At 38.8% G+C, this 59402-nt stretch overlaps 4 protein-coding genes and 1 pseudogene across 8 annotated transcripts in view; 4 read left to right on the top strand and 1 right to left on the bottom strand.

Annotated features, from left to right (window-relative positions):
• Window positions 1-11982: 11982 nt before the first annotated feature.
• Window positions 11983-25727, bottom strand: LOC127423855 (zinc finger protein 366-like). 3 transcript variants are annotated; one of them, XM_051668510.1, is made up of 5 exons: window positions 25599-25727; window positions 20790-21935; window positions 18254-18445; window positions 13731-13905; window positions 11983-13246 (listed from the first exon to the last, which is right to left on the bottom strand). In XM_051668510.1, exons 2-5 carry the CDS (start codon window positions 21843-21845, stop codon window positions 12870-12872), a joined length of 1800 nt encoding a protein of 599 aa, XP_051524470.1. In that variant the 5' UTR covers window positions 21846-21935; window positions 25599-25727; the 3' UTR covers window positions 11983-12869. The 3 variants fall into 3 exon arrangements, with proteins under 3 accessions (XP_051524470.1, XP_051524468.1, XP_051524471.1); XM_051668508.1 differs by lacking the exon at window positions 25599-25727 and adding an exon at window positions 23984-24092; XM_051668511.1 differs by lacking the exons at window positions 18254-18445; window positions 25599-25727 and adding an exon at window positions 23984-24095.
• A 2684-nt stretch (window positions 25728-28411) lies between these two features.
• LOC127423899 (vasotocin-neurophysin VT 1-like) lies at window positions 28412-29299 on the top strand (annotated as a pseudogene).
• A 2240-nt stretch (window positions 29300-31539) lies between these two features.
• On the top strand, window positions 31540-33407 carry LOC127423900 (fatty acid binding protein 1-B.1). 2 transcript variants are annotated; one of them, XM_051668574.1, is made up of 5 exons: window positions 31540-31647; window positions 31783-31955; window positions 32074-32166; window positions 32324-32388; window positions 32478-33407. In XM_051668574.1, the coding sequence occupies exons 1-4, from the start codon at window positions 31581-31583 to the stop codon at window positions 32375-32377; spliced, it is 387 nt and encodes a 128-aa protein (XP_051524534.1). In that variant the 5' UTR covers window positions 31540-31580; the 3' UTR covers window positions 32378-32388; window positions 32478-33407. The 2 variants fall into 2 exon arrangements, with proteins under 2 accessions (XP_051524534.1, XP_051524535.1); XM_051668575.1 differs by lacking the exon at window positions 32478-33407 and having other exon boundaries at window positions 32324-32440.
• A 9216-nt stretch (window positions 33408-42623) lies between these two features.
• Window positions 42624-44364, top strand: LOC127423884 (sepiapterin reductase-like). Its single transcript, XM_051668555.1, has 3 exons — window positions 42624-42954; window positions 43556-43846; window positions 44174-44364. Exons 1-3 carry the CDS (start codon window positions 42624-42626, stop codon window positions 44362-44364), a joined length of 813 nt encoding a protein of 270 aa, XP_051524515.1.
• Window positions 44365-47140: 2776 nt separating this feature from the next.
• LOC127423850 (leucine zipper putative tumor suppressor 3-like) overlaps window positions 47141-59402 on the top strand; it is a 16647-nt gene continuing 4385 nt past the window's right edge. Inside the window, exons 1-5 of one of the 2 annotated variants that reach the window (XM_051668488.1) lie at window positions 47141-47238; window positions 49023-49577; window positions 51999-52538; window positions 54155-54475; window positions 58278-58508. In XM_051668488.1, the coding sequence (XP_051524448.1) occupies window positions 49110-49577; window positions 51999-52538; window positions 54155-54475; window positions 58278-58508 (1560 nt within the window). In that variant the 5' untranslated portion in view covers window positions 47141-47238; window positions 49023-49109. Of the gene's footprint in view, window positions 47239-47478; window positions 47589-49022; window positions 49578-51998; window positions 52539-54154; window positions 54476-58277; window positions 58509-59402 lie in introns of those variants that run through there. The other variant, XM_051668490.1, reaches the window with a different exon arrangement.

Below are 59402 nucleotides of genomic sequence, written 5' to 3'. Positions count from 1 at the left end.
GTTCCTCAAGATACATTCCCTGTATCTTCCCTTCAGAGATGCATACATAGTGCAAATGAATATAACAATTCCAAACCATTTTTCGATGTGATGGTTAGTGTCTCTTGTCGCACAACTGTCAACCGAATGAAGTGTCACTGCCATGTCAATGGCATACTTTTTTAGATCTCCCAAAAGTACCTCGCTCCAAAGAGGGAAGATGGCCATGTAATTTTCCAAAAAGAAAAGTGATGATACCCGGGCAGTGATAAGGATTTTCATCACATTCCTCCTGTGTCTCCTATTCCAGAGAGGCCAATACATCCTCAAAGGTGTTTTGGAAGAGTCTAGAGTATGCAGAACCACCAATTATTGTTCTGGAAGTAACTTCATCAGTTTCCCAATTTGCTGATTCTTCTGTAGTGTCTTGAAGAATGGGTTCTTGATTACCTCCTGTAAGAACATTACACTGCTTGACACATTTTCAGTAACATGCCTTGCAAGCGGCACAATGCAAAAGGGCCTGAAAATTTGCAGGGCATCATCAAGAGACACCGTGTTTTGCAACCTGGCAAAGACGAATGCTGCCAATTTTTTCAGGACTTTATCGGTTGTCCTTTTTGAAATGCTGAAGTGACAGCTTTGATGACATGCGCTGCACACAGATGCAAAACAGTCTTTGATTTGATCTCTGCCCACTTTTTTTGTTTATGGCAGATCGCATGTACCCTTTCAAGGTATGTGAGCATTGATTCCTTGTTAAATGACAGTAGTACTGCTTGCATTATTGCCCAACTGTAGTCTCTACACGGTGTATCTGTAAAGTGGAGTATGTGGACAGTTTGGGCAAAAACTGGGGGTGCATCTTTTCCTTTTCCATGTAAGGTGTGAGCATAATAAAGGATTCTCCTTTTTTGTTTTGGAATCTTGGAGATAACACTATGTAACACTATGAGATAACCGCACCGTTATGTATGGACAATGCAATTTTTCCGGAGTCATGGAAACCGGAGTGTACAGCAAGGATTTATTTTTCAAAATGTTTTGTATAGGTAGTGAGTCCATGGCTGTCTATGTTTACTGCCTTGAAGAACTTAACTAGAACGTCTATAACTCCAGCTGCTGTCCACAAGTCTTGTCTGAGTGCTCCTTTTCCTCACCATTATTATAGACATTTATTTTTAACAATGACCAAAATTACACGGTTTAGTACCAGTCTTTCTCAGTTATGGAGTTACTGTTGCATTAGCAGTGGCATCTTTTTAATCACATGGCCTAAATTTTAATAAGGTTTGTAGCAGGTGCACCAGGTATGTGTGTGTTTGGATTACAGGTGATGATTACTGTGATGTCAGCAATTCACATAATTAGGAAGAATGCCAACGGGTGGGAATACAATTACTTACACCCTGTCTACATTACGCCTCGAAGTGAATATTGTCAATATCTTCACGCACCAATCTCAAGGCTCAAGGCTGCAGAGCAATGCTTCAGTGGTTCAGTGGTTCAATAGCCTTTATTTTCAATAGAAATCCAGTGTCATTCACAATTACTTATTGTTGTGCTTTATCACTATTATTATTTTTGTTGTTATTGTTATTTATTATAATAATTATTTTTCAGTTACAAGTCAGTTAAAACTGTGTATATATGGTCAGAAGCAAGAGATCTTTTGAATTACTAGACCAGAAACATCACGGGCCGGATTTAACTCTCAGAAATTAATTTATAAATTTAACGAATAAAATGAATGGTTAAAACATTCACGCATACATTTGATACGTTTATTTCGGACAGACTGGATACGAAAGTGAATTGAGAAGCTCTGCAACATGTCAACAATAGCACAGGGAGTTCGTCCGCGCTATGTGATACGTTTTCAGTATCATTGATTATAACGGGAGTGATTTAAAGCATCTCGGCGCGCCCCTCGCATTCGGTTTAGACAGGGTACGCTGATACACACAGGCCTACTTATTCCATTCCAATATCTCTGAATCTTTACAACTAATTCATAAAGCCAAACAAAGTCAATACTAGCCAGACATTAAGACACTGAACTGATGTCTGCATCTGACATCAAGTATGGATGGGCATCAAAGACATGGCTAGTCATTATCCTTGAAACTTAATCATTATTATCATTTTTTAACATTGCTTTAGCTTGTGGGGGGAAATCCTCATTTAATTTATTCAATGCACATGTGTTTTGTATGACACATATAGTTAATATGTACATTTGATTTATTGCAATGCCAAAAGAGGAGTGCCCTCCCCGAGTCTGGTTCCTGAGATGGTTTTTCTGTTCAACATCTTATGGAGTTTTGTGTTCCTTGCCACAGTCACCTTCGGCTTGCTCACTGGGTTTATAAACACAATTATTATTTAATTACTTATTTTTAAACACAATCGTATTTTATAAAACTACACAATGATGACTTTAAGACATTATAGATATTACAGTTTCATTTTCTGTTAATGCATGATTTCCTGTAAAGCTGCTTTGAAACGATCTGTTTGGCTTGTCCATCAGTCCATGGCTTGGATGGCTGGAGTCTCTGATGATCCTCCTTGCTTTTCTTACACATTGCCTGATATATAGATTACCTGGGGGGAGGGAAGCTCACCTCCAATGATGTACTGGGATGTTCGAACAACCCTCTGCAGCGCTTTGCGGTTGAGAGCAGTACTGTTCCCGTACCAGAAGGTGATGCAACCAGTCACAATGTTCTGCACAGTGCACGTGTAGAACGATCTGATGATGTTGTAGCTCATCCCAAACTTCCTCAGTCGTCTCAGGAAGATAAGCAGCTGGTGCACCTTCACTACAGCTTCTGGGTGTATGGACAATGTGAAGTCGTCAGAGATGTGAACTGTAAAGAATTTGAAGCTGCTGACCCTCTCCATCGGTGCTCCGTCGATAGTGATGGAGCTGTGTTCTTTGTCTAATCTCCTGTAGTCCACCACAAGCTTCTTGGTCTTGTTGACATTGAGAGAGAGGTTATTCTCCTGGCACCAGTGTGTTAGGGAATGCATCTCGTCATCATATGTGATTAGGCCTACCTAGTTCAATAGTTCTGTAGTCTAAAGACTGATCATTATCATGATAAAAAGCCATGCTTTCCAAAACTGCACTTGAAACATACATGCAATTCCAAGTGCAATACACGTGTAAAGTGTTTGTTGCTGTCCATGTATAAATTGTTGGTGTCCCAGTCCATGTGTAAAGTGCTGAAAAGATTTCATGCAGTGTCACTCATCATTACTAATTACATAATATTTGTGCGCAACTTTATAAATACTTCTTTACCATTTTAAAGATTATTTTCTTCTCTTCTTAATGAAATAAGTCAGCCTGCTTTGTCATCATTTTGTGCAAAACAATGTATTACACTATAAAAAGTGTTTTTATTTTTCAGGTCATCTTAAAAAGTACTTGCATGTGCTAATATGTAAATTAACTGGTTTTATAAATTTAAAAAAATGCTACACAAAATGCTAAACATGCCTCATGATTAGCATAATAATTTTAAGTGTAGAGAGTTGGTTACATTGAAGAACCATGGAATGTCTTTGTTCTGTGATTTCATGGTTTCCATGGCGACCATGGCAATGGTTCTTTTAATGTGTGTGCCAGTTGTAGGGGATATTCTAGGAGTGTATTCTGCATCTGTGTGTTGTATTTAATACAGTTAAGATGTGCCAGATGCCAGAAATTCAGACTGGCTGGCACCAGAATTGATCAGGATAAAGTCAGTGTAGATTCTGTATTTAAGTCATTCTGCATAGAAATTGTTAATTCTTCTGCCAACAACATCCTACATGCATGCAACCAATACATGTTAGGGGTATGACATCATCAGGTCACATGACCAGGAAGTTATATGGATTTGAACATTTCAAAAAAATCATAAAAAATACACAAAATCATATTTCCAAAATCCAAGTCATGTACGATGTGTTATAAATGTTTGTGAATATATAACAGGCGGTGTGACATCATCTGGTCACATGACCAGGAAGTTATATGAATTTGAACGTTTAAGAAAATCATAACAAATACACAAAATCATATTTCCAAAATCCAAGTCATGTACGATGTGTTATAAGTGTTTGTGAATATATAACAGGCATTGTGACATCATCAGGTCACATGACCAGGAAGTTATATGGATTTGAATATAAAAATGAAAATTAATTAAAAAAATGATAACTTTACGATGTTAGGTGGAATGGTGTTATGTATACATGTGCTATAGGAGGTCTCACATGCATTTATTTCTGTAAGCTATAAGTTAAATGCAATTTCAGTTACATTACATTGTTATAACATTATTACATATCCTTGGGAATAAGCCATTTATGGCTTTAAATGTTTGTATTTTGTACCATATATTTCTGCTTAACTTGTTTGACGATATTAAGTTACATCTTGATAAAGATACACATGTTTTTATACCCACAGAGTAATCTGTTTTTCTCCGGCCTTAGTCTGTTTCACACTTTAGAGACACTCCCTAACTTTGCCAGCCGAATGTCTAACTAATGTCCAATATAAAAACAACTTTACCGCACTGAAATTCAAAGATCGCACACACTCTTAAGTGGGGAAAATTGACAAAGTGTTTAGGACATTTGTCTGAGAGAAATCAAAAGAAAAAATGCTTGAAAACCAACCATGAAGCGGTTCATGTACTGTGTAGTCTTGCTCTCCAGTTGATCTTCTTCATCAAGGACATTCTCAGTCTCGTCTGGAGACTTCTGACCATCAGGAAGCGTCGAGAGCTCTTTGAGAATGTTCTCCACGAACTCCAGCTGAAATACACAGAAAAGGCCCAATCTTCAATGACAGTTAAAATAAAGCGGCTTTCAGTGCATTCAATATGTCTATATCAGCATGTGTTCACTGGGAATCGAACCCTAGAATTTGGTTCTTGCACCAGTCAAGCTGCATGAATTGTGACTCATTCCTCCTTTTCTTAAAAAAGTACAAATGTGTGTTTCAGTGAGACACTTACAATGGAAGTCAATGGGGTCAATTTCTGGAGGGTTTAAAGGCAGAAATGTGAAGTTTATAATTTTATACACTTACATTAATTCTTCTGTTAAAACTCGTGCATTATTTGAGCTGTAAAGTTGATTAAATTGCCATTTTTACTGTCATTTTAGCATATTCGTTTTTATGACATTCCGTCGTCATGGCAACAAAGTTGTAAAATTGTCTATAACTTTCCACAGATGTGGTTAGTAAGTGATTTAATCACTGTAAAATCATGTTAACACACATATTGTTTATGTCTTGTGTCTATACTTTTGAAACAGTGAGTATTTTAATGTTTACAGATTAGACCCCATTGACTTCCATGGGAATCGTAAGGAATTGAATGAATCCAGTAATTCTTTTAGTGCCTTTTTTTTTTTTTATTTTTTTATAATTATTTGGAAATTAGAAATGCAGTTCTTTTTGTATTTACCATCCTCTGCTGTCTCTTACCAAATGATGAGATCATTTCAGATTTCTACAGAGCAGATATAACAAATCAGAAATACATTTAATACACATTTTGTAAAAGGTGCATTTGCAGACTTTTTCAGAGACATAAATACAATCCAATAATAGATCCTAACTATATTTTAAATAAACAAATCTACAACAAGAAATGTGATGCCGGCAGGCCTTCCCAGCCTTCTCGGACCTGGGAGGGAGACAAGGGGAGGGAAAAAAACAACAACAAAAAAAGAGAGGGAAAGGCCAACACGGAGTAACAGTGGGAGAGAGAGAGGAGAGAAAGAGAGAAAAAAAAACGTACTCACCGGTTCTCTGACACGACGTCATCCGGTCCTCGACCACTCCACCCTCAGGAGGACGACAGCCGCTCCACCCCGGTCAGACCGGAGCGAGTCCTCCGACCCCTGATGGACGGAACGCCCCACCGCGTTTCGGTGGCCGGTAGGGAACTCCTCCGCCCCTGGCAATGGCTCCACCACTCCAGGCGGCTGGCAGCGAGCCCCTCCTCCCCTCATGGATGGTGGCCGTTCCTCCGCATCCAGGCAGTCGGCAGCAACTCCTCCGTCCCCCAGCGGATGGCTGTGCCTGCTCCTTTGGGTGGATGGCAGTGGCAAGGACTCCACGACTGTGCATCCCTCCTCCTCCCTGGGTTTCGGCACTAATGTAACGTGGGGTAAAAGGGAGAGGAGGAGGCCAGAACCAGCTTGACAGTAAATAATCCTTTAATGATCAATTAAACCTTAAAGACAAAAGACATACACACATACAGGGGCTCGCTCTCCCCCGAACTGTTGCCTCTGGCCGCCTTTATCCCTCTCGTCGGCATGATTAGCCTGATTAGCATGCATCATCACGGCCCGGCCCTGCCCTCCTCCTTGCCACATATACATTGTCAGTCAGTAACTGCCCTGTTTGATTTAAGTCTCACAGATCATCATTTAATAAACAGTAACAGTTCCAGAGACAGTTTAGATCAGGGCTCTTCAACTACTTTCTTGCGGGGGCCAGATTATCCAGATGAAAACTTGGCAGGGGCCAAAGATGTTTCTGTATTTATCTTAGCTAACACTTTCATCGCAAGTAACATACACCCTTAATACTGTGCATTTATTCATATTAAAATAGTCACAGGATATACTGTATATTGAATTATACTTTTTAAGATCTGGCCATAAATTCCTTCATAAGATCTAGCTGAAGAACAAACATGATTTATACTTTTTTATTACATTTTTTATTTTATCCCCTTTTCTCCCAATTCCCACTATTTAGTAGGTCCTCATGGTGGCGCGGTTACTCACCCCAATCCAGGTGGTGGAGGACAAGTCTCAGTTGCCTCCGCTTCTGAGACCGTCAATCCATGCATCTTATCACGTGACTCGTTGTGCATGACACCGCGGAGACTTACAGCATGTGGAGGCTCATGCTACTCTCCACGATCCACACACAACTTACCACACGCCCCATTGAGAGTGAGAACCACTAATCATGACCATAAGGAGGTTACCCCATGTGACTCTACCCTCCCTAGCAACTGGACCCATTTGGTTGCTTAGGAGACCTGGCTGGAGTCACTCAGCACACAGAAGAAATTTAGTACTCCAAATACAAACATTCAGATCTCAGAAATTCATATCGTAAACAAGCTAGCTGGGTTAATTACTTGTGCCACCCAGTGCTCAGCATATATATTTTAAGAAATTAACACTGGCCAATATTATTAAATGCTGTAAAAGTTTTGACAATTTCAGTTCATGTTAACAGAGTTTTTCCTGGGTCAAAAATGGACTTCGGTGGTGACTGATGTATACGATCATCCACATGCTTGTTAGTTGGTTTATTAAATAACTGCATTTAATTAATGCGTAACTTAATTACTTAATTGCATTTAATGTTTACATTGATTATGAGTTGTTGTTTTTTTCACCATCTAAGTATATGGAACCTTTTGAATTCAATGCAGAATATTTTACTTTAAGGCACTGTGTGATATCAAACTAAAACCTCCTAGACTCATGGCCAAATTATGGACCAATTATTATTTATTCATTTTCTAATATATGTTCTGTAAGAATTTTTTTGATATTAGGAAATAAACTGGCCTTGTTTGTCTTCAGATATTACTAAAGTTTACTTAAGTTATCAGGAGCCTGATGAAAGGAAAACAATATCTTAACATTTTAACTAGCACAGTCCAAGCTCAGTAAAGTATTCTTTTCATGGGAACAGTCAGAATATTTAACTCTTATGTGTACACAAAATAGTAACACTCAGGACCTTCAGGACAAAAATGTCCCCATTGAAACCCATTAAAACTGCAATATTTGATCCCAGTGCCATTAAAGCATAAAATCATGAATTCTATGATATTATGCTTTAAATCCAGAGCCCTGTCTTCAAAATTTACATTTTTAATATTTTCCACCAGATGGCGCCATTTTTCTCATGTTTAGCCTATGGAGCAAATACAAGCTTTTCCCCTATTCTCTGTTTGCTGTATTATAGAGCACTGCAGGACAATTTAATAAACAATGCAGCTAAAATTGTGTGTGTGTGTGTGTTGGTATGGATGTCAGAGTGTGTTTTGTATGTGTGTATTGAGAAATGTGTGTGTGTGTGTGTGTGTGTGTGTGTGTGTGTGTGTGTGTGTGTGCGTGTGCAGGGCCGTAGCAAAAAAAAAAAAAAAAAATTACAGCAACGGTAACAAAACTGCACCGAGCGAGCACAAACTAACGAGTCAGAAAATAAGTGAATTGGACGAGATGGGGTAAATTCATGACTGACGTCACAGAGAGAATTTTGTTATTTCTATGTAAAGAAATTAGTTCGACTGTTTCTTTCAACAGCACAAAACAGCACAAATCGAGCTCAAACGAATGACACCTGTTTGGAGCGATTTAGACAACATGGGGTGGAGAGTGACGTCACCGCTCCCGAAAACATTCTTGCTATATCTAAGGAAAGGAAATAGTTACTGCGATTGTTTTAACGTCACCAACCCAGCACAAACGAACGGCGCCGATTAGGAGTGATTTGAGCGAGATGGGGTGGAGAGTGACGTCACACAGCCCAAAAAAGAATGCTTTAATATCTCAAACCAGCACAAACGTTCAATTTTGCGGCACAAACACAGCACAAACGAATGGAATAGTTTTGGTGATTATTTAATTATATGGGGTGCCAACTTCACGGAGGAGCCAGAGCTTGTTTAGCCCGAGATGGAGCACTGGTATTAAAATTAATGGGAGAAATTGGAACGCCCAATACGGCGGATGTAGAAAAAAAGTCCCCGCCTTAAAGAGCCAATCGCCTGTCAGTCAACTCTAGAACACGCATGCGCATTAGCTGGACCATCCTGAAAAATAGCGCTTTTAGCGTGATCTAAAAAAAGAAGCACAATTTATGAAACCATTGTTGTCAGAGTTTACTGATGATTTTAAAAATGTTCTTTGATTGCAGTCTTGACCAACCGTTTCAGTGATTTCGGTCTCTCCCCATTCAAGTAGACAGGAGCTGCACTTTTAAATAGCTGCCGAGTGGACTGACTTGCCTTGTAAGGGACTTTGAGCTCGACAGAGGGCGCACTGATCTCAGAAAATCAACTCATTTTAACACTCAGAGATAAATTGAGAATATTAAAGAATAAGTACAGTCTCTGTGCTTCTTATTGTACTTTCTGATGATTAATTATTGAGAAAAAATAAATAAATAAATAACATGCATCAATAAGACAAACTCCCTCCCAAAACGAGACAAGTCAAAAAATGAAATGTTAAGGACTGTAGAAGAATATTCCTGTTTGTTCAAATAACAGATTGTCTCATGCAGGAAATACAATGATGACCCATTTACTTTTTCAATGATGCTGCACACAAATGTTTGGTCAGATGAACCAACTGCTTTTACAAACAACAGAAACCAAAGAACAATACAATTTACATTAAGTGACCGGCGGAAAGGCCTGTGTATTAAAATAAAGCCAGAATCAACCATCTACAGAACATCCTCACCCCATTTCCCCTCACAGTCATTCATATAAACCATTCTAGACTGCTGAAACATGTCAGGTGACATTTTCTGGAGCACAGCAAATTAAAGACTCAAATCTGTTTGGACTATAAATACTAATTAAGTTAATTGTCCGGAATGGATTTAAATCTGCACACCGGTCATAAACTGTTAGACCGCTGGTCTCTGGTATTACAGAAGTGGAACTGAATGGACCGTGTGTGGTTTTTTTATTTTTCATAGTGGTGCACCTTTCTCAGCAGCACATTTACAGAAACCTCTTTGTCCTTATTCATCCAGAACTTTCACTTCAGCCGAGACGTTTCACAGTACCTGATTCTGTGTGTGTTCACAGGCTTTGGACCGAAACTTTGAGGTGTTTGGAAGACAGGAAGAGGATCTGAGCACTTCCTCTTTGCTTTCAGAGTTTCATCAGGACGGCCAGAAGGTGTGGCGCCTAAACAAGGTCTGAACGCCATATGAGAAATGTATGTTCTTGGGCAACCAATATACAACATACAAGTGTTTTTTATTACGTCTCTTTAGTCTGGAGGCAGCCTGAGTCCTGAAAAAGCTTCTATTTTGCATTCTATTCTAAGGAAAAAATAAATAAGTTATGAGTATTATAAAAATATTTGAAAGAATTTGAAAATGTCTTATTATTTGGTCTCGTTTGCATGCACTGGAGCTGACATGAACAAAAACTGATGGTTAAAATCTGTACAAAGTGTATGATCTATCTAATCTGCTTGCATTTACTATAATTAGTGGTCTAGAAAAATTACACATTTCTTCTTAATTTTTTTTTGTCATAATTCTTTCCAGATATATATCTAAGATTAAATGAAAGAGATTTTCAATGTGGCCTCGGACCTCACTATAAATATATATATATATGTCATTATAGATTTAAATAATGAATCTTGCCAACAATTCTCTCTCCTTTATGCAAACTGAACCCCCCCGCAACCAAACTGGGAAACAATAGGCATCAACAATGAGAAGTACGTTATCTTCCGTAAAGGGTTTGAACACCCACAGCGCAGAGAGAAGCTTGTTTGATCAGGGTTTGTGAAGTATTCTTAATACTTCCTTTTTCTGTTTAGGAAGTGTGTTAACCTTTTTAAGGAAGAAAACCGGTCCAAAAGGTTGTTCTGTAAAAATAGACTAAAATGAAGTGTACTTAAATATCATATTTGTTTGGTTGGTTTGGCATTAAAAATATGCACAAAAAAAAAAAAAAAAAACAGTTTTATATCTTATGGTGAGTAACTAAAAGTTGGCTTATGTGAGATTATAGTTGTGATATAATAGTGTAATATAATAGTTGTGAACAGTTCTAACATAGAATGTTCTTAAAGGAACCCTTACTATCACTCAAAAATTATTTTAAGATTTATGCATTTCAGTTTCATAAAAAAAAAAAAAAAAAAAAAAATATATATATATATATATATATAATTTTATTATTTTTTTTTATGTACTGGCAGAATAGTTTTACTCCATATTCAGAATTAAAGCTTTTTCTCACCAGTTTTTTTTTTCTTTTTTGTGCAAAAGTGGCAAATATTCTGTGTTCATTAAAATGTAAAAAAAAAAAAAAAAAGGTCACTTTTTAAATGAATTTATTGTACATAAACACTGATTTGCTTTCATACTGCAGCTGATTCACAACTAAATAAAATCACTCAAAAATTTAAGAACCTACATATTTACATGCTGTACTGTTTTCATATATTTTAAAGCAATACAAAAATTAGCGTGATTTTTCAATCAAACCATTCATAATTAATTTATCAAAGTCAGACTTGATACCTCCATTGAGGACAATCAGCATTAATGGTCAGAAATAGTTTAAAATAGTTACAAATATCATCAATATTTTTTTATCAAAAAATAGACAAAATCAGTTTGCTTCTTATAATTATATTACTTCCACTGAACCATATGAAATCGTACTATTAAAACACATACTACTCTTCTGAAAATCAACATACTTTCATAGATTTCTACACATTTTCACTAAATAAAAGTGAATTCTCATCATCTACTCACCCTCATGCCATCCCAGATGTGTGTGACTTTCTTTCTTCTGCAGAACACAAATGAAGATTTTTAGAAGAATATTTCAGCTCTGTAGGTCCATACAATGCAAGTGAATGGTGACCAGAACTTTGAAGCTCCAAAAAGCACATAAAGGCAGCATAAAAGTAATCCATACGACTCCAGTGGTTTAATCCATGTCTTCAGAAGAGATATGATAGGTGTGAGTGAGAAACAGGTAAATATTAATGTCTTTTTTCACTATAAATCTCAACTTTCACTTTTACTTTCATTCTTCTTTTGTTTTTACTGATTCACATTCTTCATGCATATCGTCACCTACTGCGCAATTTATAGTAAAAAGGACTTAAACATTGATCTGTTTCTCACCCACACCTATCATATCACTTCTGAAGACATGGATTAAACCACTGGAGTCTTATTGATTACTTTTATGCTGCCTTTATGTGCTTTTTTTAAGCTTTCTGGCCACCATTCACTCTTCTTAATTATGCCGATATTTTATATAGGAATGCTAGTGTTTCTTCATTGCAGAAGCTTGATGCAGTTTACCATGGTGTGTTAAAATGTATTACTGGATGTGGAGGTTTAACTCATCATTGTATCTTGTATGCAAATGTTAAATGGCCTTCTATGTTTGTGCATGGGGTCTTTCACTGGTACACCTTCATTTATAAATCACTAATAGGTTTGTTGCCCACATATCTTGTAACACATGTTAATATTCATACAAACTCTTACTATAGCCTACGTTCTGATGAAATGTTATGTGCCCTAGTCCCTAAGATGAGGACTGAGTTTGGAAAGAAAGCTTTTTCATTTGTTGCTCCTTTATCTTGGAATGTTCTTCAACAAAGCTAACAAACGCTAGTGCTTTTAAATGTATTTAGGATTCGGAGACTTTTTAGACAGCAACTTCGGCGAGTGTCAATGTTTTCATGTATAATTAGCCTAATCTTAATTTTATTTTATTTACCAAATTTTGTATACTTGTTTTTACTTGTGTATTTCATGTTTATTGTTACAATGTTTTATGCTGCCATTTTGGCCAGGACTCTCTCGTAAAAGAGGTACACAGTCTTAAGAGACTAACCTGGTAAATAAAGGTATACTGTAAATAAAACAAATTAAAAACTTGCATTGTATGGACCAACAGAGCTGAGATATTCTTCTAAAAATCTTCATTTGTGTTCTGGTGAAGACAGAAAGTCACACACATCTGGGATGGCATGAGGGTGAGTAAATGATGACGGAATCTTAATTTTTGGGTGAACTGTCCCTATAAACATGGTCATTTACAGTGTGTTTGTCAGTGTGCATCGAGTTCTGCATCAGAGACGGAGCTCTGTTGACTCTCACAGTAACTTCTGCTCTGGAGCTCCTCTTGGTCATCATAACATTTCTTCTCATCATGGGCCTCCTCGTCCTCCCCATCATCTTCATCATCGGCCTGTCTGGCCTCCAGCGCTGGGTTGTAGATATCAGGACTGTACTGGCTCATTCTGTACAGACTGTCCTCGTCTTCCTCTCGACTGGAGCTCCCACCGCGGACGCTCTCACCGTCCGACTGTGAGAGGCGAAGCTGCCCCTGGGCCTTCTGCGACAGATCGAAGGGCTCTTCCTGACGGATGCGGGACAGAATCCGCAGCGGGCCCGAGAGACACAATCGCCCGCAACGTCTGAACACTTTCCAGAGAGAGTAAGACAGCGAACATTATCATAATTAAAAATATATACAAACAAAACAATATTTCCAGAGTATTTTATTTATTTCAATTTTTTTTTCTCCCCTTTTCTCCCCAATTTGGAATGCCCAATTCCCAATGCACTCTAAGTCCTCGTGGTGGCGTAGTGACTCGCCTCAATCCGGGTGGAGGAGGACGAATCTCAGTTGCCTCCGCGTCTGAGACCGTCAATCCGCGCATCTTATCACGTGTCTTGTTGAGCGCGTTACCGCGGAAGCTCAGGCTATTCTCCACGGCATCCACGCACAACTCACCACGTGCCCCACCGAGAGCGAGAACCACATTATAGCGACCACGAGGAGGTTACCCCATGTGACTCTACCCTCCCTAGCAACCGGGCCAATTTGGTTGCTTAGGAGACCTGACTGGAGTCACTCAGCATATTTCCAGAGTATTAAGATTAGTGTTCTGCTGAAGCGTCTTACCCCGAGCATCCAGTCCTTGATCCATGATCCCGTGTTTGACCTTCATGTGGCGGGTCAGATTCCCCTTCAGAGTGAACTTGCTGGTGCAGTAAAGACATTTGAAGGGTTTGCTGTCAGAATGCATGTGCATGTGGCCCATGAGATTATGCATTCTGTTAAACTGCTTTCCACACAGCTGTGAAGAGAGTAACTATTTAGACTTTGACCTATAAGAATGCTTTTGACACAACGTGTGTCAGAATGTGTAATGTTCTTATAGATTAATTTCTAATGACTAGCATATATGTACTGTTTGAGGACTTCCTATCAAAGCTCAGACTCATAGCTGTGATTGGGTCGCATTGCTCTTATACAAGTTAACACAATATGGACAGTTTTTTTTTACTTTTGGTCCGCAGACAAAAGTAGTTTGTTTACAGTGTTGCAAACCTAAAGTTGGAATTCTGTGTAACGGACACAAGCAAGTGGAGCATCCCAGTGCTGTTATATTAAATATAAAAACTGTTGTAAAAAGCCCATAAACGCACACCTGTTACCGTACCTTCTATAATAAAGGAATATTCCGGGTTCAATTTAACTTAAGTTCAATTAATGGCATTTGTGGCTATAATGTTGATTACTGCAAAAATTAATCATGACTCATTCCTCCTTTTCTTTAAAAAAAGCACAAATCTGTGTTCCAGTGAGACACTTACAATGGGAGGAAAGGGATAGTTCACCCAAAAATGAAACTTCTGTCATCATTTACTCACCCTCATGCCATCCCAGATGTGTATGACTTTCTTTCTTCTGCAGTGCACAAATGAAGATTTTTAGAAGAATATTTCAGCTCTGTAGGTCCATACAATGCAAGTGAATGGTGACCAGAACTCAGAAGCACCACATGTGGCACCTGTTTAGTTTTTCTTTCAGATGTGAAAGTGGATATTTAGAGTAAAAAAAGACCTAAATATTGATCTGTTTCTCACCCACATCTATCATATCACTTCTAAAGACATGGATTAAACCACTGGAGTCGTATGGATTACTTTTATGCTGCCTTTATGTGCTTTTTGGAGCTTCAAAGTTCTGGTCACCATTCACTTGCATTGTATGGACCTACAGAGCTGAAATATTCCTCTAAAAATCTTCATTTGTGTTCTGCAGAAGAAAGAAAGTCATACACATCTGGGATGAGGGTGAGAAAATTAGAGATTTTTCATTTTAGGGTGAACTATCCCTTTAATAATACAGTGGGCGTTTAATGTTTTTAATGCCTAGTGTATTTAACATTAATTATAAATTTTACTTTATTGTCCTACATGCTGCTTCTTAAAACGTTTGTAAAATGAGTTTAAATGTACTTATTACATGTATTTATATTAATCCAAAATAAGGAGCTACCATGTTTGCACATTTGTTTACGGTGTGGTTTATTTTACAATATTTTTTAAAGGATAAAATGATCAAATTTACCCAGCATTCCTGTAAAAATGAACCATTATTTGGGTTGAATAAATAACCCATTTGCAGGGTTAAAATGAACAACCTAATTTGCTGGGTTAGTTTAGCCCAGTGTGTGTTCTGTCCCATAGTTAGGGGAGCATGGGGCACAAACTAATGCGGGGCTAGTTGTCACACACGTGGTTTAAACGTTTCCACACATGCTGGTAAGGCGAAACTTCTTTTGTTTAAACGACACTGTGTAGATACAAAAAATTGCGGAAAAATTCAAAAAACTTTGGAAGATATCGCCAAAGGTTAATTTTAAAGTAGCAAAAGTAAAAATTCATATGAAAGTACATTTTCATCTCTGTTTTTACTGTTTATTTAAAATGAGGCAAACTTGGTATCATTTTAATCTCTAGTCTTTTAGCTAGCATCTTACATAGTCTTTTAATTCTCAGATAGCCATTATAAGTGACCAGCCAGGTTTAAATGGGTTAATTCCTATGTTCCCAGGGTCCTATGTTCCACAGATTTATAGGGTTAGGGTTAATATTTATGAAATACAAGGGGGCCTGGGTAGCTCAGCGATTATTGATGCTGGCTATCACCCCTAGAGTCGTGAGTTTGAATCGAGGGCGTGCTGAGTGACTCCAGCCAGGTCTCCTAAGCAACCAAATTGGCCCGGTTGCTAGGGAGGGTAGAGTCACATGGGGTAACCTCCTCATGGTCACTATAATGTGGTTCTCGCTCTCGGTGGGGCATGTGGTGAGTTGAACGTGGATGCCGCGGATAGCAAGCCACGTGATAAGATGCGCGGATTGACGGTCTCAGACGCGGAGGCAACTGAGATTCGTCCTCCGCCACCCGGATTGAGGCGAGTCACTACGCCACCACGAGGACTTAGAGCGCAAGTGGAACTGGGCATTCCAAATTGGGGAGAAAAGGGGAGAAAAAACAACAACAAAAAACTGTTCAAATTTGACCCGAACACTATAGGAGGGTTAATGTGTTAACAGAATATTGAAATGGGGAACTTAGGACCCTGGGAACATACAGTAAATACTCTCCTGGTTTAAATCCCAGTTGCGCCAACGGGACATGTTGTAACACTGCGTTGCAATGTGCCCCAATTACAAAAAACTATATGCAATTCCATGTAGTCAGATATGTAATTTACATAATTCCCCTTAATGCGTGTGTGTGTACGGGAGTGTGTGTGTGTGTGTGTTTTGTCATCAATCCATGCATTATTTCAGTCAGTGCTGTGGCTTTGTTGTTTATTTATTGTCAAGTGTCAAAATTATTGCTATATTATATATGACAAAGTTAATAAATGGCTTTTGTTTACATGAAAATGTAGGTTATCTTCTAGGCTTTTTAATTAGATCAGATACAGTTGTTGGGGGGTGGGGGGGGGGGGGGTGGTTAAGCTGTTATATGGTCTTGTTACAATGTGCCCCCCACCTATGGGGGTTGTAACATTTCACTTTCTTTTTTTTTTTGAGGTAGATGGCAAAAAAAGTATTATATGTATTCGGTAATGCTGACACGAGTCACATGGATGCCCATTTAAATTAGTAATGAGCTACAGTATTTTACTTGGCAAAAGAGTTGTTTATTCCTGTAATTATTAATAATAATTCTAACTACGCCTAATTATTGAACATTTGTGTCTTTTATTGTATTGTTTTTGCAGCTGTTTTTTTTAAAAGCAGTAAGAGGCCTTGTTTTACAGTAATTTTACCACAGTTAAGGGAGTCTGCCTTATGTTGTTCCTATGAAAACCACATATCCGCGTTACTGTAAAATCACTGTAACACACTGCCTCTTATGGCTTTTTGCTTTATTTTAGTGCACTATAAACTTACAATAGAGAGTGAAGTAGATTTAACCATAATCAAGTGTTTATTACAAGAGTTTTTCTGAGGAATGCTGAAGGAATTCTCACGAGTTACTACACCGAAAATAGAAGAGTCGTCGTCTCACAGAACGAGTTCTGTAAAGTGCACTCCTCTTCTGCTGTCCTTCCTCTACATTCTTTTTTTATTAGGGTGGTCCTTTCCTTTCTTTCAGGAGGAGAGAGGGACTGTAAACTGTCCGACCGGACCGTGAGAAAACAGGAAGTGCTCCTGAGCACGAGAGAAAGCGAGATGAAATCTATTTGCGGGTCTGTTCTCGGGGGACGAGAGAGCCATTGTTACACACTCAGTTTATGCAGCGATATCCTTCCTACAGACGAAGAGACACTCAACTGCCAAAAAACGTATCTGGTCATCGTTTCACCCACCCATCCCAGCACAGGGTCACAAGCATTCAAAACAGCCAAGATGGGTTGGTCATATCTATGGTACAATTAAATGAAAGTGAATGGTGACTGAGGTTAGGATTCTGCCTAATATCTTCTTTTGTGTTTTACAGTAAAAAGAAAAAAGTCATACGGGATTACGGGATCATTTTTGATTGTATCCTTCTTCCAAGTTTGCTGCCATTGAAAACGTAGTTGTTGCTCACGATTACTTCACAGTGACGTCATTTTCTTGTTTACAAAAAGTCGCAGGAGTATGGCAAAAACAGTGCAAATGCCTCCTATGCATTTTTTTTTCCTCCCCAGTTTGGAATGCCCAATTCCCAATCCGCTCCAAGTCCTCGTGGTGGCGTAGTGACTCGCCTCAATCTGGGTGGCGGAGGACAAACCTCAGTTGCCTCCACGTCTGAGACTGCCAATCCACGCATCTTATCACGTGACTTGTTGAGCACATTACCACGGAGATGTAGCACGTGTGGAGGCTTCACGCTATTCTCCGCAGCATCCACGCACAACTCACCACACGTCCCACCGAGAGCGAGAACCACATTATAGTGACCACGAGGAGGTTACCCCACATGACTCTACCCTCCCTAGCAACCGGGCCAATTTGGTTGCTTAGGAGACCTGGCTGGAGTCACTCAGCACGCCCTGGATTTGAACTCACGACTCCAGAGGCCTCCTATGCATTTTAAAATATGAGTATGAATATGAATCAAACATGCTGGCTCTGTTTTTTTTAGGCCACCTTGTAGTTATTAAATTAAATACAGTTTACTCACTGACGGACCTTGCATTTGTAGGGTTTGATTTCCGAATGGACGATCATATGAGCCTTGAGTGTTTGTTTCTGGATGAAGCTCTTGTAACACAGGTGACACTGATACGCCCGGATGTTGGTGTGAATCAGAACGTGGCGTTTCATGTTGGCGAGCAGCGTGAACTCACGGCCACAGATACGACACTTGTGCTCCTTCACCCCCTAAACGATACACAGATAGAGACAAATAATCCATGAGACTCCAGACAGTCACAGGCCTGTTTCACACTTCTTGTGTCTGCAGTATGTAACAGCAGGCGCACATGGAGTGTTCACACTGAGAGTGTTTCTATACTGCGTAACAGAACTGCAACTCTATCCTGAAAATAAAGTGATTTCTGGGTTACCACATTGAGCTTTTCTTTTAATAACAGATATAAATTATAAAATGGTTGGGAATGAGCTACTGAAAACTACATATTAGAAACTTGATCATCATTAAATTTAATTCACAAGAGGAGAGTTAGTGTTAGGGTCACATTTACATCCAAATAGTAATTAATTTACAGGGACAGATTAAATCAGTCAGATCTTCTGAATAGAAACTTTTTGTGTGTTTGTCACTGCGTGTTTCACTTGAATCAAGCAAGACAGACATGCTTTTCAGACAGGTGCATTTACACCTTATTTTCTGCTAGTTATGTGCAGCAAAAATAGACTCCTCACTGAACCAGACAGTAGCAGATTTAGAGCTGAAGTTATCACATGAATTATGTGAAATATTTGAGCGCTTGAATGTTCATCAGGAATGACTATTTATCAAAACAGACAATTAAAAATATATATATTTTACTGTGCCAAACCTAATTAATATTCGTGAGTTTCGCCACATCCCCGTGAGAGTGGCGAAAGCATCAACACAATGCCCATACGCGAGAATCTTGACAACGAGAGGGTTACCTTCTAGACATGTCCCTTTTTTACTATCAATCTCCACTTTCAAACAGCCCTCCTAAGCGCTGTTCCTCTTGTGTTTTTACCGATTCGCATTCTTCGTGCATATCGCCATTACTTCAATATTGATCTGTTTCTCACCCACACCTTTTATATCACTTCTGAAGACATGGATTAAACCACTGGATTACTTTTATGTGCTTTTTTGAGCTTCAAATTTCTGGACCCTGTTGACTTGCATTAAATGGACCTACAGAGCTGAGATATTCTTTTTATGTTTTTTGGTGAACTATTCCTTTAACCATGGCTTAACTGCAGTAACCATAACTGAACTATAGCATTTGTAGTAAAACCATACTAACCACAAAATTTACCATGGTCTTACTACAGTAACCATATTGATATTTATAGTCAACAATAGTAAAAATACAGGAAAACAAAAACTGGTAATAATCAAAATAATAATAATAAAAAAACCCAGTTACTTCGGTTTTACTATAGTAACACCATCGTTAAATAAAAAAAAAAAATGCCCTTGCGGAAATGACCTATGGTTTCACTATAGTAAACCTGCAGTAACCATGTAACCATTTTTGTGGTGAGATCCATGGTTTTAGAAACCATGGTACATGTACCACAAATGAACCATGGTGTTACTATAGTGAAACTACCCTTTTCTTTTTCTTTTTCTTTTTGACAAAATAATTATGAATTTCATTACCATAGTTTTAGTTTTGCTACTTTTCTACGGTTTTACCATGAATATCATAGTACAACTTTGTTTACTGCAGTAAAAACATGCTTAATTTCCATAAGGGATGGATAAAGTTATTGCGAGGGAATGCAAAACAATTTTATAAAATTAATTGCTCTTCCTGTCCTTGTATCTTGTTTAGTTATTAAGTTAAAGGGTATTTATCAAGTTATTTTTACTGGAAAATAAGACAAAATACTGAGTAAGATTTTTTTTATTCACTGTGCTGATGTAAGATGTGTGAAACAAGCTCAGGATTAAGGTTAAGGTCAGGGTTAGGTTAAGCTCAGGGTTAGGTTAAGGTCAGGGTTAGGTTAAGGTCAGGGTTAGATTAAGGCCAGGGTTAGGTTAAGCTCAGGGTTAGGTTTAGCTCAGGGTTAGGGTTAGGCTAAACTCAGGATTAGGTTAATCTCAGGGCTAGGTTAAACTCAGGGTTAGGTTAAGCTTAGGGTTAGTGTTAGGCTAAGATCAGGGTTAGGTTAAACTCTGGGCTAGGTTAAATTCTGGGTTAGTTTAAGGTCAGCATTAAGCTAAGCTCAAGGTTATGCTAAACTCAGGGTTAGGTTAAGCTCTGGTCAGGGTTAGGTTAAGGTCAGGGTTAAGTTAAGGTCAGGGTTAGGTTAAGGTCAGGGTTAGATTAAGGCCAGGGTTAGGTTAAGCTCAACGTCAGGTTAAGCTCAGGGTTAGGGTTTGGCTATGCTCAGGGTTAGGTTAAACTCAGGGTTAGTTTAAGCTTATGGTTAGGTTAAGCTCAGGGTTAGGTTAAATTCTGGGTTAGGTTAAACTCTGGGTTAGGGTTAAGGTAACCTAAGTTTTACATAAACTTCATTTAAAATCAGTGTCCTGTCATCTGTTTACCTTGTGTGTCAGTGTGTGCTGTTTGAGATGATGTGATTGGACAAACTCCATCCCGCACTCACTGCAGATGAACGGCCGAATGTCCTTGTGTTTCATCATGTGATTCTGCAGCTGGCTCGGATACTGGAAGCTCTTCCCACACTCACTGCAGTCGTACTGGACTGGCCCGCGGTGCGCTGTCAGGTGCCGTTTCAGCTGCGCCAGTGTCGGGAAGTCCAGTCCGCATTCCACGCAGATGTTCTCCTGACCTCGTTCGTGCTTCAGCTCATGTGCGCGCAGCTCGCTGGGGTACGCAAAACCGCGTGCACAGACGTTGCAGCTGTAGGGTTTGATGTCGCTGTGCTGCATCATGTGTCTCTTCAGGTGGCTGGTCTGTGTAAACGCTTTATGACACACCTGGCATTTATGCGGCCTCGCGCCCTGATGAGTGAGCATGTGCGTGTGCAGGTGACTCAGCTGTTTGAAGAGCTTCCCGCAGACGGTGCAGCCGTGTGGTTTGATGCCGCTGTGGCCCAGGATGTGCGTGATCAGGTTGTATTTGGAGGTGTACGATTTCTCGCACATGCGGCACTTCCAGCGCTTTTGATTGTGGCCTACATCGACATAGTAGCTGTCGTCGACGTGGACACTCAACCCAGGTTTTTCAGCATTGGTCAGAGTGGATTTGCTGCCCTCTTGACCTCTGCGGCGATACCAAAATGCCTCGCTCTGGTAGAAAGTGTTCGGGGAGAGATGCGGGATGGAGCCGGGCAGGAGGAAGGGGAACGGAACTAAACTTGGATGGAATGGGGAAAAGTACGGTGATGGAGAGTGCACGAGCAGAGGGGATGCGGGCCACAGCGGCAGCGGCTTTACCATCTCCTGTTTTACCTTTATGCCATCATACCGCCCAATAACACGATGCAGTCGCAGTCTGTTGAGGTCAATCATGCCAGGGGCATATCGGTGGGGTTGAGGCAGGTTGGGATGAGGGAGAGGGTATGGAAGAAGAGAGAGGTCAACGGTTCTGGTGGTGCAATCATCTGCCTGTTTGCCATCATTGTCTTTTAAATCCATATTGAAGTTCTTTGGTTCCTACACATTAGAGTTTCTCAGATCATTGGTTTGCTTCATAGAGCTTCAGTTGTGGATTTGCCCATAACCTGCCTGTAAAAACAGTTTGCAGAAAGATTTATTGCAGATGAATTGGTGAACTTTGAGTCAAACACCTACTTGTTTGTAAAGCAAACTGTCAATGTTCTCAAGATCTTCACGCGGCTTTGTTTTAAGCTTCCAGCCACTAGTGCTCTAAAACAATGCCAAACTCTACCAGAACCAATCTGTCTAAACTGGCCAGTTGCCCCATCCCTGCTTTAGATAGATTGGGGCCAGTTGCCCCATCCCTGCTTTATATAGATTGGGGCCAGTTGCCCCATCCCTGCTTTAGATAGATTGGTTCTGGTGGAGTTTGGCACTGTCATTAAATGCAGCCTGTCGGACAAGACTGAGGACGCAGGGGGAACCCATGTCTTTTGTTTGCCTGGATACGAAATCTGTCATTAAAGATTTCAATTTGATTTGCAAATACAAAGAGTGATCAAAGAGACATGCAGTATGAGAGATATGTACACCAGAGCTGCTCTCCTCACATATGTAAAGGGTGAAAGGCATCAAAACTTTTTACGAAATCCGTGACAGCACAAGAATCACCAAAGACATCTAATGGTGTTTCGCTCGTGCTTGCAAAAAACAAAAAAGTTGTTGTCAGAGGGAGAAACTTTAAAGAAATGCATGATTGAGATGCTGATTGAGGTCTGATTGTTGAAATTCTTGCGAATAGTGTGAGTGTTCTCTGACACACAGGACTGTTCGCTCCATGCATGTGTTGTGGTGCTGAAATGTTTTGTATTAATGCACTGAAATGTTATGTTCTTGTATCCAGTATTGTTATTGATGATAATATTTAGATTTTAACTAATACCTATAAGCTGTTTTATGAGGTGGGGTTGGAAATGTTGTCTTCATTTGTGTATTTGTGCAAACTGCTCTCATGAAAAGTCGTACATAATTTACGAGTTGGCTATTTCATATGGCCTAGCACGATGCTGTTCACATAAACTCGTACGACTTTGTCACGTGCAAATTCACGGATGTCTAATGCAGAAGTAAGCACGATTTCCGCGCACGAGGCGATAAGGACATACTTATTAATATTATGCCCTTACCCAAACCCCTTATCTAAACTTATCCAATCAGTAGAGTGTGTAAACATGATAGGAAGCTGTTGTGTGTGACAGAAGCAAGTAATTGTTGCGTATTAGATGGAAACAATTTCCAGCAACGTTGTTGGCTGAAGTGAAAATCGTAGGGATTCAAATGAGTGCAGTCACACGATATCATACGAATTAGCCAAATTTAGAAAAGTTGTATGAATCCTGACTGTGTGTTACTTTGTGTGTTGCAAATGTAGACAATGCAAATTAGATTAATTTTCTTAATTTAAATTTGAAATATATCGCTTGTCAATTGAACATGAATTTGTACATGTGAACTGCATGTTTTAGTAAAAATGCAAGTTACAAAATAATTATATTAGTTTTTGATAAATATTGGTAAATAAAAATGTTACAAATCTTTAAAGGCACATTGCATTAGCCGTGTATAGATTACCCACAATAATGAGGAAATTGAGTAAGGGGGTGAACATTGTTAGAGTGCGGATTTGTAATTCGGCCCCTTGGTAGGAAGCCCTCGCGACCTTCATAGTTGCCCATCCCTGGTCTAAATCGAGTAACCCTGATAGATCACTCAGATAGATTAACTTCTCTCTTCTCTCTTTTTTTTTTTTTTACTTCTCTTTAAGTTCATTTTTCACTTCATTAGCAGAGGAACTTCTCATTTTCATTACAAAGCATTTACTTGTACTGTCCTCCTAGTAGAACATAGTCAAACTGTCTCAGAGGTTCATCAGTTATCAGAAATATTATCAGTCTTACAGTATTTGCTGATTGAAACAGGACTAAACGAATGCGAACAGCATCAGAACTTTAAATACTTATGCTTAAAGCACAGATTCATAATGATCATAATATATCTGGTAATAACAGCTGACATAAACATCTAGAGCAGGTGAAAACAAAAAAACATTTTCTCCCCAATTTGGAATGCCCAATTCCCACTACTTAGTAGGTCCCCGTGGTGGCACGGTTACTCACCTCAATCCAGGTGGCGGAGGACAAGACCGTCAATCCGCGCATCTTATCACGTGACTCGTTGTGCATGACACCGCGGAGACTCACAGCATGTGGAGACTCATGCTACTCTCCACGATCCACGCACAACTTACCACACGCCCCATTGAGAGCGAGAACCACTAATCACGACCACGAGGAGGTTACCCCATGTGACTCTACCCTCCCTAGCAACCGGCTTACTCACTGCTTAGGAGTCCTGGCTGGAGTCACTCAGCACACCCAAACTCGCGATTCGAACTCGCGACGTGGTGGTAGTCAGCGTCAATACTCGCTGAGCTACCCAGGCCCTATTGTGTTTTTCTCTGGCATTTCAAACTGACCTGGTGAAAATCTGTCAGTTTATTAATCAGCTATATGAAACAGATTAATGCCCTATACAGAATTGTGTTCTGTAATGCCCTATGTTTTTTAATTTATTTTTTCATTATACATAAAGCATTATTATTATTAAATAAAAAATTCCATCATCATTAACTCACCCTCATATTGTTTAAAACCTGCATGACTTTCTTGCTTCCATGAAAAACAAACAGAAATGTTAGGTAGAATCTCAGTCACCATTCACTGTCATTGTATGTAAAAAAGATGCAATGAAAGTGAATGGTGACTGAGACTAACATTTCTGCCTACTTTTTTGTTCTACAGAAAGAAAAAAATAAAGTCATAGAACTTTGGTTTTTGTGTGAACTATCCCTTTTAAAATGCATTTTAACTTTAACACAATATGTGAGTTGCATTAGTAATAAATGCAGATTAATATGAAGCTAAAAGCTGAAGTGCAGGGACATATACACTGAAAAAGAAAAACATTCAGAACTTCCTTAAGAAAAGTATGTATATTATCAGGAAAAAGAAGTATGTACAGTATATTTAAGTTGTTATGGAACATAGAGAATGTAAAATATACAGTAAATTATTTGTATGAATACAGCAGGGTCAGAAATTTAGGGGGTTCAGGGCAAAAATGCCAGCAAAAATGAGGAAAATGACCCCGAAATTCAAAATGGGGTAAAAAAAAAAAAAAAAAACGTCCTCGTAATGATTTCTTCTAGGTTTTTTATTTATTTATTTTATTTGTAACTTCTGATAGAGTTCTAAATATTTTATTATTCTAGTTATACAGATTATGGAAAAAAATAAATAAATGAAAGTTGATGTAATTCTTAGAGTAAGAATGAATTCTTAGGTAATAAATTTGTAAAAAAAAAAATTAAAAAACAAAAAAAAAATGCCCTGGAAATAAAAACCAGGGAGCAAATATTGGTGCTTAATGTAAAAGTTTATTTCTGACACTGGAATTCAGGCATATTTAAGTCATTTTATTCCGTCCTCAAGTTATGCTGTCAGTATCCAACCAAAACATTGATGCTGTCAACAGTGAAGAACACTACAGAAGTTTCCAAAAAAATTTTTTAACATCAGTTCATAACTGCACACAACATGACAGCACCTGTAACCATCATCATCTCCAACCGTGGCGCTCAATGAGCCGTTAAACACAAATGATAAACTCTCAACCCAGCGTGTGTGTGTGTGTGTGTGTGTTATCAGGCTGGCAGCGGCCCGTGTCTCTTACCTGTCGCATGCCCTGCGCTCATCACAATGACCCGCTCAAACAGCATTTGAAGTGACTTAAGACACAGAACAGGAAGAATCACTTTGTTCTCTTTTTTCAGATGAGTACCTTTGCACAGAAGGAAGGAAGGGAGGAGAGGAAGTCAACAAGCCTGTGCTTTCCTGCTCGAAAATAAGGAAACACTAGATACACATCTCCATTCCTCCTCGAAATACTGCAGGACTGTGAGGACTGGACACACATGCATATGGACGCATGTTTAGATTTGATAAAGTACATCATACCAGAGACAATCAATTCCTGTTTCATTATCATCAGTCTCTGCATGGATAACAATGGAAAGTCATTCAGTTTATTCATGATGCGCTCCATTTTAACCCTCTGGTGAATGGCGTCCACTACAGTCCAGTTCTAAGTACATCTGGAATATTTACTGCTGTTGCAGTAGACTGATGTGTAACTCTCTCTGATGTGTAACTCCAACTGCTTTACTCGCACCGGTGACGATTCTTCTGGCACCTCCCCGTCTGGACCTTTATATTTCATAATGCCTATACCAAATATTATTATTTTTTAAATGGTCTATTTCTTGCTTTAATTAGATAGTTTGGGGCGCCTGTTCCTGTGCTTGAGCCCCTCCATTATGGACAGCACGGCAAATCCGTTTACCTTACGGTCTTGCAGATTCACGCTTTAAAACATCAGGAAAATCAGACCTTTCCTGACTGAATATGCTACACAGCTCCTGGTCATTTCCAGACTGGACTACTGCAATGCTCTGTTGGCTGGCCTTCCAGCTAACACAATTAAGCCACTGCAGATGATCCAGAATGCAGCAGCGCATCTGGTCTTCAATCAGCCAAAAAGGGCTCATGTCACCCCACTCTTGATTTCACTCGATTGGCTACCAGTAGCCGCCCGTAACAAATTCAAGGCTTTGACTCTGGCTTTCAGGACAGCCAATGGAACCACACCCTCTTACTTCAATTCACTTCTTCAGGTCTATGCTCCACCTCGCTCTCTGCGGTCAAGGAACGAGCAGCGCCTGGTGGTCCCATCACAAAGAGGCTCAAAGTCTATTTCACGATCGTTCACTTTCTCTGCTCCTCTGTGGTGGAATGAACTTCCAACCTCCACACGATCTGCTGTTGCCTTCTCAACATTCAAGAACAAGAATCTGTTCTGTGAGCACTTAACCAACCCATGCTAATTGTACTTACCACTGCACTCAACATGCACTTAATATACAGAAAAATAAATACATTCCTTGTCTGCTCTTTCTTCTGTGCTAGCATCTTTACTACTCCAGCCACTGTGAGAACTTGGCAGTCCTATACTGCAGATGTTGTTAAACTTTATATAACAAATCGCTTGCTATAATGATGTATCGAAGGGTTAACATTTTTTCAGACTTAAATAATGTGTTAATTTCTTTGCAGTACACTTGTCTAAAAACATTTAAACATTCTGACACACTGTAACAAACTCATTGTGAGATATACAGTGAATGTACTGAAAATTCCATTCTGCTGAGGATTCTGTAAATGATTTACAAACTCTCACATATAATAGACTGAAAACAAACACAGTAACTTTTACAAAATAAGCCCATTTTCAGCTGATGACGTGACTTCATCGGTGGCTCTGTGAGATGTGATTCAACTTTTCAAATTAACCTCACGAAATTATAATCCTAAATATCAGCAGTGATATTCCTCTGGAAACAGCTAATTGAGCTGATCTAATGGAAGAGTGTGACTTCCTGGAGAGATTATAATCATCATCTACTGTATGTAATTAATAAAGGATTATTAAAGCAGTTAACCTTTAGACTCAGCAAAGAGGCCAGATTTAGTAAGACATCACAAAGTTGTGACGTGTGAGAGACAGAGAGACTTGATCTAATGATAAATTGGACTGTCTTTAACCACAATGCACTAAAAAAATGTGATACAATGTACTTATTACATGTGTATATGTGTTGTTACATTGTACTTACATTTAAAGTACCTGCATTTAATTACATTTTAGTTACACTGTGACCCTACCCCTACCCCTAAAACCCTAACCCAACTCTTACCCTAAACTCTAACCCCCAACCCTTTCTCTATGCCTAAACCTACTCATACCTCAACCTCAAAAGCAGCAAATGTGAATCTTGTGAGAATTTTGCAGAACAACATGTAGTTACACAATAAATACATTGTTTTGTATGTATTTTAATATTAGTACAAAGTAATTAAAGACACTTCATATAAAGTGGGACACATAAATCCAACAAACTCCACATTCACAAACGATTCTTAAAATAACAGAGATTTTCAAGAACACAGAGAGCATCTTAACCTTACGTTTCCTTTTTGCTTATGATAACCTTGGTTCATCTATTACAGACTCACCATGTCCTTTACAACTCAACAATGGAAGAACTAATGCTTCTTTCCATTAGACGTATATGTGAATAATGTCTGTGTAATCTTCCTTTTGTATTCAATGCCGATTCACGTACATGCATGACAGTGACCCTGAGTGTGACCTCAGGCCATGTGTGGCTGCAGTCAGTAACCTTACATCTGCCCTAATCAGAAGACACTAATACAATCCCTGAATAATGAATGTCTCATTAGATTTAAGCTGGGTATATGAGGACTGCTCTCAGACTCCTGTTTAATACACCTTCATCAGATCTTCCTCGACTGATTGCTGTCAGCTCTCATTAAGTGTCATTATCAACGTTTCATTATGAATATCACAGATATTGATGTATCACGATGTTTAATCATCTCTTTTCTCTTTGTTCTGGTAGTTACAGTATGTCTGGAAACAGTCTGTATATTTCTCTACTTTGTCTGCTGTATCTGTTCAGCCTGTTACATCTCAAACTGCCCAATAGGGGGCAAAAGATTGCTCATGGAAGCCCCGACTGGCAATGTAAGAAACATCTGATCCCACTGACACTTTCAAAGTGTGATTGCTTGAAAATCGTTTCAACTGACCTGGCAAGTTGTTTAGCTCTTTGATGTATAAGTTATTAAAGATCTTCAAAACAAGACTAAAATCATTCCCAATCTTTTTAATGAGAGAGAGTTACACATCTGTCCTCTGAATTGTTATAAATGGCTTTTAAAGATCTATGATGTTGATAGTTTGATTGCATGATGTAAACTTGTCATCATGGTACATATCACTCTTGAAGCGTGTGTCATGTGGTCCTGGGAATGCGGGCCGTTGTTTTGGTCCCAGTATCTGCTGTGGAGCAGCTCTGGGTTGTCTCGTGGGTTCTCCAGAGACGATGAGCTGCATGGAGGAGAATCATCTGCCAAGCCCCTGTGAGACCGGAGGGAGACCATGTGGAGCTGAAGGACGCTGCGCTGCTCCAGGAGTCTGTTGTGACTCAGGTCAGTTTACTGTGTCAGGTCATTCAGATAAAGGCATCAGTTTATAACTTCTCAGATATTAGAACAGGCGGCTTGTCCTTTATATTCTGATCGTATTACGTTGCATAATATAATTTTTTCACACCGTTATGTCTTAAATGGTTGTGCTGATATCACACACAATTTTTAAAATAATTATTAACAGAGAGTTGCAGCATTGATTGATCACGTTTGGCTGAAGACAAATCTGATCTAAAGAACAGTGACAGAAACATCCTAATGAGGCTCCTACACCTGCACACTGCCACCAGAATCCACCAATAAAAATCCAGCAGAACCCACCAATGGGAACTCGGCCAACCCAGCAGAACCCAATAATAAGAACCTGATAGAACACAGCAGAACCCACCAATGGGAACCCAGTAGAACCCACCAATGAGAACCCACCAGAACTCAGTAGAACCCACCAATGAGTACCCAACAGAACCCAGAAGAACTCACCTATCAGAATCTACAAAGGAGAACCCAACAGACACTATAAATGAGAACCCTGCAAAATCCATCAATCAGAACCCAGCAGAACTTACTAACGAGAACCCAACAGAAATCACAAATGAGAACTTTGAAGAACCCACCAATGAGAACCCAGTAGAACCCACCAATTGAGAACCCAGCAAAACCCGCCAATGAAAATCCACCAATAACAACCTACAAATGAGAACCCAGCAGAACCTTCTTATGAGAACCCGAAAGAAACCACAAATGAGAACTTGGAAGAATCCACCAATGAGATCCCAGTACAACCCACCAATGAGAACTGAGCAGAACCCATCAACTAGTACAGCTCAGATCAGTGAGAGCCCAACAGAACCCACCAATGAGACCCGAGAAGAGCCAATTAATGAGAACCTAGCAATGAGAATCAACTAATATGAACCCCTTAGAACCCACTAATGAGAAACCAAAAGAACCCACCAATGAAAATCCAGCAGACCCCACCAATGAGAACCCACCAATGGGAAGAGCAGAACGCATCATAGCTCTGTCCAGCCTTATGCACTTGCCTTCAAATGACTTTACAGTATTTTATGTATAGACAGTAGGTATAGTTCCTGACTTTAGATCAGTGTAGTTAAAATGTTAAATAGTGAGAAAGAGTCTAGTTAATTATTAATGTCAATATTATGTTTGTGTTTATCAGCGCTTTCAGATGCATGACATTAATTTGTGTTCAAGAAAAAATGATGTGCAAACTACAATCTATGAGGCAAACTTTATGGTTTTATTAGGTGCTTATGGTTATCTGCAGGAGTGCTTTGAAGTCTTTGTGAGTTGTGCAGTTCATGCAGACGCTTCACTGATGTCCTGTAGCTGCATGTGTGAGCGTCAATAAATAATTAATATAATTATGGCTTTCTAATAAAATACAACAAACTGATACTATTTTATACTCACTGGTGATTGCATGAAGCTGCAACAGTCCACAGTACAAATGTGAACAATGTGGCCAAACATGAGCTAAAAAATCCTCCAAAACTGTAGTAGTCGTATTACTGTAAGTAGAATTTAATATCACAGTTTGTGTTACAGCTAACAAGACACAAATATCCCACAAAGAGCCCATGCATTATTCTCCATGTCTACATTTTTTCCTCGTCAAGGGCAGTAAAAGGCGCTTTTATATTCAGTGACAGATCATTTGTATGACTTTAGACACGCTATTTATTCATAGATTCATCAAATCTACTCAGAAGACTGTTGCCTTATAATGACTCAGCAGAATGTGATTTATTTTCGTCAAACTCATGACTGACTCTTCATACAGTAGAAAAAAGTTATGTCATACTGTATTATGAAAAAGAAATTTTTCAGATTCTTCGCTATTTCTAGGTGACTAGAAATGAGTGGTAAATGAGTCAATCATGAGTCAATCAATGAGTAAATGATTAGATCAGTAAATGAGTGGCATTGATCGTGTCAACTCTTTGCGCAGACGGTCTGATTTAATCAAACAAGGTGCTCTTTGGAACATCCTCAGATCTTGCTGGGGAACATGATCATCAGGTGTTGTTCATGTCAGCTCCAGTGCATGCTGTCATTAAAGCAAAAGAGACACAGAACAAATACTGAAACGTTCTCAAATTCATGTTCATTTTTCAGTTCAATTCATTTTTACTCAAATTGTTATGCTGACAATATAGTTTGTTGTAAAAAAAATAAATAATAATAATTAGAAAAATGCTAAACGTCTGCTGTCGTAGTTTAAAGATGACATCACTCATTATGGCAGTTTGTTTATTATCTATTGATTTTCTGACATGCATCAAAAAAGTCTGCAATACGGGCAACTGTACAACCATTAAGTCTGATAATGTGTGATGATGTCATACTACTAAGGGCAAAGGTGAAGGCCATGATGTGATTAGTTAAATCTGCCTGACCAATTTGCCCTCAGAATTAGATTACCCCACATGACAGTCATGAGATTTCACAGTAAGCGGCCAATCAGGAGCATCCTATCTAGTTAATAATTATAAATCAGTATGTTTGACAATATAAAATAGTCTTTCAAATCAGTTACTCCACACTTACTCTACTTTTCACCATGTCTTTCACTGGGAAATATATGCTGGAGAGTCAGGAGGGCTTTGTGGAGTTCATGAAGGCCGTTGGTGAGTGTGCAGTTATGTTTGTTGATTATGTTTGAGGTTTATTCAGTGCCTGCATTGTTGGTGTTAATAACAATAAGAGCACGTTGCATGCATTCAAATTCAAATGCATAATTAATCACTTGAAACTTCCTGCAGGTCTTCCTGATGATCTCATTGAGAAAGGCAAAGATATCAAGAGCATCTCCGAGATCGAGCAGAATGGAGATCAGTTTAAAGTGACCGTGACGACTGGATCCAAAGTTCTGACCAACACCTTCACGATTGGACAAGAGGCTGAGATTGAAAACCTGGCTGGAGAGAAAGTCAAGGTACGACCTGCAGACAGATACTGCAAAACTCAGAAAAGATGCATTGCCATACAGTATATATCCTTAAGGAAGAGCTCTTTTAATAGCAATAAAAAGTAATTATGTCATGTTTTTCTAGGCTGTTGTGACTAAAGATGGCAACAAGCTGAAAGTCGTTCTGAACAGAGTCACATCCATCACAGAACTCGTGGATGGCAACACAATCGTCGATGTGAGTGAAAAGACGACCATTTTTCAAACAATACTTGATATCTCACATAATGGCTTCATGTAACAAGTTCTGATGAGTTTAGTTTGTTAAATAGAAACTCTCATGTTCTGAACTGTCAACAGTGTGACCCACTGATGGTGCTATTTTTCTGTTTCAGACTTTGACTTTGGGCGACATCGTCTACAAGAGAGTGAGCAAACGTGTGGCGTAGTTGCAAACAAGGTTTGAAAGGAAGAGAAAATATGATGAGAAATAAAAACAGTTTTTTATTCAATTTGTCTCAAAATCAGTTCTGTGTGGTTGTTTTGTAGGAAAACTCAAACATAAAGTGGAGATTTTGTGTTCAGAAGAAAAACCCTGGGAAAGACAAATCACAAATGAGACAGCAATTAAAGGGAGACTTTTGCTAAAGTCTCCTGATGTTTCTCCTGAGAAAAAGACTCCTGTAATCTCACGTGTGTCTCCATTAGAGTTTCACAAGAGATCTCAACAATGTCAAGAAGGAAACAAAAGAATATTCCGGGTTCAATTCTAGTTAATCTCAATCGACAGCATTTGTGGCATAATGTTGATTACCACAAAAATGTATTTCGACTTTTCTTTAAAAAAGCACAAATGTGTGTTCCAGTAAGTCAATGGGGTCAATCTGTAAACATTAAAATACTCACTGTTTCAAAAGTATAGACACAAGACATAAACAATATGTGTGTTAACATGATTTTACTGTGATAAAATCACTTATTAACCACATCTGTGTGATGTTATAGACAATTTTACAACTCTGTTGCCATGACGACATAATGCCATAAACCCTAAAACCCTAAAATGACGGTAAAATTATGATTTAAACAACTTTACAGCTCATATAATACATGAGTTTTAACAGTAGAATGAATGTAAGTGCTTTTATAAAATTACAAGCATCACATTTCCGCCTTTAAACCCTCCAAAAATTGACCCCATTGACTTCCATTGTAAGTGTCTCACTGGAACACACATTTGTGCTTTTTTAAAGAAAAGGAGGAACGAGTCGAAATTAATTGTTGTGGTAATCAACATTATGACACAAATGCTGTCGACTGAGATTAACTTGTATTGAACCCGGAATATTCCTTTAAAAAAAAAAAAAAAAAAAAAATAATAAAATAAAATAACTCACAAAATTTGGTTTGAATTCTCTTTAAACAAGACAAAATATCTCGTCATTTTGCCTCTCAAGTAAAAATATCTTGTTTTAAGAATGTGTAGATATTTTTACTGGAAAAAGTGTAGTGTAGACCACGGACTGAATTCGTCAATGCAGTAGGCCTTTTCTTTATCATTAAGGATGGAAACTAATTGACATTTGTATGGAAAGTTGTTTTTAATGTTTGTTTTTCTAAACATCTCAAAGTATTTCAAAAAAAAAAAAAAACAAGTGTTAAAAGCTCTTTCAGTGTCTCTGCACTGTCTCTGGCTGTGTTTGGGTAGTTGATTGTCTGGTGTGACGGCAGAAGTGATGATGAAAAGATGAGAGATGAAGGTGAAGACTGTGTCTGATGAAGAGAGGTAGAGCTGAACACACCCACCTCTACTGAGAGTGAAACATTGTGTCAACAGCCGACTGACTGAAACATGAAGCAACAAGACGTTTACTGAAGACTGAACTTACAGATAACGGTCAAGATGGAAATTAAAAGCTGCTATCAAACTAATTCTGTTCTCGTAACCCTAACCCATTTAATTCCCATAATGTGATGCATTTCCTAGTGAAACAGGATATTCAATGACAAAAACATGGAGAGCAGGACTTGACTTTATTCATGTGGAATTTATTGTATAAAGTGTCTCTATATGACAAGTGCTTGAAACCTATACAGCCAAATAGCCGTTTGCAGATGAATAATTAAGAAGACGCATTTCTTTCTTTTACATGCACCGTTTGCTCTCAATAATACCAGGAACGTGCATTAAGAAAGTAAACAGACTCAGTTTTGATTTCATGTTGACTTTAAAGAAGTAAACGAGCTCAGATATGATATTATCCAATTACAGGAATATAGTAAAGCTGCCTTTAACATACAGGTGTCGTCAGATAAAGATAAACCGAAGTCATTCTATATGATTTTTCGAGAGTGTCACAAAGGTTTTATGAGTTGAATGTCCTTGTTAACAGCGAGTCATTATATTCTTCACACTGATTTCACAAATGTTCTGTCAAAAATGTGATTAGGGACAAAACAAATTCATGTACATGCCAACATCGATGAACTGTGTAATTCCTCTGATCTTGCACTGTATAGTATAAGTAGGCCACAGTATTTCGGTTAATGTACACATTTCATGGAAGCGCTGTGTCACATGAGCGTGATGTTGGGTTATTCCCGGACGACGCTCTCACCCAGATTCACCTTCCCAAGTCTTTCAGTTCAAACTCTCACTTCCTCTCTGATTCCTCGCCCACCCACCACACTTTCACCTGTCTGCTCTCATGCTTTTCCCGTGATCTCAGAGGATGTGAAGACAAGCGAGTGTACTTGCCGTTGTTGAAAATAACCGTGCAGTTTGGCCAGCACTCGTGGTTGACCAGGCAGAGATTCGGGAACAATCCGACTCCCACCGCCTGTACACCCCTCTGATCGCTCACCACGAATCCATTACAGTTGATCTGATTTAGAAAAACATACAAAACATGTTCATTGATGCAAAACATTACACCTTTGAAATATTTTACATTGTCTTATTTCACACAAAAATTAAAATTCTGGCATCATTTAACCACACACTGCAAAATAAGTAGTATTTTTGTTTTATAATATCCTTAAAACAAGAACAAATTATTTGCCACTGGTGTAAGGAAAAAAAAAACCCTGTTTTCCCTTTGAATCAACTTATTTTTCTTTCCCACTTGGCCAACAGTTTTTCTTGTTATAAGCATAAACTTTACTAAATACAAGACAAAATATATTGTGTCATTTGGCTTCTCAAGTGAATGTATCTTGTTTTAAAAATGTAGATATTTTTACTGGAAAACACGACGAGGATTTTTTGCATTGTTTGACTTTCTTCCGTGGAACACAGAAGGTGGATTTTCTTTTAATTATATCCTTTTTTCTGGGTAATGAAAGTGAATGAAGACTAGGTGCTTTATATTCGTGGCCACACTAGGTGTAGTGCAACGCTCAACAATCGTGCAGTCGTGGGTGGGAGTGTTTGTGCTATCTGTGTGTGTATTGTGTGTTAATGAAGTAGTGCAAAGCACAATTTGCTGTTTTCATGAGAAATTGGTCATTTTACTAAGATGTTTCAAACACATGTCTGTTTTCAGTGCAAAGTCTAAACTCAGTTCTTGCATTTGCAGTTTGGAGATTTCACCAGCAGGTGGTAATAAAATATCCAAACTCTGAAAATAAAGTGAAACATTAAATTATGTCCTGACAATCAATGTTGTAGCCATTTTACGAAACAAAAATTATGAAATTTGTGTTAAACTTTATAGCGGTAATGGCTTATTTTTCAATTATTATTATGTTTATATTTACATTTGTATTGGTATTTTTCCACCTGTTGTCATAGTGATTTTTAAGTCACTGTAAAAGAGGCCGGTGGAAGAAGATGGAGAGGGTAAAATGTTCGGATTTGGTCTGAATGTTTGAGCACTTTGTTATGTTAATGAATTTAGAAATATTTTTGGTTTAAGCAAAATCGATTGAATTGAAGTGCGTGGAAAAAACACCAACAAAACGATCCCTCGATCCACAATCTAACCAAGAAGGCCGATACAATCACTGTTAATACTATCCATGATTTGTGTGTTAGTGGGCCCTACTTAAAGAGCACTAAGTGCTACTAGATCAATTTGGTTAATAATATTTACTGTTGGGGGCCTGGGTAGTTCAGTGGTAAAGACACTGGCTACCACCCCTGGAGTTCACTAGTTCGAATCCCAGGGTGTGCTAAGTGACACCAGCCAGATCTCCTAAGCAACCAAATTGGCCCGGTTGCTAGGGAGGGTAGAGTCACATGGGGTAATCTCCTCGTGATCATTATAATGTGGTTCATTCTCAGTGGGGTGCATGGTGAGTCGAGCGTGGATGCCGTGGTAGATTGTGTGAAGCCTCCACACGCGCTATGTCTCCATGGCAACGCGCTCAACCAGCCACGTGATAAGATGCACAGGTTGACAGTCTCAGACACGGAGGCAACTGGGATTTGTCATCCACCACCCAAATTGAGGTGGGTCACTACACCACCATGAGGACTTAGAGCACATTGGGAACTGGGCATTCTAAATTGGGAGAAAATCCCCCCAAAAATAAAAAATAAATACTTACTGTATATTCTATATAATTTAACGGACCCTAGATTCAAGTCCTGACAAGAATCACATTTTCCATGCATATAAAAGGAGCGTCACTAGAAATATACCTGACATTCAACAATGATGCATTTAATGCACCAAAGAGCATAAGTCCATATTTCTATTCTTCTAATTCATTGCATACAGTCCATTTACACTCTCAACTTCTTATGAATGTGTTGTCTTTGTTTATATCGCTGATGCTTGACAGGTAATAGAATATATAATAGTACGTAGATGCTGCCATGGGCGCCTGCAGGATTTAATCTGAGGGTATGCACAGAAATCTGCCTAATAAACCTTATATCTAGGGGGGTTCGGGGGCATGCTTCAGCGTGATTTTATTTTGTTGCAAAAAACAACACCAAAGCGTTCAATTCTGGTGTCTTTGAGAGAAGCTTTTTTATTATTATTACTTCTCGAGTATGAGCAGAGTTCATGTAACTATTGCCTAAAACATTTGTTCCACTAACCGTTCAGAACAGACGCGTGCTAAAAAAGCAAAACGCACCACAACGAAAACAGCAGAACGCAGGTGTCTCAAGATGTGTTTTTATCAGTTGAAGAAGTACTTTTAAATGTGACACGGCTTCTAAAAATGCAGCGCTTCCATTAGAGATCCTAAAAACACAGCGAAACAGCCCCTTGTTTACATGACACAGCACAAGCTGAAGTTTCTCAAAGTTACCTCTCAATAAGACTTTTGTTTCAGTTGATTGTATGTAAATTTACACTGTATCCAGCGCTGTATTCATAAATATCCCTATACTGTTTTACTGTGTGAGAAACTGCTCCAAATGATTCCGTGAGAGAACGCTCTGAACGAATTGTACTGAATCACGAATTGATTAGACCGTTTTGCAAGCCTGTTTGGCCAATTCACTGAAAAGAACCAACTCAAAATAATTATTCATTCGCAAATTGGCCATCACTAGTTCTTTTAAACAGCCAACAGAAATACGGGACACTTCATGACTGGTGGATTTCTCAGGTCAGTCGGAGCGCTCATGGTGTGCACAGTGTGTATGGCCGTATAGCTGCAGGCGCCACTGGATGCTGCAATAACCGGAGAACCTAAAACTGCATTTGACCCAGCCCACTAGTGCTCTATGCAAAGAATGATGATTAAAAGTTCATGTACCACTCCGAAGATGTGGGAAGTGTGCGGCTTACTAGAACGGGGCCAGAAATCCCAAAAATTGTGGATGTCGACTTTGAAGTCCCTCAGGTCCTTCTCAGACATGTCAGAGGATATACTGTATAAATGTATATATTTTTACTGTATTGAAGGTGGCAACTTCAGATATAAATATTGTTGTAAGAGCTGACATTCACTCATTCCAAAATGTTTTACAGACTCACAATAACACATTATTAATGCGCACATGTTGCAGTGTTGGTGTGTTTTTTTTGTGCCTCCAGTGAAAGATCATCGTGACCTACTTTATGTAGCGGCCTCACCCTAAACAGGATCACAACACTTTCCACTGTTATCTTTTTATATCTTTGACCTTGCTAATTTTGCATTGATATTCTGAATGTTCTGCTGTTTATCATGACATTTGGGAATCAGAGACCTCAGTGTTTAAAGTAATGCAATAAAGATATTAGCATAAAAGCCTTCGACAGGAACATCTTTCATTAGAAGTGAAAACTGATTCTTCATAGTGAGCAAATATGAATCTGGCCATCTGTTCTTGATGCAGTTGAATCTCCAGTATTATCAGAACAGAGTGTGACTGAACTTAACTTTAGGAAAAACAATTTGACTCTTTTGACAATTTACAGTTATTTATAAAGATCATCAACAGCGCCAGAGCCCACAGCGCTATTTAAAGCACACGTCTTCAGATTCAGTATTAGGACATACTGTTTAAAGACATATCAAGCCGAACAAACAAGGGACAAAAATTACACCACATACAATGCAAAAACCGCTATAAAAAGAAAATATCAAGACATTAATTCTCTGTTTTTACTCATGCTTCACTCATGATTAAAGATCTCTTTAATATCTCAATTGTTTCTCCTAGACAGCAATGAAATTAAACGGAGAGCCAAATTAGGCTTGTGCTGAAGCATCCTGATTTTCCTCTAAATGGGACTCCAGTAATCTCAAAGGTGTCTCCTCTAGAGTTTCAGAATATATCGGTAAAGACTGCTGGAACTGCTGGCAATGACTATGACGAAGACGTGAAGATGAGGGAACCCAAGTGCAGTTTATTTACAAACGTGAAACACCTTAACTACAAACATGAACAATCATAAACATGAACTAGACATAAACTTAGCTCGCCAGGAACAACATACCATCACATTCAATACTTCACAACTACACAATGGAAAACATGAGGCTTAAATACAAGACATGGGAGAACATAAACCAATGAACAAACAGAACTCATAACAAGCTAATTAAACAATAACCCAATGAAAACATGACACACGAACATGGAGGAAAAACAGGAATCACATGACAAGGGAAACAGAAACACATGACATGAACCAGGAACTAGAATTTCAAAATAAAAGACATGAATCAACACAATACACATGACAATATCTCAACAATGTCTCCACATGTGCTCGGATACAATAGTCAAAGATCTCAAAATAAACTCAAACATTTCTCATCAAGCTCTTCCAAGAGCAAATGATCTGAGCTGTGCTGTTCACATTCATTTTATAGCTCGATACTCTTACTGTGCGTCAACAATTGACTCATTTGTGTCTATTTTGATTTCTCCTACAATTAACATCTGAGACAAAGTTGATATTTAACTGAGAACCCTTAATAATCATCACATTTCACTATGTTTTACTCAAGCTAAACATGAGCTTTCAGTTGGTCTCTTACCTGCCAAAGACAACCGAAGCAAAAGGGGCTTCGGCGAACAGAATGTCTCCAGCCCAAACCTCTTTAGTTGCCCACAGACCCCTGCCCTTCCCTGGAGAGTCAGATACTTCCATAAACTCCATATCTGTATGTGAATGAGCTTGCTTCAACACATTTGGCAGCTTGGATTCCTCAACCACTTGTTAAAGCGTTTTCTCCAACTGTAAAGATCTTAATTGGGGTCCTGTGGGATATTTTTGCCCTTCAGTCGGAGCCACCAGTCAAGCGTCTGGTGTTGGCGAGAAGACGGCTGCCTCCACCCGGACTCCTGCTGGACTGCATGCGCTTCCACGTTCACATTCTGGTGTCTTCTCACACAAATCCAGAACAACATCCAGTATTGTCTTTTTAACAGCACCAAAGCAAGAAATGAAACATTATCTGTTGCCTCGAGCATATGGCTGAACCCTAAATTATGTATTAATAAGTCCCCTTTCTGCTGGTCAGAATAGATTATGAGGGGGGTTACTCCACTCGGTGAGCTATATGAGAGTGGAGTATTGAGATCTTTTGAAAATTTGGTTCCAACATTTTGGGATTCCCAGATCTCAGTTCTTTAGGTATTTACAGCTGCGCCACCTGCTCTGTACAGTTTTTGGGAGTAGTATACACCCCCCTAAAGTGGCAGATACTCTGGGAGAGGCGATTACTGCTTTTTGGAAAAGGTCATGAGGCATCAGTGTATTACTCCCTAATAATTCGGAGTCTGGGGGACGGAGCTTCAACTTCTCTCAAGAGATTATGGGAGAAAGATTTAAACTTGGTATTAGAGGAGGAAGTGTAGGCTAGGATTCTAAATAACATCAAGTCTGCATTTAGAGATGCAAGGGTGCGCCTTATGCAATTTAAGATTTTATATCGATTCTATTGGACCCCCTCTAGATTGTGTAGGCTTGGTCTTGAAGACACACCCACCTGCTGGTGATGCCAATCAGAAGATGGAGACATAACCCATGTTTTTTGGGGGTGTGATAAGATCCAGGAATTTTGGTTGAAGGTTCAGAGTTGTATGTGTGACATTTTGGGCACTCAAATTTTACTTTGCCCCAGACTCTGTATTTTGGGCGATGGGGCGGTCATCAATTTGGGGGATAAACACATAAAAAATTGAGCTCTGACCAGTATCATGATTGGCAGACAAATTATTTTAAGGGGACGGAAGTCGGATGGAGCACCCTCATTTCCGGAGTGGTGTGCGGAGATGGGGAGGGTGGCAGCTTTCGAGGAGGTGGCAAGTAGAAGTCTGGGGTTTGTTAGGAAATGGGGCAATTATTTAGCATTTTTGGGGGACTCTCGGGGAGGGGCTGTGGACATAATTATGTATGTTTATTATATTTTCTTTTTTTGTTTTCTTTGTGTGTGTGTGTGTGTGTGTGTGTCTGTGTGTGTGTGTGTGTGTGTGTGTGTGTGTGTGTGTGTGTGTGTGTGTATGTGTGTATTATGACATGTGACCACAGGGGTGTTCGTTGGGGTTCAGGGTGGGGTTGGTGACTGGGGAGGGGTATTAGTGGGGGTAAAATGTTCAATGTTGATTCGATGTGCATGTGTTGTGTTTTTCTCTGTGTATTTTTGAATCAATAAAAAATGTTAATTAAAAGAAAGAAAAAAATTAATGAAACATTAACATCTGTCTGTCAAAACATGTAACCCTTTGATCTCTTTTGTTAAATCAATTCACAAAAGTTGAGGTCAAAGTTGTCTCTCAATGTCTACCTAATCTGACCCTAAACTTCACTTTACAGTAATAAGCAGTGAGTCACTTACAATGGAAGTCAATGGGGTCAATCTGTAAACATTAAAATACTCACTGTTTCAAAAGTATAGACACAAGACATAAACAATATGTGTGTTAACATGATTTTACTGTGATTAAATCACTTACTAACCACATCTGTGGAAAGTTATAGACAATTTTACAAATTCATTGCAATGATGATGCAATGTCAAGAAACCCTAAAATGACTTTACAGCTCAAATAATAACAGGAGAATTAATGTGTGTTTTTATAAAATTATAAGCATCACATTTCTGTCTTTAAACCCTCCAAAAATTGACCCCATTGACTTCCATTGTAAGTGTCTCACTGGAACACAGATTTGTGCTTTTTTTAAAGAAAAGGAGGGACGAGTCGAAACTGATTTTTGTATAATTCAACATTATGCCGCAAATGCTGTCGATTGAGCCTAACTTGTATTGAACCCGGAATATTCCTTTTAAGCATCAGCTTTTAGATCCCAGGGTTATTAAAGAATGCATTTGACTTCAATAAAATCAGTTGATTTACTGTCTGGTTTCTAATCATCAAACCTACAGAGATTCAGACTGTCTGTAATCATGTCATCTTTTAGAAAGTGTCAGTGTAACTGGAGACCATTTGATCATATTCCATCATCTGCTGAGCAGCACATGAGAACACATGGACAACCGCTGCTCTCACAATTAGCAATGGACATTAAATGTAAGACACACACTATAGTAGTTAGTGAGCTCGTATCAATGTGTGGTTGTTGCATTGACACACTTCATATATTTTTCATATATAATTTCATTAAGTATTCTGCTTGTGTGTTCCATGACAACGAGCTGTTAATGTGACGCTAATGTAATTTGCAAGTTTGCAACTGAGTTATAATGACTTCAGTGAGTTACGTAATCTCATGTAATATTTACCTCTACATGGTCACACTACTACAGTTTTAGACTTCTTGATATATCGTACAAGAGTAAAATATCTTCTACTAAGAGTAGGTTATCATTTAACACTACAAGAAACCCTTCTTTTGCCATTTTCTTGAATGAATGATTTAATTGCTCCGTTCCACCGTTGTCTGTTGCTTAATGATTTTTGCGTTGCCTTCCTGTCCGCAGATGTTGCTTAAAGTTCCTAGTTACTCTCTAACACTGCTAGCAACTGCCTAGTGGACACTGTGGTGGCAAGATTTGCATGGAAAAGCACCATAAGAAAAATGGCAAAAATGTAGTTCTCTAGTTGCATTCCAGTTGTTGTTTTACATTATGCAAAACTTTTCACTCTTATGTACCACTTCATGCCAATTTTTCTCTCTTATGAAGGATCTTTTGTGTTGCTGGGTGTGAAAATGGATCTGCTTCACTTTAGATTCAGAGTCACTCTCTATAAAGCCCCACAACTCGCTGAGATGTATCAACCATCCTAAAGTCCACAAGTAGCTTCTCTGAAGACTTTTCGGCAATTTCCCTAAAATGGAAGAAATTATCTCTCGGGAACCCAGAGATCTGGGCAGAGCTCTGTGCATCATCACGGGGGCTTCAAAAGGTTACGGACGGACACTGGCGGTACAGCTGAGCTACCTGCTGAAGCCCCGGTCCATACTGCTGCTGGTGGCCAGAACCATGGATCAGCTCAATGAGGTGAAGGATGACATCATGGCCCTGGATGACAGACAGAAGAGGCTGGTTGTCCGCTGTGTGCAAGCGGATTTGGAGAAGATGGAAGGTGTGGAGAAAACAATTCAGGCAGTTAAAGAGACTTCCCCATCTGAGTTGGATCACTTACTGCTCATCAATAATGCAGGTTTGAAAAGGCATCTTTTAAATTCAGTTAATAGCTAGTCAATGCACTACAAAAATCATTTTCTTTATCAGTATTTCTCTCTACTTTTCCAGTATTTGAGCATACTTAAAACAAGATACATTTACCTGAGAAGCTAAATATATCAGTTTTAAATGAAGATTTTTTTTTTTTGCCTAAACCTCATTTAAATATGAAAAAACTTCAAGAAATTCTTTCAAAGCAATTCTTTATAACTTTTGTAATTTTGCTTCTCAAATAAATGTATTTCGTTTAATTTAATTTAATTTAATTTAATTTAAATTGTACTTTTATTTTATTGCAGTACCTGAAGGTATCTTCATATTTATCATACACTCTTAAAAGAAACGGTTCCAAAAGGGGGTTAGGTATAGAAGAGTGGAGGGTTCTTAAAAGAACCATGTTTGAAGAACCTTTTTCCACCTCGAAGAACCTTTTGTGCAATGAGAAAGTTCTTCGTGGAACCATACATGCCAATAAAGATCCTTTCTTTTTAAGAGTGTAGATTGTGATCCAGTTCTGTTTCTTTAAACATAAAGCAAGTATGTGACAATATGTGTCTTTTCTGTCTCGTTTTTCTCAGGCTCTCTGGGTGACGTGTCTCGATTGGCTCTGACCTTCACTGACCCCACGGAGGTCAACCGTTACCTGTCCCTGAACGTCAGTGGAGTGCTCAGTCTAACGGCTGGTGTTCTGCAAGCGTTTCCTCGTTGTCTGGGTCTTCAGCGTACAGTGGTGAACATCAGCTCTCTGTGTGCGCTCAAGGCCTTCCCCTCGTGGGTTCTGTACTGCACCGGTAAAGCGGCCCGTGACATGCTGTTTCGTGTGCTAGCAGAGGAGGAACCTGACGTCAGAGTGCTCAGTTATGCACCTGGTAAGTGTGTTTGTGTCCACAAGTTAAACAGGTTTAGGTCAGGTCTTATCCTATGGCTCTTAAACCCTCCTTTTGTGTTGAGATTGAATTTACTGACTTTTAGAGTCTGGAGGAACCATTTGGAGAACCTCTAGACCTTCAAATATCTTCAGTGTATTTTTGTCTCAATGCATTATTGAGTTTTTGTCCTAAGCATGCACAACCGAGACCGAGGTTTTGCAAGTTCCTCTGGGAACGGCTAATTTGAATGTGTATGTGTAAAAATACAGTGCATGAGGGTTTTTAACCCATTGGATTATGCATTGATGGTGTTTATGTGACACACAGGTCCTCTGGACACAGACATGCAGGTTCAAGCTCGCTGTTGCTCTGGAGATCTGAAGCTCCGTCGCTCTTTCTCCTCCATGTTCTCTGCGGGACAGTTGCTGTCCTGCGAGGAGTCCGGTGCCAAACTCATGAAACTCCTGCTGGATAATGATTACCCTTCAGGGGCCCATGTAGACTTCTATGAACTCTAGAACAAGATCAAACTAACACTTGTCAATGTTTTGTACATATATTAGCAGCTATTTCTATTATTTGTATTATGTTGTTAATTGTTTTGTGTTATTTTTAATAAATCAGATTTACGTCAATGATAAAATCTGTAAATTTCAGCAATACATGCACTGTTTTTTTAGTCTGACTAAATGTACAGTATAACTGTACTTGGCCTTTGACTATTGTTGGTCAAATGTGGTGCTGAAATCTGTGTGAATGCAGCTGAGGACCTCTAGTGGAGCAGAAGAGACCTGCCGGTGAAAAACTTTTTTTATTAAGGGGCAAAATTGATCCCTGGATTTGAGAATGTGTTACCTCTTACCCTTAAATCAACATCAGCTCACACTTTATGCCATAATATATATATATATAAATAGGAATGTAATAGAATATTAAGAGCTATTTTAGAAAAACAGTAACACTTTACAATAAGGTTCAATTTTTTAACATTATTTAATGCATTAAGTATCATGAACAAACAATTAACAATATATTTTTTTACTGCATTTATTAATCTTGTTAGTTAATAAAAATATAGTTCTTCATTGTTAGTTCATAATGCATTAACTAATTTTAACAAATACAGCTTTTGATTTAAAAAATGTATCAGTATATGTTGAAATTAACATTAACCAAGATTTAAAAATGCTGTAAAATGATTGTTCATTGTTAGTTCATGTTAAATAATGGAAACAAATGGAAACTTATTTGTAAAAAGTGAATCAAGCACAGAGAAACTGAATAAAATCATATGCGCTATTTTTAGTGTGTTCCCCTAATTAACTGATGACATATGGGAGACTGGGGTTAGTTGTCACACTTTTTTCTCATGTGAATATTCCTTAAGGGAGGGCCATTTCCAAAGGCAGTCTCTTTAAAGACTAAAGTCTTGGCAAGCACTCCCACAGTTATTGTCTTGAAAAAGTTCATTGAACATATGTTGACCTTTTGTCACAAAACCCTGTTTTTTAACCCATGTGACAACTAGCCCTATTTGCACCAAAGAAAATAATATTAACATACAGTTATAAATCATTTCTGTGGTTTTGGGATAAATAACATTATAATGAATAATTCATTAAAATACATATTTTTATTAGATGTAGTCCAGGAAATTGTTGAGATTTATTGTAATTTTATGTTATCATTTAATATTTTGCCCTTTTTTTACACAAAGTATGATTTTATGATGCTCTGTAAAAAAAATAAAAATAAAAAATAAAAATAAAAATCTTTCAAAAATACACTCAAAAAAGACATTTCAGATTTACACATTAATTTATATAACAAATTACCATCAAATTGAATCGAGCTATCATTAAAAAAAATAAAATAATAATTATATATATATATATATATATATATATATATATATATATATATATATATATATATATATATATAACAAACATTTTTATTTATTTTTATTTAATTTGGTTAAAGATTACACAATTTAATTTAATGGAAATTTGCTATGAAATTTAAATGTGTAACTTTTATAAATATGCTAATATATATGATTTAACAAACACTTATAGGCTGGAATCTTCTTTTTTCATCTCTTCTTCAGTATCACTTCTCTCTCTCTGTCACATAACACATGTCTCGTTGATGGAGCAGGTTTCCATGGTAACTGCTGCGTGTTGATGTCATCAGTGAATTTGTGAATGGAGAGCAAGAGCCAGAATGCTTGTGAAATAACCTGCACTCTTCATATTCATATATGCACCTCTCCAGGAAGAAAAAAAGCAATGCAAATCAGAAAAGATGGATGTGTTTGGAAATTGTGCATCATTAAGGAGGAGGTCTGAGACTATCAGCACAAGACAACATTCTTCCCTTGAAGAGACTCAACATACCAGCTATTCTGTTTCTCAACACAATGATAAACTACATGATAGTATAACATCACCCTGTTTAACTCTCAATTCGAATTCAGTCATTCTGTTTATTGTGGCAGTACCTGGTCATGCCACTGGTTTGGTTGATGTTATAGTTGACAGAATAGGAAAGTTGACAACTTTGAAAATGCATAAACAACAACAGAAGTGTGATTTATCAGCCATATACATGGAACAGACACAAAACAATGTATTAGTGTCAGCCATATTACCAAGTTACAGATGAATCAGCGACTAAATATGCAACAAATCTCCTGCTGGTCTGTGCAGGTTTATGCTGGTTTGGTGCTGGTGTAGCTGGTGGACCAGCATGGACTTTCTTATGAAGCCAACCTCACGAGCACCCAAAACACAACATCAGCAGAGGTCCTGCCAAACAAACACTGTAAATTGACAAAACTTCAAAATAAAAAAAATACCAGAGCTAAAATTCTGTAGAAATAATAGTCATTTGACCCCCTTTACTTGTAGCAGGGATACAAAAATGTTTCCTTTGGAAGTAGATGGAATATCAATGGAATATTGAGGAAAACGTGGAATATCAAGGGCAGAAATGTTGTTCTTATTAAAACATTAAAAAATTCACACCCTGGTTCAGTTTGACACCTTATATTCATTATATGGCTTGTATTATCAGACTCAGTACATTACTAGCTGGATCATGGACCATGAAGTGCGCATGCGCATAGTATAGCTACTTGCCCACCTATGTGCGGCCTGACTGACTGATATACTACGCGCATGCGCGGTGCCGTCGGGGTTTCTTGGGGGGCGTTTCTGGCGTGTGGCAGAGGGGCGGGGCGGAGGTGGGTGTGTGGCTCAGCTGACTCTCATCACCCGACACCAGGTCCTCTCAATCTACACACCGTTCAGTTTATATGGACCCGCTGAGGACAAGACGGTACCGGCTGGTGTGTGTGTGACGCGGGCGCTGTCCGCGGTTCTGAAACAGTGAGTATACGAACACAGACGCGTCAGACTGGCTGGTTTTCGCGCTTCATGTCGTTCATTTAATTTGTCGATTAGCTATCGATATTTAAAGACTGCTGTCTGATATTAGAGGAATAGATGGAGAATAGAGAGAGAGAGAGAAAGAGAGAGAGGGCGGGAGGGAGAGAGACATTAGAAGGAAATGGGGCTGTGATTCACTGTAGCTCGACTATCACTGCGACTCACTCGACTGGAAGTAAAGCAGTGTCAAGATGCGCCTCCATTCTCTCATTCTCTCTCAGATAAAGCCAGTGAGCATTATGTAATGCGTTGACAGTGCGAAGGATGGAGAACATCAGACCATCTTCAAGGTGCGTCTTTGTTTGTGTGATATTTTTGGAGGTTTGGAGAGCAGCTCTGCCTCTGATTGTTGTCAGTGAGCAGAAAATGGAGAGTGTGTGTGAGCAGCCTGTATGGTATGGAGAGCGTGTTTCCATGTGCTCAAATGGTCTCAGAGGGTGCTGTGGATTGTTATTCATCTTTGTGATAACAATAGAGCACATGAAAGGCGGTGAGGATGTGTGTTGTTGAGGAATCTTTTGTGTGGACACACACACACACACACACACACACACACACACACACACACAGGCTCAGCGACACGTTCTGTGTGCCCTGTGTTTTTCTAAATGAGAAAGAGATGGACTCATTTTCTTCATAATCTCTCCTGAAGCTGTGAGGTGGAAAGGTGTGAGGTATTGATCATTCAGATTGGTCAGATGAGATTATTGTGTATGTTGTGCATTTGCATTGTTGTTTAGCAGTTGAGGTTTCTAAGGGTGGTATGAGGTTATTCAGACCCCATAAAAGTGTTTGTTTACCATAAAGCCCATAAGTTAAGGTGCCAATGTTAATGTGTGTGTGTGTGTGATGACAGATGAGGTAATGCCAGCAGAACTCTCAGAACTCTCAGTGTGAACCCCCCGTTGGCTGCTCGTGCTGCTGGAACTCATTGTGATATCATCAAAAAGCTTCTGTGTCTTGCATGGCATCAACAGTGATGTTTGCATTTGCAAGGATCTGACATTTGCCTTCATTTTGTGTCAAACATAAGCCTGAATCTTCATTATGGAGCAATATGGCTTCCAGTTAAGTTCAAGGTGCTGATGCTTGTGGACAGACTCTGGGTCTGCACTCTAATACCAGCATATTACTTTTTTGTATTTGACAAGCAGAAACATATCACAGTAAAATCATGTTAACACACATATTGTTTATGTCTTGTGTCTATACTTTTGAAACAGTGAGTATTTTAATGTTTACAGATTGACCCCATTGACTTCCATTGTAAGTGTCTCACTGGAACACACATTTGTGCTTTTTTTTTTTTTTTAAGAAAAGGAGGGACGAGTCGAAATTCATTTTTGTGGTAATCAACATTATGCCACAAATACTGTCGACTGAGCTTAACTTAACTTCCTTTAAAATGAATCACTTCTGTTGTATTACATACTGTATTTGTAAGTCAATTTGGATAAAAAACGTCCACTAACCCTGCTGAAAAAAAAACAAAAAACAGACTAAGCTGGTTAGCCGGTCTGGTTTTAGAGGGGTTTTGTGTGCATTTTAGCTGCTCCATCTTGTCGACTTGTTAAAATAGCTGAGCACCAGCTTGACCAGGCTCAGAGACCATCATAAACCAGCTAAGACCAGCAAACCATCTTAGGCTGTTTTAAACAGTTTTTTTTTTCAGCAGGGAAATGAATGAAGGTTAATGTAGTATCTCTGTTTTCCTCTCTCTGTAGTGTTCAAGTCATCTGACTGGAGGTACGACAGCTGTAATGGCTCATACAGATGGTTGAGGGTTTGACTGACGCTCGGGTTCCTGCAGGATGGGCAGTGTTGGCAGCGGGGTGGCCGGCGAGCAGGAGTTTGCCATGAAGAGCGTGGGCACGCGCACCACACTCCCTCGTGGTCCGCCCCTCTCCCGCCGCAGGCCCACCGACCGCAGCTCCAGCGCCGAGCGTCTCCATGCACCTCCATCCACCTCGGAGGGCTCCAGTAATGAGCGAGGGGGCAGCAGTATCACCACGGATCGAGTCCAGCTCAACAGTGCCTCATCTCACCTGGAGCGGCTTCCCACCAACGGCAATGGTCTGGAGGGTAAAGGCGCGGGTCACAGGGATGGACACAGGGCTGGAGGAGGGGTGTCTCTGGATGCCTGCGGTAACGTCGTGGGTCATAGTGGAGAGAAGAATCATGACAGTGTGGCACCAGTGAAGGGCAGAGACGGCAACAATACCAAGAGAGACAGTCGCACACCTCCCAAGATTCTCACCGTCTCTGGGAAACTCGAGCAGGTATGACTGAAGCAGTAAAGGATGCACTTCTATTCTCTAATGTTATTGTCTTTCCTTCTATTCTAAGAGTAGGCTTTTTTTTTTAAACTAAAAAATCCCATCCATTTGTAAATCAGAAATATATTTTTAATGATAATATATAAACTTTGAGACAGATCTACCATAATCTCCAAGGTTATTAAGTCATCATTCAGCGACCCATATCAGTGGAAGTGGACATCGGGCTGGACCGGAGCTGGATCTGGCAACCTCAGGATATGAATCCCGAGGATGAGACAAGAAAACAAATAAAATAGTATTAGCATAGATGACATTCAATTTAAAAGCAGAGTTATAGAATATGAGGAGTGTTGACTAATGCAGCATAACTATGAGTTGATGGATAAATTAAGAGTATGCCTGACTGAATAGATGAGCCTTTAGTCTAGACTTAAACTGAGAGAGTGTGTCTGAGTCCCGAACACTGCTAGGAAGGCTATTCCATAGATTAGGAGCCAAATAAGAAAAGGATCTACTTTCTTTTGTGGATTTTAATATTCTATGTATTATTAACAGGCCAGAATTTTATGATCGTAATGAACGTGATGGAATATAGCATGGTAGAAGGTCACTTAAGTACTGTGGAGCTAAACCATTCAAAGCATTTAAGGAATAAGCAGAAGTTTATAGTTAATACAAAACTTAACAGGTAGCCAAAGTAGCATATTTCTTGGTTCTAGTCAGCACTCTGGCAGCTGCATTTTGAATCAATTGAAGCTTATTTATTGATCTTGCTGAACATCCTCCCAGTAATGCATTACAATAATCTATTCTTGAGGTCATGAATGCATGAATTAGTTTTTCGGCATCAGAAACAGAGAGCATGTGTCGTAACATAGCAATATTTCTGAGGTGGAAGAACGCTGTTCTACAAACACTGGAAATGTGATTTTCAAAGGACAGATTCCTATCAAATACTGTATAACACCTATGTTCTTTACTGTAGAAGACGACATAACAGTACATCCAATTAGAGTCAAATTATAGTCTAGTATCTTATCATTAGAGGTTTTTGGTCGCATCTACACTTAATCAGTTTTTGTTTCAAAACACATTCATTGCGCTACGTTTACGCTTCTCATCCCCACAGGAACAGCATTTTTCCTCCATCGATAACAAAAACATTACAAAATGCTCTCCATAACCGCATACTTTGGAAAATGATGACGAATAGGAAACTAAAAAAAGGTTTCAAACGTAAATGGATTAGTGTTAAGGTGGCAGTCACCATTCACCTTAATTGCATATTTTTTCCATGCAAAGAAAGTTACAGTGTTGAGGAGAAGCTAACTACAAGTAGCGGCGCTACTAACTTAACTACATTTTTCAGTAGCTTGACAGTAGCTTAGCTGCTTTTGAAACAGTGTAGCTTTTCCAGTAGCGAACTACTTTTTCCAGCAAGTAGCGGTGTAGCGCAACCCAACGCTACATGATTTGGTCACACTATAACCAATAGCCTTGTTTATTGCATAGAAGCCAAACTTCTACCGGCAAACTTGAAGCGTATTCTGGCTGTTGCTCAGAATCAGGCCGTGTCTTTCTTCTTCTTCATCTTCTTCTTCTTCTTTTGTAACGGCACATTGAACATGTAACGGATAAACAAAGAATGTTCAGACACTTTGTTGTTAATAGACATCATAACAGCATATTTACCTTTACTATTTTAAATAATTCAAAAAGTTATTATTACCTTTTGAGGGATTTTTTTCTGTTCTAAATATGTTTATTTCGCTTCTCATAATCTGTGCGTTATTGGGAGCAGCGAGAGAATTAATTCCTATCATGCATAACTATTTGATTTCTCCATTTCTTAGCATTAAATTAACCATTATTTCCATGTAAAATAAATAAAACTATTGGTAAAATAAATAATTTATTATGGCATGTATTATAATGTGACAGTCTATTATAGGGTGACCAAACATCCTCTTTTTCCTGGACATGTCGTCTTTTTTTGGATTTGAACAAAACTTCCAGCCTGGATTTCAAAACTGCCTCTAAATATCCGGGAGATTTTTGAAGCGCAACATCTGTATGTGACCTGTAAAGCTGGCACTTGTGTGTCAATGGCAAAAAAGTCAGAAAATACAATGAACATGAACACAGGTGAGAGGAGAAACAAGTCTCTCGATTCATTAATTATCCATACTTGATAATATATGACGAGCGCAAAACGTCACCCAAGAAGAGTTTGTCATAAAAATGTGATCTTTAGGGAAGTAGGCTACACCTGGGCACAGCAGCAGGATTGAAAATAGTGAAGGATAGTATAAACATGATTAATAATGGCATCTGTCTTTTTTTATTTATTTTATGGGCAGACTTTTTGAGGACTGTGTAATTGTGCACTACATAGAAATTCTGCTTTATTTTCTCTTTCAGAACACTTCTGCGCTGGTTCGGCCTTCCGCCTTTAAACCCGTGGTGCCCAAGAGCTTTCACTCCATGCAGAACCTGGTTGGCCAGTCTGGAGGTGGAGCTCCTTCCGCTGGGAGCGGAGGCGGCTCGGATGCCCCACAATCCCTCTGTGAGCAGGACAGTCCAGATAGAGACCCGTCCGGTGGGACTGATGAACAGGGCGGCATGTCTGACTCGGGACGGAACTCTCTGACAAGTTTGCCCACCTACGCAGGGCCAAGTTTGAGTTACGGAGCCCCGCAAGCTCTCGGCCCGCTCAGTGCCTCAACCAGCCACATCAACAGACTGGGCACCACAGTGGCTGCGCTGGATAAAGTGGACAAACCGAAGTATCAGAACGGCCTGAGTGTGTCAGACAGCAGCCAGTCCTCCTCTGGCAAGAGCTGCTTGTCTTATCGGAGACTCTGTCATCTGACCGACACCACTGGAACGGTCCAGCCCTCGCCATCAACTGATGACATCATCCAAGACCTGGCGGACAGACTCTGGGAGAAGGAGCAGGAGGTGAGGGTCACAGATGGCAAGCGGTGGAACGATCCGGAATGAAGTTACACCACATTTTATAAAAAAACAAAAACAAATCACTGCAACTATTTTGAATGTGTTTTCAGATAGTTGACAAGAAATACTTTTGGAAAGTTGACATGTCATGTGGTGTGAAATGCTATACTCCACCTAAATTATTTTATAATTATTAGGGGCTGTTCACACCAAATGCACTTTGTGTCCATCTGTGCTGTTTTTCAATTGTTTTGCAATGGAAACATGCACTAGTCAGACGTCTTTGACCGTTGCATCCCATCTCTCTGTTTTTTCTCATGCAGGAGTGCAGTGTTTTTTAAATTTAACTAGAGAAGGCAAAAAGTCAATGAAAAATGGTGAAAGACTTCAGAGAAATGGTGACCAGTTACAGCATCTAAAATATACACTTTCGCTTAAATCCATATACAGGTACATTATAAAATCAAATCTTGATGTTAACTAAAAAATTCCATGGACTTGGACATTTTGAGAAAAAAAAACAAAAAAAGATGTATTGACTTCTAGTGCCAGAAATAATCTGATTATTTGTGATTAATTTGAAGAATTAATCAGTATATCATGCAGTTCATTTGAATACATTTTTTAATTAAATGTGTTTTCATCTAGTAGGCCTGTAATGCTTTAGGAAAGTTGACATGTCCTGTGGTGTGGCATGCTATACTCCATCTAAAAGCATTTTAACTAGATCATTTCGCTAATATTTGTATAATTATTATGCATGCATCATTTATGAGCTCTTGAACTACTGTTGATTAAAAAAAGGCGAAAAATGTAAAATAAATGGTCATAAAGGACTTAAAAAGAAACACTTTCCATTAAACAGTCGCATAAATTGTAACCTAAAATCTTGATGCTGATTTTAAAAAAAAATCCATGACTTTTCAAAGACTTTTCTAGAAACAAAAACAAATATATTGACTTCTAGAGCCATTTGGAATGTCATTTTAATGATTTACTCATCTAATGCTACGATGCATGATATAATGTTTTTAATTATCCTCATTTAGGGGCTTTTCTCAGGAAATTTTTATATATGCGATTATTTGTGATTCATTTGATTAATTAATTTGCATATAATGCATTTAATTTGAATAAGCTTTTCAGTTTTCCCACGGTCATGGTGAACTTGGAAATATCAGGGAATTTTAACATTGTGATTTTTGGACCTCAAAAACTAAAAAATAAAAATCTTATATATCCCCATCCAGTGATCACAACTCGCAAGGCAAGTTTATTTCTATAGCACATGTCAAACAATGGTAATTCAAAGTGCTTTGCATAAAAATGATAAAGAAAATACAGGATACATAAAAATCGAATCCAATTAAAAACAACAAATGAGAATAAAAAGTAATAAAAAAAATATTAAAAATTTATTAAACTGAATAAAAAAAGGAAAATAATTCAGAAATAAAATGATATCAAATGATATCAAACAATTGGACAAGTCATGGAAATTCATCGGTCAAAAAGAGTGGGAATGCTGATTTTTCAATTGATTGACAGCAATAGTTTTTTTCTTATCATATCACCATATGAGCAAACTACAGTGCACATTGTTCACTTGTCTTCCTCAGGTGTTGCACATGCGTCGTAACCTGGACCAGAGTGAGGCGGCCATCGTGCAGGTGTTTGAGGAGAAACAGGGCGTGTGGGAGCGTGAGATGGAGGAGTTGAGGCAGAACTACGTAGGCCGTCTGCAGCAGGTGACCCGTCGGGCTCAGCGCACACAGCATGCTCTGCAGGCACACATCGCCCGTCTGCAGCAGGATAAAGGGCGACTGCAGGTGGAGATCAGCACTCTGCTTGCCCAGAGAGAAGAGCTGGAGAGAAAGTGTCTGGATTACAGAAAGGAGCAGGCCGATATTCTGCCCCGTCTGGAGGAGACCAAGTGGGAGGTGAGAGGAGCACAACACAGACACAAAACAAAACGAAACTCAAGATGTGGTGACCCAACACAGTACCAACATTGTTAATAAGTCTAGTATCTATTATCTGGCTAATAACCAAAAGGTTGTAGATTTGAACCTGCACAGGTTTGTATATATACAAAAACTTGAAATGAAAGTAAATACAAATTAGACTATTATTCATTATATTTACTGAAAGGTTTGCACATTACATCAAATCTCAGGGAGTGTATAATTTCAGGTTGGGCACCTCTAATAATGGCCTGAATAATCGGATTATTCTTCAGTCTGGATTAGGGTTGGGATGGCAATATATGCAAAACACATATGTATATGAAATAAATGTTCATATATGGTTTTCACTGAAATAAAAAAGCCACATACTTGTACATATATGCAACATATATTTCAAAATTAGAGGTCGACCGATATATCGTTTTTACTGATTAATCGGTGCAGATAGTTGCTTTTTGGAACTATTGATTATCGTAAAAAATCGATGCTGAAGGTTGCAGATAGTTTTAAAAAAAATTATTATTCCTTGATTCCCTCTGTGGCCAAAACCCTTCTGGGTAGGGTTGCACCAGCTGTGCGTAAGTTCTCTCTTAAGTTGGGACGTAAAGTTCACACTAAGGGCTTAGTAACTTCTTTTAAGTTTGTAACTAAGTCAGTGCTTAATTTGGTTGCACCAGCAGTTCTTAACACAACACTTAGTCAGTAGATTGTAGGTTCTCTGTAAAGTAATGCATAGTTGCATAATATTACACCTATCTGTATTGATCCAATAAACAGCCTTCATATTTGTGCACAGAAGTGCAAACCTTGTTTGCTCACCTAACTGTCAGCTGTAAAAAATTATATTCCTACTAAAATATGATACGTAATAAACTTATTTATTAACGGCGGCTTGGAATACTGGATTCTGATTGGTCAATGGCGCCATCTAGTGGTCAGATATTGGTCTGTAACAACCGCACATCCACATATCAGACCGTTCATCCGGTTCTGTGAGTCATCTCTCCTGCTTCTCGCCTCACTTTGTGATCAGTACAAGTAAGCTAATAAAATAATTTCAACTCAAAAACATTTTTAATGTGCATTTATTTATTTATTTGGCAAGCAGTCTTGTAATAAGATGCATAGTTAGCAGTCAGACATTCATTAATAACAAAATAAACACCAACAAAATTCTGACGCAAACCGGAGGTTGATTTTAGCTATTCAGTGTTTTCTTTCTTCTCAAATGACATCATTTCAACCCAAAACAATATTTTATGTTCGTGTATTTATTTATTTGGTTAGTAGCCGTGTAATAAGCGGGGTAATGTACAGTCAGTCAGATGTTATCACAAAATAACCCCTTCATGGTGATACAAGAGGTCTCCGCTTACTTATTTAATAAATATTTTAATGATTAATTAATATGATTTAATAAATAGCCTGTGTAAATAACTATTTTTAGTAACTTTATCTAAAATTAATAAGGGGCAGTAAATAAACACTTATACAACAGGCTAGGAAAATTGACATTGATTGATTTTAATATCCGATATGTAACGGGAGCCAGCTGGTACGTGATAGCTGCTGCACAGCTGTGTGTAAACCCAACCCGATCTCATGAAAAGTTGTACATAATTTATGAGTTGGCTATTTCGTATGGTCTCGCACGATGTTGTTCGCATAAACTCGTACGACTTCATCACGTGCAAATTCTAAGGACACGAGGCGATAAGGACATACTTATTAATATTATGCCCTTACCCAAACCCCTTATCTAAACTTAACCAGTCAGTAGAGTGTGTAAACATGATAGGAAGCTGTTGTGTGTGACAGAAGCAAGTAACTGTCGTGTATTAAATGGACACGATGTCCAGCAACATCACTGGTTGTAGTGAAAGTCATAGGGATTCAAACGAGTGCAGTCACACGATATCATATGAATTAGCCAAATTTAGAAAAGTCGTACAAATCCTGACAATTTCGCCGTAAGAGTGTGTTGGTAAACCTCACTCCCCTGGCCTCAAGAGGCGCACTAGCGACTGACGCTAGAGGCTGTAGTCTTTAGCCTCCTCGCTAGCACGCCCACCTCCCATGCCGGCTGACACCGGTTCGAATCCCGCTCAGAGCGGGTCTAGCAGGACCGGTTACATATGTACGATATTTTGCATGTGTTGAAACTTGACAATGGGTGATGCACCCTGGCAAGTGCACCGTTTGGTAGTAAGTTTAGTAGTAAGTGCTTTACATAATGTTTCCTCTCGTAAATGTAAACTTGTGTATTGACATCATATACTGAATGCAGGGCAAGGTATTCTGGGCCCCCTGACTGTATATAGGTCCTGTTGCCCAAATATTGTGATGGGGACACTATACTGTAAAAAGGCACTGTCCTTTGGATGAGATGTTAAACTGAGGTCCTGATTCTCTGTGGTCAATAAAAATCCTAGAGCACTTTTTGTAAAGAGTAGGGGTGTAACCCTGGTGTCCTGGCTAAATTACCCCCACTGGCCCTTTTTAATCATGGCCTCTTAATTATCCCCATCCATTAATTGGCTCTATAACTCTACTCTCTCCTCTCCACCAATAGTTGGTGTGTGGTGAGCATACTGGTGCACTATGTCTGCCGTCACATTATCCAGGTGGTGCTGCACAGTGGTGGTGTTTGAGGAGAGTCCCCTGTTCACTTTGTAAAGCACTTTGAGTGTAGTGTCAGAAAAGCACTATATAAATGTAACGTTCATTCATTTGACAAGTGATTGCTGATGATCTACTATTGATTACTGCTCATAAAGTTATATTTACCCATATGACAATGTTTACTTTATAGTGAAACTATTGTAATACAATGTAGATGATTGTAAGAGTGCATGTTTTGTTTCCCATGTGCGTTTGTGTGAGCTGAAAGCAAAATAAGAGTCCTTGATGTATTTCACTCTTGTTTAGAATCAAAAGTCCCGCGTTCTGCACCAAATCATTTTTTCTGGTTATTATTGGGATTTTGGTTGCACAATAAACACGCACCTGGGATTTTATTCATTTTGGACTCTTGTAGCCTCTATGTCTACTCTGTGCCCATCATAGTAAGGAAAGACTAATACAAAATTGTAACATTCAATTAATCGATTTTTAAAAACTATCGGACAGTTGGTCGGTAATCAGCCTTTTCAACCACCTTAGTTATCGGTATGGGCATCAGTCCAGCTCTATTTAAAATACTTTAAAAAATGGCAGTTTTCATACACAGTATGTTACAAATATTTGTCCAAATTCTACTGGAATTTGAATATGCACATACAGTACAGTATCTGTTCAAATATATGAACTATAATTTTATATGAAGGTCCAGATATGGCTATACATTATTCAATCAGATGTCTGTATGGGGAGATTCACCTCATGAGTTCTGTTGTAATCAGTATATTTTTTATAAAAGAATAAATGAATGTATGTGATATATTGTTTAATAGACAAATCATTAGATTGCATTTATGCCTCTAAATCTGTGTAAACACGCCTTTTATAACAATTGTATAACATTCATTTCTGTTATATCAGTTCTGTTGAAATCTGAAATTATCTCATCATTTGGTAACAGACTGACAAGGGCAGTAAATGTGATAAGAATTGCATTTTATATTTGCTAATAATCCTTCCTCAAAGATACTAAAAGAATCATTAATGGAACTGTTAAGGCCTTATGAATCCTTATGAGGAATCGGAACCGGAATCATTAAATTCCTTAGGATTCCCATCCCTAGTCTGGAATGTGAATGTGCTTTCTATTGTTCAGTTGTGTCAGAAAGCAGGTGAGATTTCTCTGCTCAAGCAGCAGTTGAGGGAGAGTCAGAACGAGGTGACCCAGCGGGTGGGGGAGATGGTGGCCCTCAGGGGTCAGCTGAAGGAGCTGAACGCCCAGCTGAAGGAGAGAGAGGAGGCCATGATCAGCCTGAAGGACTCGTACACCAACAAGAACCGAGAGCTGGAGAGATGTGAGGGAGAACTCAAGAGAACACTGACAGAGGTACAAACATCTCAAAACACACACACACATTACACTTACATACTTAAATCCAGTGTTTTCACCTGAGAAAATCCCATAGACTTGCATTGAAGGAGGGACTCCATGCAGTTCTAGAGAGCTTGGTAGGGCTGCATCAGCTGTGCATTAACACTACTAGTTAGTTTGCAAGTACTGTAAGTCAGTGCTTCATTTGGTTGCTCCAGCAGTTCTTAACACAAGACTTACTGTAGCTAGTAGATTGTAAGCTCTCTATAAAGCAATGTGTAGTTGCATAATATTACATTTACCTGTATTGATCCAAGCAGCCTTCACATTTGTGCATTTCAGTTTTATCTTTTACAGTTGATATTCAAACCTTTTTTGTCTCACGTATCTGTCAGCGGTAATAAATAACATTTCCATTGAATTAAGATATGCCAAAAAATATGGGTATTTAAATATGGAAATACTAGTATTCAGGAACTGCATCTAACATGAATAAGGGACAATGAGTAAATAATACAACAGACTGGACAAATGGACATTTATTCATTTTAATATCCTATATATTCTGTATGTGTTGAAACTGCAGGCCAGTGACAGCGGTCGACGTACTCCAGAAAGTGCAACGTTTAGATCGGTTTCATACTGAAGAGCTGCTAAGAAATCATTTTTTTACATAATGTTCTCTCTCGTAAATACAAACAAGGGTAAATGTCATCATCATGTAGCTCTGAAAGTCTGTCACACAAAACATGAGATGTTGATGTCACTCTGTCAGTTTGATTTTAAATCCAGACGTTATTCCTGGTCGGAGGCTTGCGTAAATATTTAGTTAATTGTAAGTAGGGTTACCTAAGTCACCTAAGTTTGATGATGCAACGCTTAAATATTTTGTAGTGTGTAAATTGTAAC

Source organism: Myxocyprinus asiaticus, chromosome 33 (genome assembly GCF_019703515.2).
Source record: "Myxocyprinus asiaticus isolate MX2 ecotype Aquarium Trade chromosome 33, UBuf_Myxa_2, whole genome shotgun sequence".
Lineage (NCBI taxonomy): Eukaryota > Metazoa > Chordata > Actinopteri > Cypriniformes > Catostomidae > Myxocyprinus > Myxocyprinus asiaticus.
The sequence above is the reverse complement of the archived record's forward strand: the minus strand, read 5'-3'. Positions and strand labels throughout refer to the sequence as shown.

Coding starts and splice junctions, on each gene's coding strand:
- LOC127423855 (XM_051668510.1), bottom strand. CDS start 21,845: ATGGATTTAAAAGACAATGATGGCAAACAGGCAGATGATTGCACCACC. Junction 18,446..20,789: donor AGCACACACTGACACACAAG/GTAAACAGATGA, acceptor TGTATCGTTTAG/GGGGTGAAGGAGCACAAGTG. Junction 13,906..18,253: donor TCAAACCCTACAAATGCAAG/GTCCGTCAGTGA, acceptor CTCTCTTCACAG/CTGTGTGGAAAGCAGTTTAA.
- LOC127423884 (XM_051668555.1), top strand. CDS start 42,624: ATGGAAGAAATTATCTCTCGGGAACCCAGAGATCTGGGCAGAGCTCTG. Junction 42,955..43,555: donor ACTGCTCATCAATAATGCAG/GTTTGAAAAGGC, acceptor CGTTTTTCTCAG/GCTCTCTGGGTGACGTGTCT. Junction 43,847..44,173: donor AGTGCTCAGTTATGCACCTG/GTAAGTGTGTTT, acceptor TGTGACACACAG/GTCCTCTGGACACAGACATG.
- LOC127423900 (XM_051668574.1), top strand. CDS start 31,581: ATGTCTTTCACTGGGAAATATATGCTGGAGAGTCAGGAGGGCTTTGTG. Junction 31,956..32,073: donor TGGCTGGAGAGAAAGTCAAG/GTACGACCTGCA, acceptor ATGTTTTTCTAG/GCTGTTGTGACTAAAGATGG. Junction 32,167..32,323: donor ATGGCAACACAATCGTCGAT/GTGAGTGAAAAG, acceptor TTTCTGTTTCAG/ACTTTGACTTTGGGCGACAT.